This window comes from Macrotis lagotis, chromosome 6 (assembly GCF_037893015.1).
Source record: "Macrotis lagotis isolate mMagLag1 chromosome 6, bilby.v1.9.chrom.fasta, whole genome shotgun sequence".
Classification (NCBI taxonomy): domain Eukaryota; kingdom Metazoa; phylum Chordata; class Mammalia; order Peramelemorphia; family Peramelidae; genus Macrotis; species Macrotis lagotis.
Window position 1 is genome coordinate 77,914,053 of NC_133663.1, and position 72,089 is coordinate 77,986,141.

A 72,089-nucleotide genomic window follows, 5' to 3' on the forward strand; every position below is an offset into this window, starting at 1 on the left:
TTTTGTACCTCTTAATGTAATGAGATTTACCCTATTCAGTCTCCTTCACCTTCCCATTTCCTTCCTGTCCCCCCTTTTAAGGAGGAAGTGTTTTCAAATCATTCTGAGTATAGAAAATCCTGAGTGTCCAGCACTTTTGGCTAAGTATATTCTCTGTAATAGAGTTACAATTCTCAAGACTTGTTAGAGACTTCCTACCAGGTAGAGACAGCCTGTTTCATCCTATTGGATGCAAGTTTTTTTTTTTCCCTTTACCTTTTTTTAAACCTTTTAATGTGGCTCTTGAGTCTCCTGTTTTAAGTCCAAAATTTTTTTTGCAAGGCAAAAGGGGTTAAGAAGTCCAAATTTTCTATTAAGCTCTGGTCTTTTCATCAGGAAAAGTTGGAAGTCTTATATTTCATTAAATGTCCATCTTTTCCCCTCAAGAGAAGGCTTAATTTTGCCAGATAGTGAATTCTTGGCTATATTCCAAGTTCCCTTGCATTTTGGAATATCATATTCCAGGCTCTTTGATTCCTTAATGTTGATGCCATGAGGTCCTGTGTAATCCTTACTGTGGCTCCTTGGTATCTAAATTGTTTCTTTCTGACTGGTTGCTGGGTTTTCTCTTTTATCTGATAATTCTGGAATTTGGCCACAATATTGCTTGGTGTTTTCATTTTGGGATCCCTTTCCAGAAGGGACTGATGTATTTTTTCAATAACTAATTTGCCCTCTTTTCCATGATGCCAGGGCAATTTTTTCCATCACTAAATCCTGCAACAATAAGTAAAGGCTTTTTTATTCTTCAGTGTTTTCAGGAAGGCCTATAATTCTTCTCCCTCCTTGATCTATTCTCAAGGTCAGTGGTTTTGCTGATGGGGTATTTTACATTTTCTTCTATTTTCCCAATTTTTTTGTTTGTTTAATTTATTTTTATTAAAGATATTATTTGAGTTTTACATTATTCCCCCAATCTTGCTTCCCCCCCACACACACACAGAAAGCACTCTGTCAGTCTTTACTTTGTTTCCATGTTGTACCTCGTTCCAAATTGGGTGTGATGAGAGAGAAATCATATCCTTAAAGAGAAGTCTAAGAGGTAACAATATCACACAATAAGCTATCTGTTTTTTTTCTAAAGTAAAGGGAATAGTCCTTGCACTTTGTTCATACTCCACAGCTCCTTATCTGGATACAGATGGTACTCTCCTATGCAGAGAGCCCAAAATTGTTCCCAATTGTTGCACTGATGGAATGAGCAAGTCCTTCAACATTGAACATCACTCCCATGATGCTGTTAGGGTGTACAGTTTTTCTGGTTCTGCTCATCTCACTCAGCATCAGTTCATGCAAATCCCTCCAGGTTTCCTTGAAATTCCATCCCTCCTGGTTTCTAATAGAAAAATAGTGTTCCATGACATACATATACCACAGTTTGCTAAGCCATTCCCCAATTGAAGGACATTTACTGGATTTCCAATTCTTTGCCACCACAAACAGGGCTGCTATAAATATTTTTGTATAAGTAATGTTTGTACCCTTTTTCCTCATCTCTCCAGGGCATAGACCCAATAGTGGTATTGCTGGGTCAAAGGGTATGCACATTTTTGTTGCCCTTTGGGCATAGTTAGAAATAGCTCTCCAGAAAGGTTGGATGAGTTCACAGCTCCACCAACAGTGTAATAGTGTCCCAGATTTCCCACATCCCTTCCAACAATGATCATTATCCTTCCTGGTCATACTGGCCAATCTGAGAGGTGTGAGGTGGTACCTCAGAGAAGCTTTAATTGGCATTTCTCTAATAATGAATGATTTAGAGCATTTTTTCATATGGCTATGGATTACTTTGATCTCCTCATCTGTAAATTTCCTTTGCTTATCCTTTGACCATTTGTCAATTGGGGAGTGGCTTTTTGTTTTATGAATATGACTCAGTTCTTTGTATATTTTAGAAATGAGTCCTTTGTCAGAATCATTAGTTGTAAAGATTGTTGCCAATTTACAACATATCTTTTGATCTGGGTTACATTGGTTTTATCTTTGCAAAAGCTTTTTAATTTAATGTAATCAAAATCATCTAATTGTTTTTTGGTGATATTGTCCAACTCTTCCTTAGTCATAAACTGTTCCCCTTTCCATAGATCTGACAGGTAGACTAGTCCTTGATCTTCTAATTTGCTTATAGTATTGTTTTTTTATGTCTATGGCCTGTAACCATTTGGATCTTATCTTGGTAAAGGGTGTGAGGTGTTGGTCTAATCTAAGTTTCTTCCATACTAACTTCCAATTTTCCCAGCAATTTTTTAAAAAGAGGGAGTTTTTATCCCAATGGCAAGACTCTTTGGGTTTATCAAACAGGAGCTTACTATAATCATCTCTTTTTTTTACACCTAGTCTATTCCACTGGTCCACCACTCTATTTCTTAGCCAATACCAAACAGTTTAGATCAGGTAGTGCTAAGCCACCTTCGTCTGCATTTCTTTTTCATTAAGCTCTTGGCAATGCTTGACTTTTTATTTCTCCATATGAATTTACTTACAATTTTTTCTAACTCATTAAAGTAATTTTTTGGAATTTTGATTGGTAGGGCACTAAACAGATACCTTAGATTTGGTAGAATATTCATTTTTATTATATTAGCTCTACCTATCCATGAGCAGTTGATATTTGCCCAGTTAGATAAATCTAATTTAATTTGTGTGAGAAGTGTTTTATAATTGTTTTCAAAAATATTCTGGGTCTGTATTGGCAAATAGACTACCAAATATTTTATATTGTCTGAGGTTACTTTGAATGGGATTTCTCTTTCTAGCTCTTCCTGCTGTTTCTTGCTAGACATATATAGAAAAGTTGAGGATTTATGAGGGTTTATTTTATAACCTGCAACTTTGCTAAAATTGCTAATTGTTTCCAGTAGTTTTTTAGATGATTTCTTGGGATTCTCTAGGTAGACCATCATGTCATCTGCAAAGAGTGAGAGTTTTGTCTCTTCCTTCCCAATTCTAATTCCTTTTTCTTTTTCCTTCTCTAATTTCTGAAGCTAACATTTCTAATACAATATTGAATAGTAGTGCTGATAATAGGCACCCTTCTTTCACCCTTGATCTTATTGGGAATGCCTCTAGCCTCTCCCCATTGAGGATAATGCTAGTTGATGGTTTCAGATAGATACTGCTAGTTATTTAAAGTAACAGTCCATTTATTCCTACACTCGCTAGTGTTTTTAATAGGAATGGATGCTGTATTTTGTCCAAAGCTTTTTCAGCATCTATTGATATGATCATATGATTTCTGATAGGCTTGTTGTTGATATACTTGAGTATACTAACAGTTTTCCTAATATTAAACCAACCCTGCATTCCTGGAATAAATCCTACTTGATCATAGTGTATTATCCTAGTGATGACTTGTTGTAGTTATTTTGCTAAGATTTTATTTAGGATTTTTGCATCTATATTCATCAGGGAGATAGGTCTATAATTTTCTTTCTCTGTTTTAACTATTCCTGGTTTAGGTAACAATACCATATTGGTTTCATAGAAAGAGTTAGGCAGAGTTCCATCTTTCCCTATTTTTCCAAAGAGTTTATGTAATATTGGAACTGATTGTTCCTTAAATGTTTGGTAGAATTCACTTGTGAATCCATCAGGCCCTGGAGATTTATTTTTAGGGAGTTCAGTAATGGCTTGTTGAATTTCTTTTTCTGAGATAGGGTTGTTTAGGTATTTAATCTCTTCTTCATTTAACCTGGGCAACTTATATTTTTGTAAATATTCATCCATTTCACTTAGATTATCATATTTATTGGCATAGAGTTGGAAAAATAATTTTGAATTATAACTTTAATTTCCTCCTCATTGGTGGTGAGTAAACCTTTTTCATTTATGATACTAGCTATTTGCTTTTCTTATTTCTTTTTTTAATCAAATTGATCAGAGATTTATCAGTTTTATTGTTTTTTTCATAATACCAACTTTTGGTTTTATTGATTAATTCAATAGTTTTTTGCTTTCAATTTTATTAATTTCTCCTTCAATTTTTAGAATTTCTAATTTGGTACTTAATTGGGGATTTTTGATTTGTTCTTTCTCTAATTTTTTTAGTTTCATGTTTAATTCATTGATTTCCTCTTTCTCCAATTTATTCATATAAGCATTTAGAGTTATAATATATCCCCTGAGAGTTGCTTTGAATGAATCCCATAGGTTTTGGTATGTTGTTCCATTTTTATCATTATCTAGGATAAAATGGTTAATTCTTTCTATAATTTGTTTTTTGATCCACTCATTTTTTAAAATGACATTATTCAGTTTCCAATTTGTTCTGGGTCTGTATGTCCTTGGCTCAGTATTGCATATGACTTTTATTGCATTGTGATCTGAGAAAGATGTATTCACTATTTCTGCCTTTCTGCAGTTCAGCATTAGGTTTTTATATCCTAGTACATGGTCAATTTTGTATAAGTTCCATGTATTGCAGAGAAAAAGGTATATTGCTTTCTATCCCCATTCAGTTTCCTCCATAAATCTACGATATCTAATTTTTCTTAACAATCTATTTACCTCCCTAATTTCTTTCTTGTTTGTTTTATGATTTGATTTATCTAGATCTGATAGCAGGAGGTTGAGGTCTCCCACTAGTAGAGTTTTGCTATCTATGTCTTCCTGTATTTCTTTCAGCTTCTCCTCTAAGAATTTGGATGCTGTCCCACTGGGTGCATATATATTCAATATTGAAATGACTTTGTTGTCTATGGTACCTTTTAGGAGGATATAGTTTCCTTCCTTAACTCTTTGAACACTATCTATTTTTGCTGCTGCTTTGTCTGAGATAAGGATTGCTACCTCTGCGTTTTTTACTTCAGCTGAAGCAAAATATATTTTGCTCCAACCTTTTACCTTTACTTTATATGTATCTCTCTGCTTCAAATGAGTTTCTTATAAACAGCATATTGTAGGATTCTGGTGTTTAATCCACTCTGCTATTTGCTTACGTTTTAAGGGAGAGTTCATCCCATTCACATTTAAGGTTATGATTACTAATTCTTTATTGCCCTCTGTGCTATCTTCCCTCTGTTTCTATTCCCCCCCCCTTTTATCCATATTCCCCAGTCTTTTGTTTCTGAAAACCACCCCCTTCAGTGTGTTTGCCCTCCTATATCACACCCTCCCCTTTCTTTCCCCTTTCCCTTTTTCCCTTTTCCCTTCCCTTACTTTTATTATTTCCCCTTATTTCCCCCACTCCCCTTCCCTTTCTCCAACCCCTCCCCTTTTCCCCTTTTAATATTTGAAAGGTTAGATGTTTTATAAATTAATTGAGTATGTGTAGGTTGACTTTAAGCCAAGTCTGATGATAAGAAGATTCAGGTGTTTCTCCTCTGCTCCCTTCTTGCCCACTATTACCATAGTTTTTTTTGTACCTCTTAGTGTAATGAGATTTACCTCATTCAATCCCCTCCCTCCTCCCGTCTCTTTCCTGTCCCCCTTTTTAGGGCGGTAGTGTTTTTTGTTAGATCATTCTAAGTCATAGAAAATTCTGAGTGTCTGACCCTTCTAGTTCTGTATATTCTATCAAATAGAGTCAAAATTCCTGAGAGTTATTAGAATCTTTCTCCTAAATGGGGTTAAAGCCAGTTATATGCCATTAGATAGTAGTCTCATGGATAGGTCTTGAATATCCATCATTTCTGGCAAGGTGTATTCTCTCTGTTAGAGTTACATTTCTCAAGGTTTATGAGAATCTTTTTTTTCCCCCCATGCTGGAATATAGCCAGTTTCAACTAACTTACTGGATTGCATTTTTTTTCTTTTACCGCCCCCCCCCCCCTTTTTACCTTTTCCTGTGTCTTTTGAACCTCCTGTTTGATGTCCAAATTTTCTGTTTAGCTCTTGTCTTTTCATCAGAAATTTTTGGAATTCTTCCATTTCATTAAATGTCCATATTTTTCCCTGGAAGAGAAGGCTCAGCTTTGCAGGGAAGTAGATTCTTGGCTGCATTCCAAGCTCCCATGCTCTTCGAAATATCTTGTTCCAGTCCCTTCGATCCCTTAATGTTGGTGCAGCCAGGTCCTGCATGATCCTTGCTGTGGCTCCTTGATATTTAAATTGTTTCCTTCTGGCTGCTTACAGGACTTTCTCTTTCATCTGATAATTCTGCAGTTTGGCCACAACATTCCTTGGTGTTTTCATTTTAGGATCTTTTTCTGGTGGGGATCGATGTATTCTTTCAATAACGACTTTGCCCTCCAATTCCATGATATCAAGGCAGTTTTCTATCACTAGAATCTGTAATATTAAGTCCAGGCTTTTTTTCTCTTCAATGTTTACAGGAAGTCCTATTATTTTCAGGTTGCCCCTCCTTGATCTATTCTCAAGATCAGTGGTTTTGTTGATGAGGTATTTTACATTTGCTTCTATTTTTTTTCTATTTTTTGATTTTGTTTAACTGACTCTTGCTGTATCATGGAGTCATTAGTTTCTGTAGACTCCATTCATTTTTGGGGGGAGGAGTTTTCTTCATTAACCTTTTGCAACTCCTTTTCCAATTGGTCAATTCTACTTTTCAAAGAGCTTTCCATTTGACAAATTGTGGTTTTGAGAGAATTAATTTCTTTGTGCATTTGCTCATTTGAGGATCTGAGAGAATTATTCTCATTTTATAATTGTCCAATTGATGATCTGAGAGATTTAATCTCCTTTTGTGTTTGTCCAATTGTACTTTCTAAGGTTTTGTTTTCTTGTTGCAAGGTATTAATTGTCTCTCCCAAATTTTTAAGCTCCTTCCTTATTTCTTCGAGGAAGTCTTTCTGTGCTGGAGACCAGATTGTATTCTCCTCAGAGGTTCCAGGTCTCTCTGAGTTGGGGTCTTTCCCTTCCAGGAATTTTTCTATGGATCCACCTTTCCGCTGACCCTTCTTCATTATGGTAAGACCTTGAGTTGGGGGGGGCATTGGTTCACCTGGGCTTGGGATCGCTAAAGGCTTTACTGATTGCAGTTTCTCTGGATTGCCAGTAGGAGGTGCTGGTTGCCCTCTCTGGAGCGTCTGTTACCTGCGTTGTGAGGCCTCCTCCCTTTGCCTGAAAGGAGGAGTTGGAACTATTGAATTCTTTTGCTTTCAATCAATGGTGGGCTTTACCCTGGCCTGAGGTCATTCCTCAGCTGGGCTGGTTCTTTGGTGCACACACCTGCACCTGAGGCAGAAGTAGTTTGCAATTGTTTGTTTGGAAGGAGGCCTCAGTGCAATGGAGGCGTCGACTCAGAGTTTCTCAGACCAGAGTAGCCCAGGGATGGAGTCCTCAACTCTCCTGCACCAGACCTCTCCCTGCAGCCCCATCCCCAAGCTCCAAGGGTACAGCACCAACACCAGCACCTCTGCTTCCACGTGCACCCAAGCCCCTGTTGTCCAGCCCCACTGCTGATCCAGCAGGTCCGGCTCTCAGGCCCTCAGACTCCCGGTTCCAATTCAGATGTTAATCTGGCTGATCCGGGGTTGATCTTTCCTCCGAGCCCAGACTCTCCCGCCCGAATTCTACCAAAGCTGCAGTGGGAGACAAATCCTGAGGTAGATGCTCTTTCTCCTGGCTTTTCTCTCTGGGTTTCGTGAGTCGGACTTCCTCTAAGAGGTTTGTTTCATGTGATAGATGGGGAAGAGATCAGGAGACTCTAGAACTGTGCCTGTCTTCTCTCCGCCATCTTAGTTGGAAGTCCAACTTGTTGGTTTTAAAAGATTCTTGTTTTCTCATGAAATTTTTAGTTTCCACAGATTCCATTTTTTTTAAAGAATAATTTTCTTCACTTACCTTTTGCTCCTTTTCCACTTGGTCAATTCTATATTTGAAGGAATTTTCCATTTGACCAACTGAGGTTTTGAAAGAATTATTTTCTTTTTGCATTTGTCCAATTGTATTTTCCAAGGATTTGTTTTCTTGTTGCAACATGTTAATTTTCTCTCCCAAACTTTCCAATTGATTTTTAACTCCTTCTTCATTTCTTCAAGGAAATCTTTCTGAGCTGAAGACTAAATCATATTCTCCTCAGAGGTTCTAGATATCTCTGAGTTAAAATCTTTATTTTCTAGGTAGTTTTGTATGGACCCCCTTCCCGCTGGCCTTTCTTCATTTTTCTAAGACTTTGTATTAAGGGAGGGGCTGGTTCACAGAGGTCTGGAATTGAGATCCCTAGAGGTTTTACTCACCAGGTTTAATAAGACCAAGTGGGCTGGCCAGTAGTGGGTGCTAGAGGTTTTGTTCACTGTGTTTAATAACTACAAATGGGTTGGCCAGTAGGGGGTTCTAGAAGCTTTGCTCACTGGATTCAATTATTCCAAATGGGCCAGCCAGTATGGGGTGCTAGACACTTTGCTCACTGGGTTTAATAACTCCAAATAGGGCAGCAAGTAGGGGTTGCTAGAGGCTTTGTTCACTGACTTTAATAGCTCCACATGGGCTGGCTAATAAGAGGTACTAGTTGCTTTCTCTGGAGTGTCTGGGACCATAATATGAGGCACTCTCACTTGTTCTGGAGGTATTGGGTGGGAGCTGCTGAATACTTTTATCTTTGAACAATGTGAGCCATGCCCTGGGGTGAGTTCATTACTCTCCCAATTCGGGGTGGGGGGGGCTGTTACTGTGTTTGTTCTGGTAAGAGGGTTCAGCTGAAATGAAGGTACAGAGTTTGATTTCCTCCAGGCCAGAGGAGCCCAGGGGGTCGATTTCTGCAACTGTCAGCATTGGAACTTGTCCTCCAGCCCTGCCTGTGTCCCAGACTGTCAATCCCACAGCCAACACCTCTGCTCCCCATTTGGCTCTTAGACCATGACTCCCACAGTCAATGCCTCCAAGGCTGATCCCAGACTAGTGTAGCTCTCACCCCTCTCAGCAAGGTCTTTCTGCTCTCAGTCCATGGATCACCCATGATCCCTGAAGACAGACATTGAAGTAGATATTCTTCTCCTAGCTTCTTTTTCTGGGTTTTAGTCACTGGATTTCTCTTAAGAGGTTTGTTTCATATGAGGGAAGATCAGAAGACCTTAGCAAAGTGCCTAGCTTCTCTCTGCCATCTTGACCAGAAATTCAATAAAGTTTAATGGTCAAAAAATCCCATCTCTAGGGTCTGGGCTTTTGCTCTAATTGTTCTCCATGTCTACAGTGCTCTCTCTTCTCAAATCTGTCTTCTGACAACCTTGGTTTCCTTTAAATTACAAATAAAATTTCTATCTTTTACTGGAAACCTTTTTATACTTCTTAATTTTAGTGCCTTCTTTCACTTATTTCCCAAATATCTTGTATATAAATTATTTTGTAGATATTTATTTGCCAAGTTGTCTACCCATTAGATAGTAAGCTCCTTGAGGGCAGGGACTGTCTTTTACTTCTTTTACTTCTTTGTAAGCCCAATGCTTAGCACAAAGTCTCTTATATTGATTAGCAATTAACATAACAGTGCACATGAGGTGACAAGAGCATATACAATAATAGTGATAACATGTCCAAAGAATCTCATATTATATTGGAATTTTTGCTAAAAAAATGGAAGGAAAAGTTAAATATTGGTAGTTCATGCCCCATGTTCCCCAGGCTCATAGAAACTGGGGAATAGGGAATATAAATCCTTATATGTCAGATAATATGTAGTGACCTAGTATGTGTCAGATACTGTATTGTATGAGTCCTTACATAAAACTTGTGAGGTAGGTATTATTATTCCCATTTTAGTGTTGAAGAAACTGAGATAGTCATAGGTTAAGGGACTTTCCTAGGGTAAAAGAGTTGCTACATGTTTGAAGATTTAAACTTAGATTTTTCCTGACTTCAGGTCTAGTACTCAATTAATTTCTTTTTTTCATCTAGCTGCCTTTTATAGTAGCAGTTATCTACAATGTTCACAGCTTCATCACATTGTTTACACTATTTGTCTTTATACTTGTGTATTTTCTCCCAGAACTTCTTTCCTATATTCCTTCTTGTACATTATAATCATATTAATGCCCATGCAATATTCCCTTTCACTGTGTTTCTACACTTTTACTCAGGATTTTATGACTTACCATTGTCCATTTAATAAATTTAGTTTCTCAGCTATTTATCCAAGTGTCTCTTTATTTCTCTTAATCAATAGCACAGTTCATCCTTGCAGAAGACAGGGACATGACTCTATAAACTTTAGTATTTTGTTTGATTAGTATTAGACTCAGGAATATCAGTGTTCAGTGATAAACAGTTATTCACAGAGGGCAAAAGAATCTCACAAGTGCCTGATATTAAAAAGTATTCTCTGGGCCATCCACTTTTCCTATTAAGACTTGTGATTTCATCAGTATAGGAATCTTCTGGTAAGAATTTTCCTCTAATGTTAACATTACCTCTTCTGCAATATTAATAATTTGTCAAAGTACTTGAACTTTAAGTTATTTACACAAGATCAGTTAATATTTCTCAATGTGAAACCATCTATTTTTATCCAATACATAGCATGCTACTTCTCAATAATATAAGAATGAAAATGAGTACAATGAGGATGAGAATGAGTATGATAAACATGGTGTAATGCTTAAGAGCCCAACTCTGAATTAGAATAACTTGCATCCAAATTCTTCATCTGACAAATACTATGTTACTTTAGGGGAAAAAAACACTTCAAGTCTCAGTCCCCCTAAGGAATCATATTACAAAAATTACACAAATTAAGCAAAAGTTGACAATCTACAACTTTCCTCACTGATGAAATTGTGCAATAGATAGAATTCTCAGGAAGAAAGAGTTCAAATCCAAATGCCTAGTTCAGTTCTCAGAGTAATGAGAGAAGCGGCTAGGTGGCACAGTGGATAAAACACCATCCCTGGAGTCAGGAGTACCTGGGTTCAAATCTGGTGTCAGACACTTAATAATTACCTAGCTGTGTGGCCTTGGGCAAGCCACTTAACCCCGTTTGCCTTGCAAAAGCCTAAAAAAAAAAAATGAAGGACAGGCATGGAACACTATTGTTCTATTAGAAACCAGAAGGGGCAGGAATTCAGGGAAGCCTGGAGGGATCTGCATTAACTGATGCTGAGTGAGATGAGCAGAACCAGAAAAACACTGTACACCCTTAACAGCAATATGTGGGTCGTGATCATGCTTGATGTACTCGCTCATTCCATCAGTGCCACAATCTGGAACAATTTGGGGCTGTCTGCAATGGAGAATATCATCTGTATCCAGGTAAAGAGCTGTGGAGTTTGAACAAAGTTCAAGGACTATTCTCTTTAATTTAGAAAAAAAAATCAGATATCTTGTTGTCTGATCTTGTTATCTCTAAGACTTTTTGGTTCTTCCTTAAGGATATGATTTCTGTCTTATCACACACAATTTGGATCAATGTACAACATGGAAACAAAGTAAAGACTGACAGATTGCTTTCTGTGGGGGGAGGGAAGTAAGATTGGGGGGGAAATTATAAAACTGAAGTAAAATCTTTAATTAAAAAACAAAAGAAAATGAAGGACAGGGGCAGCTAAGGGGCACAATGGCTAGAGCACCAGTTCTGGAGTCAGGAATACTTGAGTTCAAATCTGGCCTCAGACAATTAATAACTACATAGCTGTGTGGCCTTGGGCAAGCCACTTGACCCCAATGCCTTGCAAAAAATCTTAAAAAGAAAAAAGAAAGAAAATGAAGGACAAACAAATAAAAGGAGTATTATAATAATAGCATCCAACTCCCAGTGTCATTATGAGGATCAAATGAAGTAATACCCATACAGTACCCATAATAGGCACTTAATAAATGCTTGTTAAAAAAAAGTCACAGGAGTGGCTAGGTTGCGAAGTGGATAGAGCACTGGTCCTGGAGTCAGGAGTACCTGAGTTCAAATGTGACCTCAGACACTTAATAATTGCCTAGCTTATAGCCTTGGGCAAGCCACTTAACCCCATTGCCTTGCAAAAAACAAACTAAAAAAAAAGTCACAACCAGTCAGCAATATTTTGTATATAATAGCAAAGGAAGGGAATGTCAGTCAGAGTATTTTAAAGTACTCTGAAATATATAAAATAGATTGGAAGGTCTACTATTAATGTCACTCATCATTTGGGTTCTGGTGATATCTCTGATTTGGGTTAGCACAATATTCACCACTGTGATGAAACTGCTCCTATAAGAGACTAATGGGTCTCTAATCAAAAACATGGTGATGATCAGCTGAACATTGAGGACAACAGAGTAAAAGTAGTGTTCCTTTGTGTTATGATACAATAAAAAAAGCTAAGATGCATAGAAGAAATAAAAAACACAGATATTCCACCTGTTGGAATTGCTTTTAAGTGGGTAGAGTTGACCACCAGAACGAACACCTCATGATTGTGAGTAACATGGACTGTGTCAATACTATTTCAAAATGAAACTAGAAACAAATCTCATAAGTTAGAGGCAAAGCCTTCATTTTGCTCTATGTCAAAGGTACCTTCAGCTCAGTCACAAAATAACATTTTATTGAGTACTGCAGGATAATTATAAGATATAACTTTATCCCTAAGCCTGGATTAGACAAAATAACATAAAATCAACGATACATTAAAATATACAGAGGAAAATGTGAAAGAGTCTAAGGTAATTTTTTAAAAAAAATACTTTCATTTAATTCAAATTACAGAAATTGTACCTAATAATAAAACAGGTGTCAAAAACAGAACAAATATTTCAAATGATCTTGTAAAAAAAAGGTGGGAATACTTAGAATGGAATTTCCAAATGTCCTTTTTTTTGTTTAATGACATAAAACCAATTTAAAGACCAATTACACAAAAAAATTAAGTATATAAGAGAAAAAACTGGGATCTCCATTATTGAGTGCACGACCCTACACTATTTGACAGAAAGAATATATTTCAGGGCCTAGACAAATATAATACATATCAGGCATTACAACAGTAAGAAACTCAGGAGGAAAAGTAAGTGGTCAAAGAAATCAGGAAGGACAAATGTAAAATAACCTACCATGACAGAAGTCAATTGAGATACCTGTTGAAAATAGAAGGAAAAGCACTGAACAATTAGATCAGTATATATGTGGTAAACTTAACATAATATCTGACTAAAGGTAAGTTTGACTAAGTTGCTGAGCTGTTTAACCTCTTTTAGTCTCAGTTTCTTTATGAATGGGAATAAAAAGAGAATCTACCTCATAGATTTGTTGTGAGTCAAAGGAAATGATGTATACACAAGGATTTGAAAACCTTAAAGTATTATATAAATGTTATTCATTAATATTAGGGCACAATTAATTTCTTCTTTATTATGAGGAATGGCTCACTGGGTAGCAAAAGGAGAGAAAGAGACATAATGTCCCTATTAAATATTAATAACATAAAACTGCACTAAGACTTGGGATACCTTGCATTTATTTTTATTACCATAATAAATATAATTAATAATACTGTTTTAATACCATCTACTATATAGTAAGTACTGCATTCTAAGCACTTCATAAATATGAATACATTGATAGGTGCTATTATTAACTTCAATTTGCAATTGAAGAAACTGTGGCAGATATAGCTTACATGATTTCTTCAACATCACTTAGTAAGTGTCTAAGTCTGGATTTGAACTCAGGTCTTCCTGATTCCAGGTCCAGTAATATACTACAAAGTTGTCTAAAATAATAGTGATTATTTTAAAAAATAAAATATTTTTAATATAGGAAAAAATTCCTTTAAATAAATGTTTGGTACTTAATGATTAAATTAAAAAAACCCTTCAAATTCAAAAAATGCATTTTTAGAGATTAGTAACAGTAAGAAAATGAGATAAACAGGCATGGCATTGAAGTGAAACAGAGCAAGAAGGAAAGACTTCAAAAAATTGCAAATCTTTTGACATTTTTACTTGGCTTTTTCCTTCAGAGCTCTGGGAATTCCCTTTTAGGAAGGGAAATTTAAGAGAATATAAATAAGTGGAAATTTATATGGAAATTTTTACTCAAATGCATGTAAAAAAAGAAAAGGGAAAGAAAATGGTGATTCATTATTATGGTTGAAACATCATTACATATTCATAAATTCCAAGGTAATATATTTTTCCTCCATTGAGCCAGTAATAAATCATCATTTGATTACAAATTGGGAAGTACCTGGATAAAACAGCAGACTTTTTGCAAAATATCCTCAGCAGAAAAATAATAGTAAAAAACTTATGAAAATATTCTCTCTGTCTGACTGTTTTCTTCCAAATTGGGACAATTGTTCATCCGCAGCTCTGCTGACACTACCTGAGACATTGTGAGTAGTGTTAACTGAGATGAGGGTTTGGAGGCCTTCACCAGCACAGTGTGTGAAGAAAAATGTGAATAATTTTCCATATGTCTCATTAAGACTTTCTTCTGTCATATTTAGAACTATACATTTCCACTCTCTTTTTTAAGAAAATGACTATTCAAGATATTTGATGCATCAGTTTTTATCTTAAAAACTGTTAAACTAGTCTCACATAAACTTATAAGGGAAATTTCCAAGGGATGACTTCATATTCATGGAAAAACAAGATATTTTAGTAGGAGAATAGTTTGAGTCAAAGTAAAGTAATTTTATCAACTCTGCCACAATTCTTAACTGTAAAAAGAAAGTAAGTTTGTGATAATTATTTAAATCATGACCCATTTTTAGCTCTATAATGTATCGAACTTGAGGCAGTTTAAAATATTTCATAGAATATTTTAAACCTATAATTTATGTTCAAAGCAATATAATATGTATCAATGTATGTGTGCAGAGATATATAGTAGTAGTAGTGAAAGTAGTTTTCAGCTGTTATTTTCATTGACAATATAGATACTATCAATATACAATACACATATACATATTTGCCACAAATATAAATACAGATGTATATTTTGCATATATGTACAATAGATATGATAGATTTGTGGAACAGATATGATAGATTCAGATTTTCATCCCAATCACTATTTATGTATTTATACAAACATATATACAAAATACTATGTATATTTTATATAACTGCTTGAAACAAATATATTAGCCTGAAATTTTGATGGAAAAAAAATACTCTCAGAGTATATAATACACTTGAGTACTCATATATATTTGTAGTGTATATTTGTATACATATATAATGTGCATTCATAAAATATATTTTAATGCTTTGAATATAAATTAAATATGGGACAGCAATTATTTCTATAAATAATATGTTCAAAAAAGCACTAGATTGGGAAGTCATAAATTCAAATACTGTCTCAAAAAAGCTATATGACTATGCACAAGCTACTTCTTGTATTATTAGTTTCCTCGTATATTAAATGGGGATATTAATATTCACAGGGTAGCTAGGTGGTACAATGGATAGAGTATTGGGGTGGGATCAGGAAGATCATGAATTCTAATCAGGCTTCAGACACTTGTTAGCTGTAAGTCACTTAGTTGGACAATTAGCTGGATGAGTCACTTAACCCTCTTTGCCTCAGTTATTCTCATCTGGAAAATGAGCTGGAGAAGAATGGCAAGTATCTTTACCAAGAAAACCCCAAAAGGGGTTGCAAAAAAGTTGAACATAAATGAAATGACTCAAAACTGTCTCAACATGTGCACTATTTTCCAGGCATGGTGGTTGTGAGGAAAGCATTTTGTAAACCTTACGACCCTTAAAGGTAAAGTATTTACCTTAAATGTAAGCATTTATTATTGTAAGGAAAGTTGAATTGACTAAGAAAACTGCAGTTTCCCCTCAATATATCTAAGACAATTTTTTAAAGTTCATCTATTTTATTTTTAACATTAATCCATATGCATATCTATATTTTTGAGTTACAAAATTTCCTTCCACCCTTCCTTCCCAACCCCTCACTTCAGTGGTGAACAGTTAGGTTAATATTGTACATGCAGATGTTTGATAAGCATGTTTTCAGATTAGTCACTCTTGGAATGAGGAATTAGGATTAAGGGAAAGAGATACATAAATAATTTTAATTTTTGTTTTTCTTCCTCTGGCTGGAGATAACATGGTCCAAAAAGTTGTCCTAGATCTCTGGACTGTTGAGAGAAGCTGATTCCATGAAGGTTGATCATCTCACAATATTGTTGTTAATGTGTACATTGTCCTCTTGGTTCTGCTCCCTTCATTCAACATCAGATCCCATAAATCATTCATGCTTCTCTAGAGTCCAACTATTTATGGGTTCTTATAGAACAATTATATTCCATAAAATTCATGTACCATAACATGTTTAGCCATTCCCCAGTTGATGGGTATCCCTTCAATTTCTAATTCTTGGCTACTACAAAAGAGTTGCAATGAATACTTTGAAACATGTGGGACTTTTCCCATTTGTTTATATTTCTTCTGGGTATAGACCTAGAATAGGAATTGCTCATCAAAGGGTATGAACAGTTTTATTGCTCTTTGGGCATAGTTCCATATTGCTCTCCAAAATGGTTGGATCCATTCACAACTCCACCAGCAATGCATCAATGTCCTAATTTTCCTACAACCTCTCCAACCTGATCATTTCCCCCTTTTGTCATCTTAGTCAACCTGATAGGTGTGAGGTGATACCTCATTGTTGTTTGAATTTGCATTTTTCTAATCAATAATGATTAGGAACATTTTTTCACATGGTTATATATAGCTTTAATTTCTTCATTTGAAAACTGTCTATTTATATGATTTGACCATTTATCAATTGGGGAATGATTTGTAACCTTATAAATTTGATGCACTTCTCTATGTATTTTAGAAATGAGATTATCAGAATTCCAACTTGTGAAGATTGTTCCCTAACTTTCTTCTTTCCTTCTAATTTTGGCAGAATTGATATTATTAATGCAAACCCTTTTTAATTTAATGTATTCAAAATCATTTGGCAGTTTATAATGTGCTCTATTTCTTGTTTGGTCATAAATTTGTCCCCTTTCCATAGATCTAAAAGAGTATTGGTCTGTTGATCTATCTGGGGTGTTACACTTTATGTGTAAATCCAGTACCCATTTTTACATTAGTTTGGGATAGGGTATGAAGATGTAGGTCTATGCCTAGTTTTGCCATACTATTTTCCAGTCTTCCCAACAATTTTTGTCAAATAGTGAGTTCTTACCCCAGAAGCTGATGTTTTTAGGTTTGTCATACAATAGAATACTGTAGTCATTTTTTAAAAAAAAATTATTTATTTTATGTTTCACAATTTTTCCCCAATCTTGCTTCCCTCCTTCCACCCCCCACAGAAGGAAATTTGCCAGTCTTTACATAGTTTCCATGGTATACATTGATCCAAATTGAATGTGATGAGAGAGAGAAATCATATCCTTAAGGAAGAAACATAAAGTATAAGAGACAGCAATATCAGACAATAAGATATCAGTTTTTATTTCCCCTAAATTAAAGTTAATAGTCCTTAGTCTTTGTTCAAATTTCACAGTTCTTTCTCTGGATATAGATGGCATTCTCCATTGTAGACAGTCCCAAATTGTCCCTGATTGTTGCACTGATGGAATGAGCGAGTCTATCAAGGATGATAATTACCCCTATGTTGCTGTTAGGGTATACAGTATCCTTCTGGTTCTGTTCATCTCGCTCAGCATCAGGTCATGCAAATCCCTCCAGGCTTCCCTGAATTCCCATCCTTCATGGTTTCTAATAGAATAATAGTGTTCCATGACATACATATACAACAATTTCCTAAGCCATTCCCCAGTTGAAGGACATTTACTTGATTTCCAAATCTATGCCAACACAAACGGGGCTGATATGAATATTTTTGTACAAGTAATGTTTTTACCCTTTTTCATCATCTCCTCAGGGTATAGACCCAGTAGTGGTATTGAAGGATAAAAAGGTATGCACATTTTTGTTGTCCTGTGGGAGTAGTTCCAAATTGCTCTGCAGAAAGGTTGGATGAGTTCAAAGCTCCACCAACAATGTATTAGTGACCCAGATTTCCCACAACCCTTCCAACAAGGATCATTGTCCTTTCTGGTCATATTGGCTAGTCTGAGAGGTCTGAGGTGGTACCACAGAGATACTTTAATTTGCATTTTTCTAATAAGTAATGATTTAGAGAATTCATTATGACAATTAATCGCATTGATCTCCTCATCTGTAAATTGTCTTTACATATCCTTTGACCATTTGTCTGTTGGTGAATGGCTTTTTTAAAAAAAATGGTCTCAGTTCTCTGTATATTTTAGAAATGATTCCTTTGTCAGAAACACTAGTTGTAAAGATTGTTTCCCAGTTTACTACATTTCTTTTGATCTTGGTTATAGTGATTTTGTCTGTGCAAAAGCTTTTTAATTTAATGAAAACAAAATCATCTAATTGTTTTTAGTGATGTTCTCCATCTCTTTCTTAGACATAAACTGCTTCCCTTTCCATAGATCTGACAGGAAAACTACTCCTTGATCTTCTAGTTTGCTTATAATATTGTTTTTTATGTATAAATGCTGTACCCATTATGATCTTATCTTGGTACAGGGTCTTAGGTGTTGGTCTAAGCTAAGTTTCTTCCATACTAACTTCCAATTCTCCCAGCAGTTTTCATTGAAGAGAGAATTTTTATCCCAATAGCTGGACTCTGGGTTTATCAAGCAGCAGATTACTATAATCATTTCCTGCTGTTGTACCTAGTCTATTCCACTAGTCCACCACTCTACTTCTTAGCCAATACCAGACAGTTTTGATGACTGATTGTCTATAATATAATTTTAGATCTGGTAGGGCTAAGCCACCTTCTTTTGCAATTTTTTCATGGAATCCCTGGAAATTCTTGACTTTTTATTTCTCCATATGAATTTACTTACAACTTTTTCTAATTCATTAAAGTAATTTTTTGGAATTTTGATTGGCAGGGCACTAAACAGGTAGTTTAGTTTTAGTTGAATTGTCATTTTTATTATATTAGCTCAACCTATCCATGATCAGATGATATTTGCCCACTTATTTAAGTCTGATTTTATTTGTGTGAGAAGTGTTTTGTAATTGGTTTTAAAAAGTTTCTGAATCTGCAATGGCAAATAGACTCCCAGGTAATTTATATTATCTGTGATTACTTTGAATGGGAATTCTCTTTCAACCTCTTCCTGCTGTATTTTTCTAGTCAGATATAGAAAAGTTGAGGATTTATGAGGGTTTATTTTGTATTGTGCAACTTTGCTAAAGTTTCTAATTCTTTCCAGTAGGTTTTTTTGGATGATTTCTTGGGATTCTCTAGGTTTACCATCATGTCATCTGCAAAGAGTGAGAGTTTTGTCTCTTCCTTCCCAATTCTAATTCCTTCAATTTCTTTTTCTTCTCTTGCTGCTGAAGCTAACATTTCTAATACAACATTGAATAGTAGTGGTGATAATGGGCATCCTTGTTACAACCCGATCTTATTTGGAATGACTCTAGACTGTCCCCATTGAATACAAAGCTTGTTGATGGTTTCAGATAAACACTGCTTATTATTCGAAGGAACAGTTCCTTTATTCCTACATTCTCTAGTTTTTTTTAGTAGGAATGGGTGCTGTATTTTGTCAAAAAAAATTTTCAGCATCTATTGATATAAGCATATAATTTCTGATAGGTTTATTATTGATATAATTAATTATACTAATAGTTTTCCTAATATTGAACCAACCCTGCATTCCTGGGATAATTCCTACTTTGTCAAAATGTATTATCCTAGTAATAATTTTTTGTAATTGTTTTGCTAAGATTTTATTTAATATTTTTGCATCTATATACATCAATGAGATAGGTCTATAATTTTCTTTCTCTGCTTTTACTCTTCCTGCTTCAGATACAGCACCATATTGATGTCATAGAAAGAGTTATATAGACTTCCATCTTGACCTATTTTTCCAAAGAGTTTAAATAGAATTGAAACCAATTGTTCCTGAATTGTTTGGTAGAATTCACTTGTGAATCCATCAGGCCATTAAATTTCTCCCATAAGTCTATTATATCTAGGTTTTCTAACAATCAATTTATCTCCTTAACACCTTTCTTGTTCATTTTATGATTTGATTTATCTAAATCTGAGAGTGGGAAGGCAAGGTCTCCCACTAGTAGAGTTTTGCTGTCTATGTCTTCCTTGGGTTCTTTCAGATTTTCCTCTAAGTATTTGGATCCTATCCCTTTGGGTGCATACATATTCAGTATTGAAATCACCTTATTGTCTATGGTACCTTTTAGGAGAATATCGTTTCCTTCCTTATCCCTTTTAATGCTATCTATTTTTGCAACTGTTTTGCTTCAGATAAGGATTGTTACTCCTGCTTTTTTTCCACTTCAGCTGAAGCAAAATATATTTTGTACCAACCTTTCACCTTTACTCTCTCTATATATCTCTCTCTGTTTCAAATGAGTTTTTTTATCAGCAGCATATTGTAGGATTCTGGTTTTTAATCCAATCTGTTATTCATTTACATTTTGAGGGAGAGTTCATCCCATTCATATTCAATGTTAAAATTACTAACTCTTTATTGCCTTCCCTCTGTTTGTATTTTTCTCCCTTTTACCCTTTTATCGGTATTCCCCAGTATTTTGATTCTGAATACCGCCCCTTCGGTTTGTTTGCCTTCCTATATCCAGCCCTTCCCAATTCTTTCTCCTTTCCTTTTTTCCCTTCCTTTCCTTCTGTAAGTTCCCCTTTTTCTCTCCCTCCCTGTCTCTGTCCCCCCTTCCCCTTTTAATACTTGAAAGGTAATATCTTTTTTAAGTTAACTGAGTGTGTGTGTTTAAGTTAACTTTAAGCCAAGTCTGATGAGTGAAAGATTCAGGTGTTTCTCATTTCCTCCCTTCTTATCCTCTATTACAATAGGTATTTTGTACCTCTTAATGTAATGAGATTTACCCCATTCAATCCCCTCCCTCCTCCCATTTCCTTCCTGTCCCCCCTTTTAAGGAGGAAGTGTTTTTAAATCATTCTATATGAGTCATAGAAAATCCTGAGTATCCATCATTTCTGGCTAAGTACATTCTCTCTAATAGAGTTATAATTCTTGAGAGTTTTTAGAGTCTTTCTCCCAAGTAGGGATATAGCCAGTTTCATCCCATTGGGTAGCAATCTCATGGATAAGTCATGAGTGTCCATCATTTCTGGCTAAGTATATTCTCTCAGATAGTTATAATTCTTAAGAGTTATGAGAATCTTTTTGCCATGATGGGATATAGCTGGTTTCATCTTATTAGATAGCAGTTTTTTCCTTTATCTCCCCCCTCTTTTTTTAACTTTTTCATATGTCTCTTGAACCTCCTGTTTGATGTCTAAATTTTCTATTTAACTTTGGTCTTTTCACTAGGAATTGTTGGGAGTTTCCTGTTTCTTTAAATGATCATCTATTCCCCTGGAAGAGAAGGCTTAGTTTTGCTGGATAGTGGATTCTTGGCTGCATTCCAAGTTCCCTTGCTCTGAAGAATATCTCTTTCCAGGCCCTTCAATCCCTTCATTTTGATGCAGCTGGGTCCTGCATAATCCTTACTACTGTAGTTCTTTGGTATATAAATTATTTCTTTCTGGTTGCTTGCAGGATTTTCTCTTTATCTGATAGGTCTGAAATTTGGCCACAACATTCCTTGGTGTTTCCATTTTAGGATCTGTTTCTGGAGGAGATTAATGTATCCTTTCAATAACTATTTTGCCCTCTAGTTCCATGATATCAGGGCAATTTTCCATCACTAAGTACTCTAATATTAAGTCTAGGCTTTTTCCCCCCACCCTTCAATGTTTTCAGGAAGACCTATAATTCTCAGGTTTTCCCTTCATGATCTATTCCAGAGGGCAGGGGTTTTGCTGATGAGGTACTTTACATTGTCTTCTATTTTTTTCTATTTTTTTGGTTTTGTTTAACAGGTCCTTGCTGTCTCATGAAGTCATTAGTTTCCACAGACTCCATTCTTTTTTTTAGAGAAGAATTTTCTTCATTTGCCTTTTGCAACTCCTTTTCCAGTTGATCAATTATGTTTGAAAGAGTTTTCCATTTGACCATTTAAGGTTCTGAGAAAATTATTTTCTTTTTGTATTTGTCCAATTGTATTTTCCAATGATTTGTTTTCTTGTTGCAAGTTGTTACTCTTCTCTTGGGTTTCTTTTCCCATATTTTCCAATAGATTTTTAAACTCCTTCCTTATTTCTTCAAGGAGGTCTTTCTGTGCTGGAGACCAGATCATATTTTCCTCAGAGGTTCTAGGTCTCTCTGAGTTAGGGTCTTTTCCTATGAATTTTTCTATGCACCCTCCTTTTCTCTGGCCTTTCTTCATTTTACTAAGACATTGTGTTGGAGAGGGGCTGGATCACAGAGGTTTGGTGTTGGGATCCCTAGAGGCTTTACTCACTGAGTGTAATATCTCGAGCTGGCCAGTAGAAGGTGCTGGACGATTTGCTCAATGAGTGTAATATCTTTGTTTGGCCAGTGGGTTGTGCTGATTGCTTTCTCTGGAGGGTCTATGGCCTTCATTGAGGCCCTCTCCCTTGGCCTGAAGGGAGTAATTGAAGATGGTAAATACCTTTTTGTTTGATTGATGGTGGGCTATACCCTGGGGTGAGATGATCACTCTCCCTATTGTCAGCTGTGGTGCTTCTGCTGCTCACACACCTGCATGAGGGGGCAGAAGGTCTGTAATCATGTTTGTTCTGGGAAGAGGCTTCAGCAGAAATGGAAGTGTGAACCCTGAGGTTCTCAGGACCAGAGGAGCCCAGGGATGATGTCTGCAGGTCTGCTGCCAGGAATTCTCCCTCCAGCCCTGCCCACAAGCTCCAGATGATCAGAGCCAGCCAGTCTAGCCACTGCTGATCAAGCTGGTCTGGTTCTGGGGCCCTCAGGTTCCCAGACTCCAGCTCCTCTGCTAATCAGGCTAATCTGTCATTAATCCAGGCTCCCAAACTCTCGCTGGTCCCTGTGCTCCCAGCAGAGTCTGCCCTCTGGGCCACATCACCGAGGATTGCAGAAGACAAATTCCTGAGGTGGATGTTCTTCTGGCTTTTCTTTCTGGGTTTTGTCAATCTGATTTCTGTTAAGAGATTTGTTTCATTTTATTAATGAGGGAAGATCAGGAGACTTTAGAACTGTGGCCTGTCTTCTCTCTGTCATCTTGGCAGGAAGTATGTTATAGTGATTGAATGTGGTTTCTTTTGAACCTATCCTAATCCACTGATACATTAATCTATTTATTAACCAGTGCCAGGAAGTTCTGATGACTGCCACTTTATAGTATGGTAGAGCTAGGCCACCTTCCTTTACAATTTTTCTCTCAGTTCCCTCTCTATTCTTGACCTTTTGTTGCTCCAGATGAATTTTGTTTCTATTTTTTTCTAGCTTGGTAAACTAGTTATTTAGTAGTTTGATTGGTATGGCACTGATTATGTGATTGAATTTGGATATTTGGATAGAATTGTCATTTTAAATTATATTAGCTCAACCTAACCATGAATAATTGACATTTTTCCGATTATTTAGATATGAGTTTATTTGAATGAGAAGTGCTTTATAATTGTGTTCATATAGTTCTAGGACAATATTAAAGTCAGCTGTTGAAGACACACCCTAATTTACTACAGGAACTTCTTAAATACCCAGAAAATGTAATTTGTGGGTCCTTGTTAGTCCCTTCAGATTAAGTTTCTTAATCAATCTGAAGTGATCAGATTAGATCACAGGGTGTTGACTATTGGAAAGAAGCAACTGATGGGAAATATAAGACTGGTTAAGTAAGGATAGACACTACATGATCTATGAAAATCAAATTGATTGTAATTTATTCACATTCTCAGGACCTAAAGGTCTCAGAAACTTGCTCTTTATTCCTTTTGCTATTCCTTCATATACATATATATATATATATATAATTAAATTTTATATGATAAAAGTATATATTTTATATATGTGAGATAAATAAATATAAAGTTAATATAAATAATAAAAGGTTTTATGTAAGCACACAGAGAGAGAGAAACAAACAGATAGGCATTCCTCCTTAGATGTATAAATATAGCAATGATACAAATTCAATTTTTATGATATCATCAGAATGATCAAGAAACTTCTTCATTTTGAGGACAGTTAATAACAATAAAAACTAGCATTCATTTTTAGGGGGTTTTTTTGCAAGGCAAATGGGATTAAGTGGCTTGCCCAAGGCCACACAGCTAGGTAATTATTAAGTGTCTGAGACCGGATTTGAACCCAGGTACTCCTGACTCCAAGCCTGGTGCTTTATCCACTATGCCACCTAGCCACCCCTAGCATTCATTTTTTACAAGATTTACAAGTTTTACAAAGAATTTTACAACTGTTATCTCATTTTATCCTTAAAATAACCCCGAAAAATAAAGGTTATTATTATTTCTATTTAACAAATGAGGAAATGGAATGCAAAGATATTTAAACAGTTTGTGCAGAGTCACACAAGTAGTTTCTGAGTCAGGATTTGAACTCAGATTTCAAATCTGGTGTGCCATCTACCAGACCATTTTGCTGTCTTGGTAAGCAACAACAGCCCATACCTTATTGTGTTATGGAGTGTTTAAGAAAACACCCTCATTGATCAAAGATGCCTTTTATCCACATCCTTCATATTTTTTGCCTATCTTAATTATGAACAAACTGAGGAACAATAACAGAGAATTTTTAGGGGTTTATAAGTTTCTTACAATTGAGTAATACCTCTTTGTGATGTTCACCCAAGCATGAGGAGAGAAGTTGACTATCATATGTAATAATAATGTTCATATATAGCACAAAGACCTAGTTACCAGATTTCTATGGCTTGTTCAGCTATCTGCCATCCTGGATTCTATGGCTACTGTAGCAAGTCATCTCTTCATCTCCCCATAATATATGGAAGTATTCATAACCCACAGCAAAAACTGATAGAAATGAGGAAGGTAGTAAGGGATAGGGTGTAGAAATATTAAATGTGACATTTCATACAACATAACACATTCTGACTAGTGTATTAACATGATGACATCATATCAGACACAGTACCAATAAGGAGATATAGAACATTAGAAACAGAACCATAGAAAACATCTAAATCAACTTCCATATCTTACAACTAAAGAAATTTAAGTCTACTGTATTGGCTTGCTCAGGGTCTGATTCATTGTTGCTTAGTAGTAGAGCTGGGATTCTAATCCACCTCTGGTTTAGCTACTCACATACAGAGTCTTACCTTTTTCATGTGTGTAACAAGAAAACTTCAAAAGTTCTCACAGATTAAGCTTGGAGACATAAGATTTATGCTTTATAAGATCACATATTCATAGATGGAAGGGAACTCTTCTTAGAAGTCTTCTAGGCCGTCCCCATCATGTTCCAAACTAGGAAATTGAGAGGAGAGTTCTGTAACTTGTCCAAAGTCACTGAGATAGTACATGATAGAGTTAGGATCTAAAAGCAGATCCTTTTATTCAATGCATTGTTTTCTCAATCTGTATGTTATTTTTCATTCTAATAGAAGTATGTGTTGTGTGAATGGAATTTGAATGTGGAAATAATATTAACCTGACATTTTCACTGACAAAAGACATTGTTTCATTCTCATTTTTTTCAAGGAAAACATCTTCAAAGCACTAATAAATGATAGTGGATTTCAAAAGGTCTATTTATCTTATTTTATTTTATTTGTATCCTTAGATCCTAGAACAATGCCTACATAGTAGATGCTAATAAATAACTATTAATAAATACTTATTGATTTAAATGGATCAAAACATTAGGGAAGAGAATTAATCTCATATAGGGTGTTCTAAAATTCAAATATTGTTTTCTGTTATTAAAAAATGTAAAAATGCACTAAGACTTTTTGAACCTTCTAGATGCAGAACTATTTTTTGAGGTAGCAATCTATCACCTGTTGTCTTGCCACTAGACAATTATGACAATGAAAGAGAGACTGAGGGCAAAGACTACCTACCACTCTGCTGCACTTAAATCCAAATTACACATGAATCAAAAGACATCACCCATACCACTTTCCTCTCTCAATGCCCTGTGACAACAGGCAAGTTATGAAACAGCAGGTGCAGAAACACTGGGAGCTGCAGTCACAACTCTTCATATAGGCACCCAGATGATATGGTTGTTTCCTCACTGGAAGCAGCAGTGGAATTCAGGAGACCCCTGGGCATCTGAGCATATCTTTTAAGGATCTCACTGGTGCCCTAAAAATTGTCTGCTTTCAAAAAAAATTGTCTGTTTACCCAACCCTGGCCTGATTACTGCAGCAGTTGGAAATCCCACCCTGCATTTGAAATACAAAAAAAAAATGTACAAAAATTTCTTAAAAGAATATTTCACTCACCATTGGAGCATGGATCAAGCATGTACTCATAGACAATACAAGATTCAATAGACCTGAAAGATAAGTAGCTCTTGTTGCAAGAGAACTCAGCTGATATCAGATCCTAATAGCAGCCTTGAGTGAAACAAGACTGATAAATAAAGGGCAATTTACTGAAGTCAGAGCTGGATATATATTTTTTTTCCTGGAGTGACTGCAGAAAAGGGCAGGAACTTGAAGCCGGAGAGGGCTTTTTGTATTTTTAATTATATAAATATTTTATTTGTTTTCCAATTATATACAATAGTAATTTATGCCTATCGTTTTTGGTAAGGTTTTGAATTTTACACTTTTCCCCCACCTCCCTTCCCTCCCCCCCAAAGAAGGAAATCTGATAATCTTTACATTGATTCCATGGTATGCATTGATTGAAATTGAATATGTTGAGAGAAAAATCATATCCTTGAGGAAAAAAATAAAATATTAGAGGTAACAAAATTATGCAGTACCTAAGCCAACTTTTAAAAAAAATTAAGGAAATAATCTTTGGTCTTTGTTTAAATTCCACAGTTCTTTCTCTGGATACTGATGATATTCTCAGAAACCCTAAAATTGTCCCTGACTATTGCACTGATGGAATGAAGCAGTCTGTTAAGGTTGATCATCACACCCATGTGATGTGACATTAAGATGTACAATATTCTTCTGATTCTGCTCATCTCACTCAGCATCAATGCATGAAAGTCTTTCCAGGATTCTCTGAAATCCCATCCCTGGGGGAGGGTTTTGCAATCAGAAATAACCAAGTCAAAAATTTTGAATGCCTACCAAAAGGAGTAAATAACAGGCTCACAACAATGAGATTGCCACTTGCCAGCAATGGTCTCATCACAAACACTGTCTTCATTTTCCTTAAAAACAATAAAACTTCCTGGATGCCCACTTTCAGCAAACATTGATATCTAATAGACTATGTGATTGTAAGAAGAAGAGACAGACAAGATGTGAGAGTGACAAAGGCAATGTGTAGTGCAGAGTGCTGGATTGATCACAGACTCATCCTCTCCAAGCTAAATATTCATATTCAACCAAAGTTCAACCCCAAGGCAAAATGACTACTACAACCTTCTCTGAGTCAGAATAATTTATTGCTAAATTGGAGGGAAAACTGAGTTAACACACAGTTGGCAACAGTGGAGCAGAAAAAGAGTGGGCAGTTTTCAGAGATCTAGTGTACAGCACTGAATTTGCTCATCTGAGTCAGAATACTCACAAAAATCAAGACTGGTTTGATGCAAATGTTGGGGAAATACAGAAACAGATTATAAATGTAAAACAAGAACTCCACAGGATTTGCCATCAGGATAGTTCATCTATTTCTAAGAAGGCAGTGTTTAATTCCAATAAAAGTAAAGTATAAGGGAAGCTTATAGAGAGGAAGAATTCTTAGCTCAGTAAGAAGTCAGAGGAAATTCAGTTTTATGCAGATAGTTACAATTCGAAGGGTTTATATTATGCCCTGAAGGCTATTTATGGGCCAGAGAACTATGGTGCATCACAAATACTTGATTCTAATGGAACTACATTGATTAGTGACAGGGACAAGACTAGAGAGATGGGCTGAACATTTCTAGAGTGTTCTTAACTGACTGTCATCAATCAATGCAGAAGCCAATGACAGTTTAACTCAAGTTGAAGTCAATCAGTCCCTAGTTTCAAGTGAGGAAGAGATTTTCAATTCCATTAGGCCCCTTTCAAGTGGCAAAGCACCTGGGGCTGATTTTATTTCAACTTTGATTTACAAGATGGAAGATCCAATACTCATACAAAAGCTGACTGAAGTTTCTAGGTTATATGGCATGAGTAGGTTATCCCCCAGGAATTAAAGGATGCCTCCATCATCCATCTCTATAAAAATAAAGGGGACATATTGCCCTATAACTATCACAGGAGTATTTCTTAGTCATTGCTGGTAAGATTCTTGCCAGAGTTCTTCTCAATAGACTGATCCTGGAAGATGGTGACCTCTCTGAGAGCCAGCATGGCTTCAGAAAGGGTCAAGGAATAGTCGATATGGTGTTTGCTGCCTGATAACTGCAGAAAAATGTCAAGGGTAGATAAGAGGTCTGTATACATTTGTAAAGCTGACCAAGGTCTTTGATACCATCAGTCATGAGGACTTATGGAAAATTATGCCAAAATTTGGTTGCTTGGAGAAGTTCATCAGACCATGATGGCATGTTTTCCCTGGGTTTGGGATAGTGGACAATGCTCTCATGATTTCCCAGCCACCATGAGTGAAATGAGGCTATGTCATTGTCCCCCTGATTTTCAGTATGATATTTTCAATCATGTTAACTTCACTGAGGATGAACACAACAACAAGATCAGCTACTACATTGATGATAAATTATTCAGCTTGAAAAGGCTACAAGCCAAGACCACAGTAGGGGGACTATTGATACATGATCTTTCTGCAGATGATTGTGCACTCAATGTATTCTCTGAAACTTAGATAAAACACATTATGAATCTTTCTCTGCTGTTTGTGCTAACTTTGACTATAATTAACACCAAGAAAACCCAGGTGCTCCATTAGTATATGTGAAACCATATATATGTGTGTGTGTGTGTGTGTGTATGTGTGTGTGTATATATATATATATATATATACATATGTGTGTGTGTGTGTGTGTGTGTGTGTGTGTGTGTAATCATCAGTTATAGCAAATGGAGAAGTCTTGAATGCTGTGAATAAGTTCACTCATCTTGGCAATACACTTCCCAGGTAGGTACCATTGATAATGAGGTTGACACATGTATTGCCAGAACTAGCTCAGTATTTGGAAGTATCTGAAAGGAAAAGAAGAGGTATTTGGCTCACTGCCAAACTTAAGAGCCATTATGCTGACCTCATTGATATATGCCAGTGAAACCTGGACAGTTTATCAGCACTATGCCAGGAAACTGAATTGTTTCCATTCAAATTGTCATGGGTAAATGCTAAAGATCATCTGGCAGGAGAAGATACCAGACATTGAGGTCCTTTCTCAAGCTAAATTGTCTAGCACTCAAATATTACTACACAGAGTATAACTATGATGGGTTGACCACTTGGTTAGAATGCCAGATGAGATTATTATTGCCAAAGAGATTATTTTATGGAGAGCTCACACAAGGCAAGCGCTTAAAAGGGGGTCAGAAGAAGTGATATTGAGACACTTTGAAAGTCTCTCTTAAGAACTTTGAAATTCATTGTGCAACATGGGAGCTAATGACCCGCATGGTGGGTGCTCATCAGAGGGAGTGCTGCACTCTATGAAGAAGGCAGAATTGAAGCAGCTCAAAGGAAAATTGATAGATGTGTGTTTAGAGTATCCACCCCAGGTGTTCACAGGGACCATTTGTGCCCAACTTGTGGTAGAGCATTCTAAGCTCATATTGGTCTGAACAGCCACAGTTAGACACACAGTAACTCAATTCTAACATAGTGATGTAATTGTGGTCTTCTTCAAGAACAAAGGACAATTTTATCAAAGGTCAGGAATTGTTGAGTACAGCAGTTTGGCATCTTGCTTGCTCTATATCCTGGTTTCTTGGTTAGCACTGTCAAGCAATTTAGAAAGAATTTTGCAAGCCAAAACAGGTCAGTAGAAGAATAACAGATGGAAAGGAATCTGACTCTAGGGATGAGTTAAGGGATCTAATAATGCTTAATCTTAGGCATTTTTTTCTCCCTTTTGGAGGGGCATCTTTTGTAGAGGGGAATGAGCGGGAAAAGGAAAGATCTGGACATAGAAATTATCTTCAAATACCAAAATTATCTTCAAATATCTTCAAACTTTAGGATCTAATTTGGTGGGTCAAAATTACCTTGAGGTAGAATTTTCATGAAAAAAATTCTACTAAACAGAGATGTGCAAAAAAATAACACATTGCCTACTGGGATAGTGACCTCCTTTGCTGGAGGCTTGAAGGTCTTCAAGAAAAAGATAGCTGGCCACTTGTCAAAATGTTAAAAGAATTAATTCTTTTCATAAGGATCCAATTAAATGATCCTTGAGTTTCCTTCCAGCTCTCTATGACTCTTTGAACAGAAGTGAAAATATATGGACGTTCCAAAGCATATGTTAGCCCCATTTTAGAGAATGCTAAATGTGGTTTAGGATATATACATATGCACATAATGTGCATATATGCACACATATACACACTCTTATGAGAGAGAGAGAGAGAGAGAGTGTGTGTTCTTCATCCTTTATTTTGAAGAGGACCAATGACATTATGAGTTGATATCTTGACCTGCAAATTAATTGGATTTAGGTGAGGCATTTGCACAAGGTTTTCAACCTAATTTTTCTCTTCCTGAATCAACAAAGTCCAGTGTTTGACAAGATAACATCCAGCATGACCAACAACATGCTGGGATGTAGTGGACAATCTTGGAATCTTATGAATCTGAGCAAACACTAACTGCTACATAGCACATGCTTCAGTCATCTTCACAGTCACTGGAACAAGTCGTTGTCATCTGCCCATTCCACCAAGAGAAATCTTCATTTGCTTAAGGTAGACATTTCTCTACTTCATTAATAGGTTTGAGAGCCATCCGCTCCCTTAACATGGTTTAGTCAAACTATCAAAATGGTTTTCCTGTGATGTGGCCCCTATGCATGCTACAGTTTCTTGGAGTCATAGAGATATGGGGAGAGGGGGAAAGGGGGGAGAAGGAGAGAAATGAGGAGAGAGACAAACAGAGACAGATAGAGAGTGAGCATAGGGAAAGGTGTGGAGAGGGAGGTAGACAATGCAATAAATAAACAGGAGAAGAAAAGGATTATAATGATTATTCAATGTGTATGTATATATTGTGTATATGTGTGACTATATGTTATATATGTGTGTTCATATAAATATATATGTATATATATTTTCAAGATAATTGACATTGTGACTTGCCCAGCTAGTCACACAGTTACTGTAAAGTGTCTGAGGTCAAATTTGAAACCAGGTCCTCGTGACTCCAGGGTAAATGCTCAATTTGTAGACTAAGCTTACAGGTATGAGATTTATACATTATAGGATTATATATTCATAGTTGGAAGAGATAGTAGAAAGTTCTGCAATTTCCATGTGGATAGCTGAAGGATCTAGGTCAAATACTTTTTGAATATATTTGATTAAAAATTTTATTTTTTATGCATACCCTTTGATCCAGCAATACTACTACTGGGTCTATCCCTGAAGAGATCATGAAAAAGATTAAAAGCATTTAAAAACATTATGTGTATAAAAATATTCATAGCAACTCTGTTTGTGGTAGCAAAGTAGTGGAAATCAAGTGAATGTCCATCAATTGGGGAATGGTTAAACAAATTATGGTATATGTGTGTTATGAAATACCATTGTTCTATTAAAAACCAAGAGGAATGGGATTTCAGAGAAGCCTGGAAAAACATGATGTTAGGTGAGAAGAGCAGAGCCAGAAGAACATTGTACACCCTAACAGCAACATGGGGGGTGATGATACACCCTAATGGACTTGCTCATTTCATCAATGCAATAATCAAGGACAATTTTAGAGTACCTACAAAGAAAAATACCATCTATATCCAGAGAAAGAACTGTGGAGTTTAAACAAATACCAGTCTATTACCTTCAATTTTTTTAATGTTTTATAGTGGCCACTAGGTGGCGAAGTGGATAAAGCACTGGCCCTGGAGCCAGGAGTACCTGAGTTCAAATTCAACCTCAAACACTTAATAATTACCTAGTTGTGTGGCCTTGGACAAGCCACTTAACCCATTGCCTGGCAAAAATTAAAAAGTGTCTTATGTTCTACATAATTTTGCTATCTCTAATATTTTATTTTCACCTCAAGGATATGATTTCTCTTTCAACTTATTCAATTTCGATCAATGTATAGCATGGAAACAATGTAAAGAGTATCAGACTGCTTTCTGTGGGGAGGGAGGTAGAGGAGGGAAGGGATGTTGGTGGGGGGGGAGTATAAAATTCAAAACTTTACCAAAAATGATAGATAGAAACTACTATTGTGTATAATTGCAAAACAAATAAAATATTCTTTAAAAAATTTATTTTTTTAAACTGTACGTATTCATTCATGTCTGATTTTCTATGATGGCATTTTGAGATTTTCTTGACAAAGAAAATGAAATGGTTTTCTCTTTCTTTCCCCAGTTCATACTACAGATGAGGAAACCAAGGCAAATAGGGTTAAGTAATTTGCCAAGGTCAGAAAATTAGTAGGTATCTGAAGCTTAATATTAACTCAGGTCTTGCTGATATCAGAGCCACTACTTTATCTACTGCATTACTCATATTCCCTTGACTAACAATTTAAAAAAAAATAAGGTAATATATAGCATCCTACATAACAGGGCCCCAACACAAAATCCAAAAGTCAATACCTTTTTTTCTTTCCTTTTTTTGTTTTGGTTTTTGCAAGGCAATGGGGTTAAGTGACTTGCCCAAGGTCACATAGTCAGGTGTCTGAGTGTCTGAGACCAGATTTAAACTCAAGTCCTTCTGACTCCAGGGCCAGTGCTCTACTCCCTGTGCTACTAAGTGGTCCCAATACTTTTATTAATAAAGAAATTAAATTTAAGCTGCAAAAATGTATGAATTTTGCCAAGATCATGATTTACTTTGTGTACATTGCCTGAAGAGGCAACTTGGATATGGAAGGCAAATTACTGGTTGATTTAATTCTTCCTTTCGAAGCATACTATTTGACGAAGCAACAAGTCATTTATTTTGCAAAGCCCCCAGCAACTAAATTCCACTCAACTCTTTCCAATCAGTTTGATCAACTCAGCAGCCTGGGCTACCTGGGCTCCATCTGAAGATGATCTGATAGTGAATCTCTGGCCAGAGTCTCCATTTCTCAGAGTCCCAACTTCAAGAAATTAACTCCATAAAGTACTGTGTAAGGTAGACAACGAATGGAAGACAGAAAACATGGCTACATACTGGGATTTTAAAACCAATGCTTTTACTGAAGAATTTTATCTTGAGAAAATTATGTTGAAAATCTCTAGCCTAAATTTCTGACTTAGAATCTTGATTCCCTGGTTCAAACTTAACTTGAATATTAGTTCATCTCCTCAGTAGCCTAGCTGCTCTTGCTACCAAGAGGGAACACTGCCCCACCAGTCTTCGCTTATTATAATATAAACTTTTTGTGAGTAGGAACATTTTTATTCTATGAAATTTTTGTCTCCATGACTTCCCATAGTGCCTGACCTACAGTAAATGCATAAAAAAATTCTCTGTATTTTTCATAGCAATTGCTGATCTGAATTGGCAATTGAGTATCTTTGCTTTGAATTCCTTATGTCATTTTAATTATCTCTGGATTAAAAAAATTATAAAGTTTAATAAGTAATTAAAGTTTCAACTTCATTAAAGTTCTTTTGCTGCACTGATAATAGAGGCTTGATCATTCTATTAGATGATCTCCTTATAAGTGACAAGATACAAAACTAAATGATAAAATGATAGGTGAAACACCTAAAGTTCTTGCCTGACACAGGGTCCCTCTGAATAAAGGTCTTGCAATCATCTTTGACCACAGAGGCAATCTGAATTCCATTTATGGAATGTCCAAATGAGACAATTATGAAGAGGTTATGTAAGTGCTTAAAAGAAGAGTGATTTAAGTCAGCATGCAGCATACCATCCTGTGATGATTATAACTACTCTTTCTATTAAAACCAAGTTGAAAGACTGCAGGAAGGAGAGAAAAATAATCAAATTTTCAGATAATCTTCAGTCCCCAAAGCCCTTGTCACAAACAGGCCCTGGAAACTCTGGAAAACATCAGAAGATCAAGATATTCATTAGTCTTCTCCCTCCACCTCCTTAGCAAAGAGGGGAGGGAAGTGTTTAAAATAATGAATCCAGTTTGAAACATAACACTATTTTGATATGTACTTTTCCTCATCATTAAGGATGATACTATTTTCAGGAAAAAAGACTGACTGTTGCCTTCAAATAAGCATTCATTCAAATTCTAATTAAATTACTTAACTGAAACCTATTTGAAACCAATTACTTATTGGAGCCAGTAGTAATCAGAGACTACATACCCTGAATTTTCATGCAGTCCTGAATTTTGAGTAGGTAATACAATAGAGTAAGGATGATTAGTTAGATGGTATTAAATAGGATGATATTTTTTTCTCTAAAGAAGTGGATGGATGCTATTTCTATAAATATAAATTCATGCTACTTGCTATATACTTTGCATGTGTGTTGGGGGTTGCAGGGGATGTGTTTATGTGTTCTGGGACATAGGTGGTCAGGAGATGGAAGGGTTACTATTTGGGTTTATGCAAAGCAAGGAAGTGTACTGGAAATGGTGATGGCCTTTGCCAAACTAATTTCTCTGGAAATGGTAGCATGTATGGGTATTGCACTATTTAGGTCATGATTCTCTCCTTCCCTAAACTCATCTTTTGCTTTGCTGCAATTTCTTCTGGTTTTGGAGATACCATAGTGAATCAACTTTTTTCATTGTCACTATTATTTCTAGAAAACTTCTTGGGACCATTTTATCTTCTGTGTTCCCCAAATTTTCAAGAATTGTTTGAGTAGCAATTTTTATAACAATGAACATAATTTTCTATATAGGAAAGTTTTGGCTTCAGTTGTGTCGCTTTTGTGTTTTTAAACAAATATTGATACCAAAAAAATGGTACATTAACTTCTCCATTCAAATGACTGCCTTCTGTTGACTTCTAGATCTTTCCAATACCAAAAATCATGGTTTCAAAATTTGAAATTTCATTAAATCTATAGAGAATTGTATTGGGTTTGATGATGACAGACAAAAACTGAAAATGAGAATGTAAGGGGTCAGTTAGGTGCTACAGTGGATAGAGCACTGGCCCTGGAGTCAGGATGATCTGGGTTCAAATCCAGCCTCAGACACTTAATACTCACTTAGCTGTGTGACCTTGGGCAAGTCACTTAACCCTATAGTCTTACAAAAACCAGAAAAAAATTAGAATGTAGAAAGACAATTAAGAAGATGGATGAAAGTGGTGATGATGACCATGACTAGCAATAAGAAATGGCGTGGTGCTATAAGAACCCTTCACTTGAACCCAGTGCAGTATGACTGTGGGAATGTCATTTACTATTTCTGAATAAATCACTCAGGCTCAGTGTCTTCATCCATAAAATAGAGTTAATAGTATTTAAACTACCTACTTCACAAAATTGTTGGGAATAAGCACTTTGGAACCAGTCAGCATTGTCTGATTTATAACGATGAAATAAATAAATGATTAAAATAATGAAGAACCAGAAATTATTTGGATTCAGTAACATTGTATTTGAAAGCTGAATTTTCCCATAATATGATGATGCTGCTGGAGATCTCCAGTATGAATTTAGCCCAGTAAAACCCTTTTGCTCTCTGGGTGAGATTTCCAATATATTATTAATACTTCATGACCGAATTTCTAAGTACGTAAGATTTTATGAATAAAAAGAAGGTCGAGACAGAGATTCTGAACCAAATAATTAGCTTTTTTCCAATCATCAGAAATGAATTAAATATAAATCTTAAGAAGTCCTTCTAATAAGAATGTCCAGTTTCACAAATCCTATGAAGTTTTTTAGTTTTCCCCAATAGTCACATAGGCTATCAACACAGATAAAATCCTTCTCTCAGATACCTGATGTCATCTTGATATTCCTTCAAAATTCTGATATCCTTCAAAAGCTACCTGGAATCACACATCTTCCTTAGTCTTGTCCATCCTTCATCCTTTTATAAGGAAAATGAGTATGTAAATATTCAAGGAATTTGAAATTTAAAAAGATCAAAATCAGGCACAATTGGTAAAAAAGCTTCCTTGTTAAGAATAAACTTGATTCAGCATTTTAGGCAGAGATGAAAAGTTCTCACAACAGTGCAAGAATGTGTATAAAATTAAAGGCATCAGGTGAATGCAAGAGATAGGTCTTTACCAATATAAGGCTTTTTGATTATTTTTTTTCTTTCAACCTCAGTTTCAAAATGGTTCCTCAGTCAATCAGCTAGCATTTATTGTCTGCTCTGTTTTAATCTCTGCAAATAAAAAATATGACAAAAATAAATCTGTTCTCAGAGTCTATAGTTGACTACTTTTCCCAGAAACCTTGTTTTTTCTTGGTTTTCATGAAACTTGTCTCATCTGAATTTCCTTACCTGTCTGATTCTTCTTTCTCTATCCACAAGACTGATTCATTATCCATGTCAAGCCCACTAATCTTGGACTTAAATTTTCCTAGACTCTCTTCTCTTTTCCCTTTACAAAGACTCTTCCAGAGGTTCCTTAAGCCAAAAGCAGACCTAAAGGCAGAACAGGGTCAAAAGAAGACAAGGAAAATTCACTCCTTGGAGGAAAGGGGGCTCCAGTGTGCTTGGGGGTAGAAAAATGACCTGGATTGAGAAAAAATTAGAGATTCCTTAGGCTGAAAGAAGCATTAAAGGAACAGCAGTGAGGTTCTAGGAAAGATTACAGAAGAAAAAAGGAAGTAATGTGACCTCTTTCCCAAAGCTGATTCAAGATCTTCAGGTAGAGCTCATTTGTTCTATCTGCAGGGGGTACTTCATAAACCCAAAGTCCATTGACTGTGGTCACAGTTTTTGCCCTTGTTGCCTTCTCAGGAGCTGGAAGGAAGCCTCTACCCATTTTTCCTGCCCAGAGTGCAGAGTATCTTCTAGAAAAGGAATTTCCAAGTCAATGTGTGTCTTGGGAAACTGGCAAATGTCCAAAAAACTAAGAGCTCATTGTTTTCAGAAACCTGGAGGCCATAAAGAATGTAAAGCATACAAGTAAGAGTAGAAATTGTTTTGTGAGGATGACCAGTCACCAATCTGTGTGTCCTGTTCTGAATCCAGAAGCACGAGACTTATACAATCTATTGCATAGATGAAGTTGCAGAGAAATTCAGGAAAATTCCAGGCAAGTGCAACCAGTTTATGGAGGAAAAGTGAGGATGTGTGAAGGAGATGACCAATGAGAAAATAAAATGAGCACTTTTGGAGGAGGAGGAGGAGGAGGAGGAGGAGGAGGTGAAGACTCAAATGGAAACTTTTTCTTCTAAACTCCAAAAAGAACAATAGTTTCTGGAAGCAGAGAAAAAAAAAAGCATCTATCACTTGTGCAGTAATAGAGAAGGGCTAAATGGAAAGGGGACTATCCCTTCAATGACAAAATTAAGGAAGAGGATCATAGAATCAGTGATGGTCTATGGAAAAACAGATATGGATTTGTTGCAGGATAGGAAAGGAGTGTTAAAGAGGAATGAATCAATATTCCAGAAGGAAATAAATATATTTTCCATAAATATGATTCTTTATCCAATTCCTTGAATTATAGATATGCTTTTGAAATTTAAAATGGATCTCTGGATCATGACACAGTCAGTCCAGGTCTCATCATCTCTGAAAATCTGTAGACTATGAGCTATGAAGATACACAGGAGGAAGTGACAAATAACAGTGGGAGAATGAATGATTTTGCCTAACATCTTGGCTATTAATCTTTCAATTCAAACAGATACACTTGACAGGGAGATGAAGGTACCAACCTACCCTAGATGGTTTCTTGGTATCTCTAACGAACCAATTCTACCTGAAGACTTCTTTGTGCATATGATTCTACAGAATCACAGTGGCTGCCATCTTTATGCCATAGGCACCTACCACCTTTCTTCTGAATTTCAGATGAAATACTGACAGAACTATGTGTCCAGCTTAATGATGGGCATTTTCTTTGACTATAAATGTGGAGAGATATCATTTTAGAATTCTAAAGAAAGATCTCTCATATTCACTCTCCCAACCACTTCCTTCTCAGGATGCTTCCAGTCTTCCTTTGGTCTTCTAAAGAAAATGCTAACAAATGATTGTTCTCTCAAGATCTGTCCCTATTTGAGATCAAGGAATATGCATTATCCTTCAAATAAACTTCAGGCTCTGTATTCCACAATTCCTGTGTGTCATCAGTTTTTTAGAGGGTCCATATCATTGCTATCTAATTTCACACATAACAACAGAACTCTAGAGAGGTAAAATGACTTGCCTACCTTAAATAAGATTATTGGACCTACCTCCAAGCCCAAACCAATTAGTTTCATTTTTTGTAGTTTGCATCTACTTACTTTTGTATATATTTAATCCTCTGACTTAATCTATATGACACAGAAGCTATTTCCTTTTTCAAAAAAATTTTTTTACATTCCTAAGTTCCTAGCACATTGCTTAATAAAAGGTACTTCACCCATTCTTACTAAAAATACTAGGGGGGATTAGAATAAATGCAGTTTTCCTTAAAATGAAAAGTAGTATATACTTAAAACCATCAGGAAGCATCATATATAATGAGAATAAACTAGAACTCCCAATAAGATCAGGGATTAAAGAAGGATGAACATTATCAACACTATCTAAAAAAAAATCTTTCCCAGAATCATTATCAGTCCCATTTACAAATTACACCCACTGTGTGATGAGATCTCTTATAACAAACTAAAACAATCTCTTAAAACAAACTAAAACAATTATAATATTGTGACTAAGAGATCATCTGAAATTACATACAAGATTCCATGTTAATAATATGCTTCCATCTCCTATACTACAATCTTCTCTATTTTATTCATAGCTTCCAAAGCTGTTCATCATTACATTATTGCTATTATTGTGTAAAATTTTCTTCCTGTGGTTCATTTCATTTTCATCAATTTAAAAAATCAGCTTCCATAAGTTTGATTATCATCTCTGTACAAATGGCTCCTAAATCTGTATATCCAATCCTAACATTCCTCTTTTATCTCATTTGCATTATCCATGTCTTATTGAACTTAATGTCCAAGAAGCCTTTTAAATATCTCTCCAAAACAGAACTCATCTTTATTTCCAAATTACCTCTATTCCAAACTTTACTGTAAATATCAAACATATCACCATCCTTCAGTCACCCATTTTACATCTTCAATGTCCTCAAATCTTCATTCAATAAGCATATCTTGAAAGTTGTCTACTCTTTTCATCTGTCTCCACAACATCTCTCAAATAGCTTTTCTCTTCTCTATTCACACAGATAACACAATAGTTCAGGTTCTAATCACCTTTCACCTGGACTAATATAATACCATCTTATATGATATCTCTGCTTCAAGCCTTTCTTTATCCTGATCTCCCATAGGGCTACCCCCAAATGATTTCCCTAAAGTGTTGATAATAATCATATCTTTCCCTACTTAAATTCCAGTGATTCCCCATTGACTTAAGGATCAAATACAAATTCTGACCTATGATATTTAAAACTTTTCCCAATATGGTTCTTTCCTACCTTTCTAGTCTTCTTACTTATTTTTATACTCCAAATTCCAAACACATCATCCTCATCACTGTTCTTCATATACAATATTTGATCTCCCATTTCCCTAATCTTTGTGCTACTTAACCTCCCTTACTGGAAGTAACTTTCTCTTCATTACCACTTTTGGAGAATGACTGTTTGTGTCAAGAGTTCAAGAACTGGTTTGATTCAGGTACTACTTTCTTCATGAAGTCTTGCTGGGATGCCTAAGATGCTAGAATATCACTTCCTTAATACATACATACATATATATATGTATATATATATGAATATATCAATTTCAGATTTCTACAATGTTAATATTTAAAAAGAAAAAAGCCAAATACCAATGGGAATATGCAGACAAACTTCAGACAGCAGTGAGAATGAAATTGTCTTTGAAAGTAAAATATGATTCAGTGTTCTTTGTTAACATTGCTTATTGCTGGTTGGAAAATTTTGAAATTAAGAACTGAAGAACTGCAAACTACAAAAGATTTTTGGGATTTTCAGGCAAATGTTGATTACTTGGCTTTGTCTTAAATCTCAGCCAAGAAGATTTTTTTTTTACCCTTAGTAAGCTCCAATGAAATTTCATGATTTGAGAATCTATTAATGAAGTACTAAAGAAAGAAAAGAACAAAGAGTATCTATGGAGAAAAGAGAATGTATACCTTTCTGCCCTATCACTTTTTGCAGGAGAAGTTGAAAGGCTATGATTTTCTTTAAGACTTCCACTTGTTACATAGGAGGTCAAGAAGAACCCCAGAGCTCCATCAAAAGAGAACTGAAGAAAATTCTGACCTTTCCAAAAAAATTATAATACTACTTTAGCATAGGATATACACTAAGCTTATAGCTAAAAGTGTCAGAGTCTATGGTGTCACTGAGGAGCAAGGCCAGTCGAGCAGAGAAATAATCTTAGTAGTAAAAAAAAAAACCAGTAGAGCAGTCTATCGGATTAACTAATCCTTCTGAGATAGAGTACTCTATAAAGGACCAGTCTAACAGCTATGGAGAAGGACAGCTTAGTCATAATATCACATAGACAACAATGCCATATTGGTTAGTTTTGTTAGGATAGTCTTCATGGAAAAGATATTAAAGTTCATAATTCAAGAATTGTGGGTTGACATGGCCACACAAGTATCTTATTACCCAAATACTCTACATTTGTGCCCACTATCTCCCTGTAGGCAGTGTATCTATTGATGGAACAATGTACCTCTAGTTTATGGTTGGAATGGAACACTTTGCCTTCATAGCCAATGTGTTTGTTAAAAGGGTAATTTAGTCTTCTGGATGAACTATTAATGACAAATGAACAGTTGGGAGCTCAAGATTCTTGTGTTAATAGCAATAGGCAGCCACTCTGTTTGGAAAAACCCAAATCTCCCAAATTGGGTGCAAGTTGAGGGAAAACAAGTCCAAAGAAAGAATGAAAGCCCAGATAAAAGGGGAGTGAACAGTTGTCATATTCTGTGTATTTTCATTTTGTACATTCTTTGTCCTCCATCAAAACATAACTCCTTAAGTTCACACATTTCATTTTTTATCAATGTTCCCAGAGTTTAGCACTATGTTTTACATGCAATAGTTAATAAATGTCTGATAATTGATTTATACTATTTAAATAAGACTTCATGATAATTAAAGACAAGTTGTGATTCTTTTGATTTCCTTCTTAACTTCACTGCATATTTTTGCAATAACTCCATCTTGTTGCTAAATATAACAGATTTGTGTGTGTTAATTCCAGAGATAATTTAAATTCACTAATGATCTTATAGTTTATCTGAGAAATTCAATTCAACAAGCATTTGTGACATGTGGAATCTTTTCAAGTACCTGGGGATGCAAAAAGAAAACGAAAAACCTCCCCTATCCTTGAAGTCTTTACATCTGATAAATAATATAAAACATTGCAAGAAACAAAGAGTGGTAAAGCTTCAGTAACAAAATGTGGGGCCACTGAAGGTTTCTGAAAACCAAAGTGATAGGTCAGATCTATGACTGACAAAGATGATTTTGATAGCAGTGAGAGAATTGATTAGCAGGAAAAGACTATAAACAGGTAGCCCAATTAGGAGGCTATTACAAAAGGGGCTAAATTATAGCAATGACTGTATTAGTGGAGCTAAAGGAAGATAGGAAGTATCCAAAATGACTTGGTTTGGGGTACAGAAAGGAGGCAAATATTGAAATAAGTTTAGGATATGTAAGACAGAAGGTAGTACTAAACAGAAATATTTTTTTATTGATCAAAGGCAGAGTCTGAAACTGAAGCCTCACCATTGAACTAGTGTAAATGAGGTTTAGGTCATTTGAGGGGAGGGTTACTGAAGGTTAACTCATATGCTAATACTACGGTGAATTCACTGTCTCATTAATATGAATGTTCCCTCCAACATTTCAGATCACCACTGAGCCATATATGAGTATCCCAGGCAACTCTTGTCTATTTTTTTCCCTATAAATAGGCCACAGGGGATCCACCTAACTTGTTTATAACTTTCTTCTCTTTTTCTAACTGTGTGACTCCATCCATTGTACCACCTACTTAGAGCATGGAAAATAAAATCTATGAATGTATTCAGTAATGAAACTTCAGCTAGATCAAAAAATATAAACAGAATTGATGTTAAAATATAACTTTTCTGCTGATTAAGAATTTGAAGTTTTAATATTTAAACTTGTGTCTTAATTTACTGAATTTAACTGAGAAGTGACCTACTGAATCCCAGTGAATTGGGGTTTATCTGACTTATCCATACAAAATGTTCAATTATTCCCTCAACTGTATATGTGTTATTTCCAAACAAAAGAATGTAAGATCCTTGGTGGGGTGGTTATTTCTGTTTTATGACTTCAGTGCCTAGTAGGGAGTTCCAGGCTTATAATGCAGATATCACAGATGCTGACTGAATTGTCACTGATATACAGGTTTCTTATTCACATTATGAACTTGTGATTTCACCAAGACAGAGAATTATGTGGAAGCTCCCACAACCAAGGCTTCTCCCTTAACTCCTCTTTGACTTACAGTCTTAGACTGATGCCTGTGGGACACTGAGAGGTGAAACAATTTGTCCACAAAGCTGGTGTATGTAACAGAGGAAAGATTCAGATCCATATCTTCCAGACATCATAGCAAATATTTTATCCATTATGCTGGCTCTATTTACTCTAGCTCTATTTATAAGCAGACAGGTGAGAAACAAATAATAAGAAAAACAAAAAGCTTTGACCAAAATATTTAAATTAACAGCTCCTATATGCTACCAAAGAGCAGTAGGCAGTCATCTGAAAGGGAGCTACTCCTATATTGTCTAAGTTCTTTTTAAACAGACTGCAACTTCTGTCCCCCACAGGCTACTTTCCATGACCTTCTATTGTTCTGCTGTTAATATGTTTCCTGGAACATACAAATCTCTTTTCTTGAAAACTATTTTTGTACATGAATAATTGCAAATCATTCCCCAAGTTGCTATTTTATTATTTTTTTAAAGAAATTCATAAAAAGTTTCTTCTGTGGAAATCTCAGAAAGCACAGCATATAGAATGGATGCTTACTTCTTAGCAGATGATGATTTATTATTTCAGAGTCAGAAAACTGCAATAGCAAACCCGTGGAAACAGCTAAAAGTGCAGCACTTTGCCTGGCAATTATACATGTGACAGTTTCATTTATCTACCCAAACAGCAGCTTAATTTACACCCCCCACTTAATAGTTAATTGTGGAAGTGGGCTTTTCTTCAGTAATAGTGAGGTTTTTTTAGAGTATCCTGAAGCAGAAAACACTTTCAAATAAATACCTTTACCGTTAATTATGTAATGGGACCAACACTGCAAATGCTGGGGAAAAAAAGATATAAGCAAAAAGGAATGAAGAATACTTTATAGAGCCTTCATGGAGAAATTAAAACATTATGTACTGAAATGATAGCTGATAACATCAATATATTTTGGACCAGAAATGAAGAATATCTAAGCAATAAAAAGAATACATGTGAATTTTTTTTTTTGCAAGGCAATGGAGTTAAGTGGCTTGCCAAAGGCCACACAGCTAGGTAATTATTAAGTGTCTGAGGCTGGATTTGAACTCAAGTACTTCTGTCCAGGACAGTGCTCTAGCCACTGCACAACCTAGCCACCCCGAATACATGTAAATGAAAGAGAAACTTACTCCTATACACTGGATTTTTTAAACACTTATCCTTTCCATATCTTGACTTTCCCCAATGGGATTTTGATATATCATAGATCAGTGTTAGAAACTAAATGGGAATTTTTAGGGAGTTTTGTAGAAGTGATAGATGACACGGGAAAGCCAGCAGACAACATAGAGCCTATGAGCAAATACTTAACCCAGATTTTAAAATAAGGTACTGTAAATATCCTATAAAAGAAAGAGAAAAAAAAATTCAGACTTCTTCACTGGTACAAAGGGAAGGTCAGGGCCGCCATGCCCTTCGTGGAGCTGGACACCAGCCTCCCGGCCGCCCGGCTGCCCAGCGGCCTGAGCCAGCGCCTGTGCGCCGCGGCCGCCGCCGTGCTGGGCAAGCCCCAGGACAGAGTGAACGTGACGGTGAGGCCCGACCTCACCATGATCCTGAGCAGCTCCGGGGACCCCTGTGCCCAGCTCATCGTCTCCTCCGTTGGCGTGGTTGGCACCGCCGAGGAGAACCGGGACCACAGCGCCAAGTTCTTTGAGTTCCTCACCAAGGAGCTGAGTCCGGACAGACTTAACATTCGATTCTACCCTCTGGAGCCATGGCAAATTGGCAAGAAGGGCACAGTGATGACATTTCTGTAAGCAGCCCAGAGATGGTGCTGATGAACCAGCATACTCTGCCTCTCCCACCTCCACGGAAACCAAGGATCCTCCCTAAGCTAGCAGAATAAAATGGAGCCCCACCTTTGGTTCAAAACAAAAAGAAAGAAAGAAATTTGATGGGACTTCTACAGATCCTGGGGGGAAGGAGGGGAATGGAGTAGGGAAGGGGAGAAGGGAGAACAGGAACATGTCCCAACTCCAATATTGAAGGAATAACTATAATTTTTTTCTCCTAAATATCCCTTATCAAAAGACTGAGTTGACTTATAATGGGGAGAAAATAATTGATATCAATACTGAAATTCTCACTTTGAATAAAAATATGTTAAAAGTTGCCAATAAATGGAGGGGTGAGTCTCAAGTGTTTTTTAGAGAGGCAAATAAATGAATTGGGAGAATTAGTTCTCTTTTTCCAATTGAATATAAACTCTTTGAAGTCAGGGAAAGTTTTACCTTTGTTTTGTGTCCCTACCTCCAGCACAATTCCTGATACATAATAGGTTGATAAATTCTTATTGAATTCAGAAGTGAATGAATGGGTGGGATTCTTGGTTGCTTTACCCTAATTAGAAATTCTTATTACTCCTAACTGAGGTTTGCTTATAAAGTAGATGTGCATATGGGGAGGAACCTGATTACAATAATTTCAGGGCAAGCCTAGAATTCCTATTCAAATATCCAAGAAGCAGGGAGTCCCTGCCCTTGGAATACAGAAGTCACACTCCCAGGTCTTGCTCTCTATCTTCCCAAGAAAAATACTGAGATATAGGTGAGGTAGTTGGGTGGTTAAATCCATGTCCAAGAAAAAAGTTTTGGAAATAATCTCAGGGCATCCTGATGAGTCCCAGACATCAAGCATGACAAGGGTAATTTCCATGCGATGCTTAGAAAGCAGACTTGGAGTTGATGAGGAAAACCTTCAGAGGTGTGATTTGAGAAAAGTTATAGTTTATTCAGTATATACTCATGACCAGGAAGAGTTCAGGAAGAGGAAGGTATGCTGGATGGTTGGGTGAATTGTTCTCAAATGGAAAGTGACACCAGAGACTTAAAGGAAATTAGCAGTGCAGGGAATGGGGCACTTAGTTCCTGATATGCTAATTAATTAGACAAAACTAATGTAGCAGGGAAGGATTCCAATGGAGAAGGTCTGGCTTGTCATGATCAACTCACAGTGAGCTCTTAGATAGGTAGACTAAAGTTCATTGCAATAATTATTCCATCTTGCAATTTCATAACAAACATGAGTTAAGAGACAACAATAAATATAATCACACCTTATATGCCAATATCTTTTTTAGAAGATAACAAATTCAAGAGAAATTAAATCATAGTAGATAAAAACCATCCCCCACCATGGTCCCAATAAATCAACATAAATAAGTGAAAATGACCAAAAGAAATGAAAAAATATAGTTCAGGATTAAGAAACTAAAAAAAAAAAAACTTAGGCCAGCAAAACACTAGAGAATTGGAATATATTACATATAATGAACATCAAACACCATCTCTAAGCTTGAAATTCCCTAACAGAAAGAAAATAAATCATCTAAGGTGGTAGTCCTTTCTGAATTGAATATCTGTTTGCGGCTAGACCATCTTAGTCTGAAGAAAGATGTTTGTTTAAAAAAATCATCAAATTACAAGAAAGGACCAGAATGAGAAATAAAAAATGGGTACATAATAACAATTACAACTGGTACAATTCAAAAAAAGATTCTAATGGGTAAAAAATAGGACTGAAAAAAAAGGAAAAGGCAAATCCATCACTATCTCCTATGGAAGTATAACTAATGAAAATTAATGCTGCAATGAGAAGACAAAAAAGAACTTAAAAATTTATTAGTTTATAAATACTTGGTAACTTGTATATTTCCAAGTAGAAAGGAATGAAAGTAAAGGACTAAACAGCTTTAGAAAATAAAATATTTTTATTTTATGAATGGGATTTTATGGATGGTACAGAGGATTATATAACAATTACTTGATATAACAAAAAAATAAGTAGATTGCAAAACAAGCCTGAGAAAAACTTGGCATGAGTCCAGCCATGTCAGAACATGCCAAGTATACATATAGATAAAATTGGAAGGGGAATAACAAATACACACACACACGCACGCGCGCACAAAAAGAACAGATCTATAACATTTTAAATTTTCTAAGTTAGTGAATCGCTATTTTTGAACACTAACCAATCAAGTTCCAATGCATCATTTAAGGATGGGAAAAAGACATTAAAGAAGATGAAGTTGGTATGTGTAGTCTTCTAAGATCAAGTAAATAGAAGAAATTCATAGTGACTGAAAAATGTAGCAAAAGAAGAAAATGACAGATCTTGCAGGGACTATAAGGAAAGCTACATTAGTGCCATATTGGTAGATCTGTACAGTGTTCAAGTCATTCTGAGAAGCAATTTGGAACTATGTCCAGGAAGTTACCTAACTATACATGTCCTTTGACTTATCTATAATGATAGTAGATTTATATCCCAAAGAAAACAAAGAAAGAAGGATCTATATGTACAAAGATAATGACAGCATCTCTTTTCATGGTAGCCAAAAAAGGAAAACTAATGAATTGTCCTTCTGTTGAAGAATGGCAAATTAATGTATATGAATGGATGGGATATTATCATATCTTCTGAAATGATGAAATGGATAGTTTCAAAGGAAACTGGGAAGACATCTATGAAATAATGGAGAGAGAAGTGAACAGAACTAGGGAAAAATTATAGAATTAAAACATTCTGGGTAGCTAGTTCGCACAGTAGATAGAAGACAGGGTCTGGCATCAGAAAGATTCAGCTTTCTAATTTCAAATCTGGCTTCAGACATATATAAACTGTGGGATCCTGGGCAAGTCACTTAACTCTGCTTGCCTAAGTTTCCTCATCTGTAAAATGAGTTGGAGAAGAAAATGGCAACCACTTCAGTTTGTGCCAAGACAACCCCAAATGGGCTCATGAAAAGTGAGAAAACTGGACAATAAAAACAATACAAAGAAAGACAGTTTTAACAAATTTTAGATCTCTGATCAGTTGGATGATCAGTTCAAAAAAAATTAAGATGGAATATGTCATTTACCTCCTGATAAAGAGGTGAACTTAAAATGCAGAAAGGAATATACATTTTCAAACTGGAAGTATGCTTTGCTGAACTAAATAGCCATATGATATATACATATATATATATATATATATATATATGTATATATGTATATGTATGTATAAATGTATATGCATGATTATATATAGCTATATATCATATATGTAAATACATATAGCTATATATTATTGATATATCTGTAGCCCAGGAGAATAAATTCCCATATTAACCAAATCTGAAATGTATCTCTTATATTTGCATATTTCAAACATTTTTGTATACATATATGTTGAGGACTTCATTTTTCATTATTTAAAAAATATCACTCAGTGTGAGAGCATAGTGAGAGGGACAAATAATTGTAAAATGATTAATTGAAAGAAATGTTTTGAAAAAAAACTTAAAAAGAAGAGAAATCCATACTGGAAGAATGTAATTTTGAGCACTTAAAAGATAATTTTCTAAATGTCTGCAAGAAGGAAGGGAATTAAATGCCTGGGAGTAGCAAGTAGGAATAGCATAATATAGAGGAAAAAAATGATGGTCTTGGAATTGGGACAGTCTGGATTTAACACCTGCTTCTGATACATAGTGGTTTTATAACTATATCAAGGTTCCTCTTAATGTGGTACACAACTCTCTAATACTGTAAGGTACACAACAGTTTCTAATCTGCAGAGGAAATATCTTCAAAAGGAGCTTCTTACATGTATAGATAACTTATAATGGAAAGTCACAGGTCCAAAATAAAAAAAGAAAAGAAAAAGAAGAAATTGCTACCAAGATCAAGAAGACATCAGCAATTATGAATTCAAATGCACATTTACTTTATTCTGAGTTTGTCTTATAATATTTACATTTTTCCTTGAAAGTATTTTCTATAACAAAATGAGAAGAAATCTAAAAATTCACAAACAGCTTTTGATAGAAGACATCTTCATAGTCAAAGCTATGATTAAACGTATAGAAAGATTCCATTGCCAAGTCATTACTAAAAAAAAAAGCATTATTTGCTTAACTAAAGTAAAAGTGTCTCTCACACAAACATGAGGATCACGTAAGATTCCCTGGCATTTACAGTCAGAATAATAATCTTGTTCAATAATATTCTAATGAAGGACTTGATTATTTCAAGTGGATTTCATCAAAGTGGATCCTCCCTCTACTAATGCAGCTCACAACTCCTTCATATTATTTCATCATGTGCAATTCTTGCCCATGTTCATAGAGGATCATTCAATGCACCACAGGTTCTCTAGGACTCACTACATTCCATAAATGCCCATATCAATAAAACTGAAAATTCAAGTGACTCAAAGGGCAATTAAGGGAAAGGTATAATGAGTCCTAAGGACTCCTGGCATCTTCCGGTCTTGATCTTAGCAATCCCACAATCTCATAATACAACTGCATAGTTTAACATGCAAAAGAACTTTTTTTTTAAATAGAAAATCATCAAAAGATAGAATATAAAGTAATTCTTAGCTTCCTAGGAAGAATACCTGTCCAGTATAAGTGAAATTATGAAACACATAGTCCATGGATATTGAGAGAATTCTTAGCTAACTAGTATATATACCTATGAATAATTAAATCTATAATGAAACATGATAATAGTATAGATAGAGGGTGTCCCAAAAGCCTTTTGAGACACCATGTATAAGGCAAACAACGTTTTCTACAAAGAGAAAGGCAATAGATTATCTCTCCTTGGAACAACTAAGCATCTTTTGATATAAATCTAAATGGTCATGAGGGAAAGAAAAAAAAGGAGAGAGAAGTGAAGAAAGAATGGGAAAGAAGAAGGGAAGTTGAGAGAGAGAGAGTGACAGAAACAGTACAGATGTCAAAAACAAACATTAAATCTACAAAGTCAGATATTTTTCAATAGGCTGATCAGAGTAAATTAAAAAATACTTTATTGAACCCTCCCAACCCCTCAAGCTCTCATGCTATATCTTATCTTCCTTCTTTAACTTAGCCAAATTTATTGAATAAAACATCTAAATTTTTTGCCTCTACTTCTCATGTATTCCTCAACCTTTTGCAATTTGGCTTCCAATGAAATCATTCAATTGAAATTGCTCTCTTAAAGTTCTCAAAAATTTGTTAAGTCTCAAATCTGATAGTCTTATCTTTCTTGACCTATCTACTGCATTTGATACTGCTGACCATCCTCTATATCATCCCTCTTAGTTCTACTGATATCTATGTGATTTTTTGCTTCAAAGTATCCTTTACTGTTTGATCATTCATAGCATACACCCAAGTGAGTGTTCTCTGACTTTCTCCAAGTACTTCTTCTTGTATTTCTCTATATACTCTTGACGACCTCTTCTGCTTCTAAGGACTTAATTATGAATTCTTAATTATTATACACTATTACCTCTATGCAAATAGCTCAAATATCCACTTTCTATCCTATCTCTCCCCTAAACTTCAATGCCTTATCCAGTGGTTAATGGACATTTCAAATTAGTTGTCTCAAAATATCTCAAACTCAACATGTCCAAAGCAGAACTCATTATCCTTTCCTTAAAACTTTATCACTTTCCAAACTTCCATATTTTTATTAAGAGTCTCATTATTACAGTATTCCCCTTTGCTTCACCACACATATCCAATTGGTAGACAAATCTTGCTATTTTTTTCTTCGCAACATAGTTTGCATTTGGCCACATTCTTCTACTCACACAACTTGAATTGTCTTCCTTCATCTTTTCAAAGTTATGACCTAATAGTCTCCCCATACCCTCTATTCCATTTTATCCTACATAATGATAGTCAAAGTGATTTTTCTTAAGTACATAGCTGATTGTATCACTTCCTTACTCAATAAACGCCAATAATTGTATTCTACCTTTAGGATAAGATTATAAATCCTTTGTTGAGTTTTTGAAGTCATTTACAACCTGGTAACAATTTGTATTTCCAGTTTCATTGTGCATGACTCCTTCTCTCACATTCTGCAAGCCAGTCAAACTGCCTTCCTTTTCTTCAGGACTTATGCTGATTGGTCCCCATCCATCCCCTGTGCTTTATAAAATCCCTCTCTTACTTCAAGAAAAAGCAAAGAAGCTTTTCCTGATTTCTCCAACGCTTAGTTCTGTCCCTTGCAAGCTATTTTGCAATTTACCTGCTTAATACTTATTTCATTTATATTACTTATATTCATTCTGTATATACTTATATATGACCTTATTGATTCCCCCATTTCAATGTAAACTTTTTATAAGTAAGAATTATTTTATTTATTGTATTTATATCTTTAGTCCCTAGTTGAGAACCTGGTATATGATAGGTATTTTTATAAATATTTGTTGATTGATTAATTAAGTAGACACACCAGCAAGCAAATTCAGAAAGGAGTCCCTAGATTCATCTAAGACAATAGTCTCCTATTCCCTTGGTAGCCCAATGATCACAGTTTAAAGATAGATGAAGAGCTCTTGGTCAAAGACCAGAGAAAGAAATCAGAGTACTACTACCATAGAAACCATGAGCAAAACAGTAGATACAAAGCATTTACATTTCTTTGCCATCATAACAGCATTTCAAATCAATGTAAGCAATTGCCAGACATGAAAAACAGGTTCTAGAAGCTTGACCTATTACTTTTGATCAAACTAAGTCACATGCTCAATTATATGCAACCTCATGATTCCATCTTCTTAGAGGTAACATTGTTTATCCATCTAGAAGGGAGGCTTATCATAGTTAAGTGAATAGATAGCTTCCCTTTAGAAATATTGCATTGAATTATAGTTATAGAGTGTTATAATATGATAGCCATGACTTATTGGGAAATGCTCGTTCTCTGAAAGAGGCAAGTAAGTTCATCTGTTGCCCTTATCCCCCTTCTGATACAATAGTTTAGCTACTGACCATGGCATTGTGAGAAATGGTGTAGCTTCAGATATCTCATAACAGCTGATATTCAAAAATTCCTAGAGGAATCCTTTAGAGCAGGGACTGGGGGGAAGTCTGTATACTCAGAAATCATTTAGATTAGTGAGAAAACTTGGATGGGTCAGAATCTGTTGGAAAGAGTATCCACATAAGTGACCCACCTAACAGACTTACTGACTCAATAAAGGAAGACACAGATATCATATTTATCCATTTTTTTGGTTTGTTTTCAGAAGGTTAAAGAGTTAAGAGTTAAAGGGTTAGGGGCAGCTAGGTGACACAGTGACTAGAGCACCAGACCTGGAGTCAGGAGTACCTGAGTTCAAATCTGGCCTCAGACACTTAATAATTACCTAGCTATGTGACCTTGGGCAAGTCACTTAACTCCATTGTCTTGCCAAAAAAAAAAAGAGTTAAAGGGTTAAAACCAAGATCCCACATTAAGTTTTTAAGTATCAAGTGTGCTGAGAATAGATTTGACTTCAGGTCCTCCTGATTCCAGGGCCCGTGCTCTATCTACTGTGCCACGGAGTTGCCTCTATCAATTTTTTTTGTCTACCAGATGATATGAATTAAATTGCAAACTTGAAGTCTATTAAGACTTTGGCAGATTAAAATGATCACATCAGGTGCTTTTTAAACATGTCTGACTTTTTGTGACCCATTTGAAGTTTTTCAAAGGTACTGGAGTGGTTTGCCATTTCCTTTCTCAAGCTCATTTAACAGATGAGGAAACTGAGGCAAACAGGAATAAGTGACTTTCCCAGGTCACATAACTTGCAAATATGTATGAGTCCATATTTGTACTCAGGAAGATGAGTTTTTCTGTCTCCAAACCCAGCACTCCTATCTAGTATACCACCTAGCTGCCCCAGTAGGTTAAACAAAACAAAATTTAATAGGAACAAATATAAATTCTTGTACTTGAGTTAAAAAAATTAACTGCATAATCACTAAATATAAAGTGTATAAAGTGACAGAAGTTTTCACAAAACACACACACACATACACACATAGAAACTAGTCTTATTGAATTGCAAGTTCAACAAGGGGCAAGAGACTTACCTTTCCCTCCCCTCAGCTAAAAGCTAAAGTAATCCTAAATTTCATTAAATATAGAGAAATATACACAAACTAACCACTTTCTCTGCAATTTCAGAAACATTTTATCTGCACTCTGATCGTTCTTTATTTTTTTTTTTTTTTAGATTTTTGCAAGGCAATGGGGTTAAGTGGCTTGCCCAAGCCCACACAGCTAGGTAATTATTAAGTGTCTGACACCAGATTTGAGCTAGGTACTCCTGACTCCAGGGTTGGTGCTCTATTCACTTCCCCACTCTGATCATTCTTATCCCCTTCTCCACTGAAAACTTGGATTCTGCCCTTAAGCTGGACTGTGAAAGGCTACCTTTCACCTTAACTTATCAAGAAGCAGGAACACACATCACCTCTTGACCATTTCCATACTATGCCAATAATTGCAAACCCCAAACTCTTCCTGTCTCCTCTTTATGGATTTTCTTCCCCCTGTTAGATTGTAAGATCTTTGAAGGCAGGGACTGTGTTATTTATATACTCTTGTACCTCAAATATCTAACACAATTCCTGAAATATATAAAACTCAAAATAAATAATGATTATCACAGAAGATAAAAAATAAATGAGGGTGATAGCCAACCTATATCTAGATGATTGTGATCAGTTCGAGAAATCACATTTTTAAAAAGGAAATTTACAAGCTAAAGGAAGATGATTAGGATTTAGAAACTGGGAAAGTAGTACTAGGAGAAAAGATAACTGAAGTGGAACAGGATATATGTATTTGTGTATATGTATATATGAATATTTAGAGACAGATAGATAGATAGATATGATATAGATATAGACATAGACATAGACATAGATATACATATACATATACATATACATGTACATGTACAGATACGGATACGGATACGGATACGGATATGGATATGGATATGGATATAGATATAGATGTAGATGATGATATAGATGATATAGATTAGATGTAGATATACATATACATATGTATATACATATACATTAGATAGAGATACAGATATAGATATAGATATAGATATAGATATGGATATAGATATAGATAGATATAGATATTTTCTAGCATTTGTATTAGTTCTATGAGAAAGGAGATATTTGGGTCACAGATTTCAAGGTAGAAGGGCTGTAGAGGTCATTTAGTCTGACTCTCTAATGTAAGAAATTAATCCTGGACAGCTCAGTGGTTTGTTTAAGATCATAAACCCAAAGAATAACAAAGCCATGATTATAAATCCAGGGTGTTTGATAAATTCTTATAGTCTTTTCTCCAATTTACTACTCTTCTCTGCTTCTCCAGAATTATATCCAGACTTGTTCTATTTGTACCCAGAAGACAGAACCCAAACCACCTGATAGAAATTAGAAAAGTATATTTCACATAGATAGATCATTACATATATGCACACACATATATGTGTGTATTAAAAAATTCTCTAATTCCCAAAAAGATGACAAAAGATGAATGAGCTCCCCATTATTGGAAGTCCACAAGAAGTGAATGGATGACTACTTTTTGGCATACTTCAGAGCAGGTGTGTCAGCCTGTGCAGATCAAAGTCCATTCACGTGGTATTATTACAGTCTTTATTATACTCATTTGTATTACGGATTAAACTGAAGTCATAAACAAATATTAAATTCTATATGTGACCCTTGAGAAGTTTTTGTTAGGCCATGCAGCCCAAAAGAGATAAAAGATTGGGTGCCCATGTTGTAGAGGAAACTCCTAATTTGGTTTTAGTGGTAACTAGAATATTTCAGAGGTCTTTTTCAACTCAGAGATTCAGTTATTCTAATTTACATTAAAGTCTTTTATATATATTTTAGTTCTCCCAATAGATCAAAAATTCCTTCAGGAAAGGGCCTCCATCCTCTTTGATCTTTATATCCTGAGCACCTAGCAGGTGTTTAATATCTATCTGTTAAATGAATAGCTGAACATGAAGAAGCTTTATTTAAATTGTTGGGAAATTATACTCTATTTCAGAAAATTGATATTGATAAGAATGTTTAATAAGCAAGTGCTTACCCAATATATTTGCAGCATTCAGGAAGAATGTTTAGGTAGATGCATGAAGATGGAGCACTTATAATTCAGTATGAACTCCAATATTTATACTTATACTAAATCAATTGAAATCAAGATTTCATAAGGTAGAATAATATAGATTGTGGGTTTTTTAAACTGTGAAACATTCTTTTTAAGAAGCATGATTTTTTTAGGAGAAGTAAAAGGAAAAAGAAGAAAAGACATTTCAGTAATTCAACAGTAATCTTCAAAATTCCAAAAAGATGATGTATTTTATCATTGACAATCTAAATCAGTTGTGGAAAATAGGATTTGGATTTGTGAGTATATTTATACCTGTGGCATGGAAAATTGGAATCTTGTCCTTGGAGACATAAAATAGAAAGGAAACTGACTCTAGATGCCAATTCAAATTCCACCTCAGATGTTTACTACCTGTTTGACCTTGGACAAGCAGGAACCTTCCTGGTCCTCAGTTTAGTTATATGTTGAAAAAAAGAAAGGTGTCAACTAAAAGGCCTCAGAGGTCTTTCTAGCTTTTTTAGTCATGATCTTTGATTCCAAGGTAAGACCTCAACTGGACTGACTCTACCAGTGGGGGTAGAGTCAAGGTAGGTGCAATTCTAAAGGAATGGGAAGAAATCTAAATTCTAGTCAGAATGATTGTCATAAGTGACTTGAACTTTCTCTCTCACTTGACAAGAGTGAACTGAACAGGGATATGGAGGAAAGCAGATGAGGCAACTGGGTTAAGGTCAGAGTCATTTAGCAGAAATTAAGGTCCAGATGGAGGAAAGAAATGGTTCTCCTAGTTTGTGAATTAATGTATATGTATATATACACATATACATATATATTATATATATACCTAAAGATATGTATGTTAATAAATATACATATATTTTGAATAAGTAGACAGATAGAAAGAAAGCTAGATGGATGGATGAATGGATGATGGATGGAAAGAAGAAAGAGAGAGAGAGAGACTGAACTTGGTGCCATATCAACAATCAAGCTTCAGCAAAAAGATAGAGACCTTTTCTTTCATATTCAATTCTTTTTTTCCTTTAAGACTTTCCTGTTCTTACTATTCATTTTTATTGATTTCAATTATGTGTAAGAATTATGGTGTGAGGGGGGCAGGGCTAGTGTATGGTTTATTGTAGTCCAGGATGACTCCAAAGGTGGTTCTGGTGAAGCACTTATGTGCCTCAGTGAAGAGAGTATTGAAATTAGAGTTAGAAAGACTGACTTCAAATCCTGTCTCAGAACTCTCTTAGTTATGTTTTCCTCATTTGAAATATGAGAATGATAATAGCATCAACCTTCTATGGTTGTTGTGAGGATCAAATGGGATTGTGCAGGCAAATCACTTTTTAAACTTTATAGCGCTACACAAATGCTACTTATTGTTATTATAAGGCAGGCATGTGATGCAGTGGATGGGGTGACTAGCCTGGAATCAGGAAGATCCATCTTCCCCAGGTTAAATCTGATCTCAGACACTCATTAGCCATAAGACATTGTGTAAGCATTTATCTCAGTTTCTTCACCTATGAAATAAATTGGAAAAGGAACTGCCAAACACTCCAATATCGCTATACTGTTTCATGAATCTAGACAATGGAAAGTTCCTATTCCATTATCAGAAAAGCACAATAACCACAATAGCACTTACTGAACCACAAAATGAAATCACAAAATCAGAGAGTTGGAAGGGGTCTTAGCAGCCCAACCCATAGCAAAAGAGACAGAGACAGACAGAGACAGATAAGAATAGAGAGGGAGAGAGGGTAACATATTCAAAAAGTAATAATCAGTATTATGTTTAAACACCTCCAAGGTAAAAAAAAAAATAAACCCTCCAAGTTATCACTAATTCTTAGGATTTTTTTTTCCTGTCTAGGCTAAATTTGTTTCTATAAACTTCTACTTGCTATTCCTGATCCTGTACTGTGGGTCAAAAACAAACAAACAAACAAAAAACCCAACAAGTCTAATCTATTCTTTTCCTGATTATTCTTCAAATACTAGAACACATCCATAATACACCCCCTGGATAATCTCTTTTCAGATACTATGTGCTCAGTTCCTTCAAATGAGCTTCATATGGCATGAACTCAAGGTCTCTATCATACTAGCTACCCTCCTCTAGCTATTTCCCATCTGATCAGTTGCTTCTTAATTTGTAATATGCAGGACTGAATATAATTCCCCAGATGAGTTCTTAACAGGACAAATTAGAGTGGAACAATTCTTAGCATTTCTATTCCTGAAAGTTGTGTCATTCAAGGAAGCCCAAGATTGCATTAACTATTTTTGACAGTCACATTATAATTCAAACTTCAAAAATTTGGCAAACAGGCTCCTTTCCAATAAGGCAATTTCAAGTCAGTGGAGGTAGAGTCAAGGAATCTGCAATTCTTAAGGAATTGGCAAGACATCTAAATTCTAGCCAGTATGACTTCCATAAATGACTTGAACCTTCTCTCTCATTTGACAAGGGTTAGGTCCTTTTGAGATGAACAGAATCATTTCTGGTTCTCCTATGGTAACAAAAAAAGGGTGAGACTATACTCTGGGGACAGCTGACATGGTGGGTGTATTTGTATATATGTGAATATATGTATAATTATGTATTACATTTTATTGACCTTTATTTAACCCTAATTAAACTACCTAGTATATTAGACTCAACAACTTGATTGATATAGTATGTAGGGGGAGGAAAATGTAGAGGGAAAGAAAAGGCATAGTCAAGCAGGTTGAGAAATTAGTTAAAAAGAGATTGTTTTATGATCAGGTTAATTAATCTTTTTGTGATTTGGATTCCTTGGAAATATGGTAAACTAAAAATAATTCTTTTAAGTGAACAAAATATGTATTTTATATATTGCATATAAATAAATGCATAAAATACTCAGAATTTTTAAAGAAAACAATTTTATTGAAATACTGTCATCAAATAATAAAAAAGAAAAATTCAGAACATGAGGTTAAGTATTACTATCCTAAACAGACAAAAAGGACCATAACAGAGGCATAATTTGGTAACTATGGACAGGCTACTAAATTGAATAACTCTCCCTGTCCATGGTCCTGATTGCTAGGACAGATTCAAACTTGATACAGAATATGCTTTTTTATATGAACAATGATAATGACTAGTGAAGCTGAGATGCTTCTCTGGCCAAAAATCAGAGCTCTCTTGCATTAAAGAGAAATCAACAGCTAAACTTTTCCTCTTTTTTTGATATCATTTCTCTTACTATTAATAAGATATTAAAAGTATCTGGATTTGCCTATAAACTTTCATGCCACAATATTTGCCACAATGACCTCCAGCTTAGATTTTCAAAAATGTAGTTTATGAGTTTTTTCCTCATAGAATTTATCTTTGTGAATTTAGACTTCCCCACAAGAAAAGAACTGTAATCCCAGACACCTTGGAACTTTGAAGATTCCTTATTCCCTTTTCCTTGTACCTCAGAAATAGAGCCTGAAGATCTGACCAAGATAGAACAATTATATCCAGATGCACTCAGGAAACAAAAAAAAAAATGCCAAACCTCTTGGCTATACTGTTACCAATGAATTTCATGACTAGATGACTAGATATTTATGCGATTCTCACAACAGTAATGCAATGGGGAATCCATCATACACCAACCTAATGCAGCTGGGCTCTTCAAGCTTTTCTTTCCTTCTTTTCTGAATCACAAAACAAAGCAATACTGTTTGTCTCATGTTCTCATAGAAATATAGAACTTTAACACAGGAAGAGAGCTACATGATTAAATTATAGTCCCCCTCACCATAGATAATTTGCTAACTTTTCCAAGGTCACCAGACTTGATCTTGGAAGTAGCAGAGTCACAAGCCTGAGTCATAAGCATGATGCCAGGTTCAGAATCTCTCCTTAATCCATTCTGACCCTTGTACCAGTATATATTGCATGAATTTCCATGTTCCAGTACATATTGCATGAATTTAACCTGGAAAATTATTAAGCAATAACCTATTGATCTATCATGAACAAACATTACTCTAAAATTTAATAATTCTATTGTAAATTTGCCAAGTCAGTTTTCTATTATGTTTTATTGTTTTTTTGATTTCTCATAAAATCATTAATTTCCATTTGCTCAAATCTAATTTTTAACCAATTGTTTTCTTCAGTGAGTTTTGTGCCTTTTTCTATTTGATCATTCTATATTTTAAGGCATTCTTCTCCTCATTGGCTTTTTTGACATCTTTTAGCATTTGGTCTAGTTTGGTTTTTAAGATTTTATTTCTCTATTATTTTTGCATCTCCTTTATCAAACTGTTGACTCATTTTTAATGAATTTCTGGCATGACTCTCCATTCTCTTCCCAAATTTTCCTTTAATTCTCTGACATGATTTCCAAAATCCTTTCTGAGCTTTTCCATGCCCTGAGAGCAATTCATATTTTTTCTTGGAGTCTATGAATGTAGGAACTTTGACTTTACCTTCTTCTGAGAGTGTGTTTTCATCTCCCTTCTCATCACTGTAACTTTCTAGGTCCAGAACACTTTTCTGTTGTATGCACACTTCCCTAACCTATTACTTGACTTTTAACTCTGTTAAAGTAAGACTCCACTTCCATAGAAGAGGGTACACTGTCCAAAATTCATTCAGGGGTTTTGTGCAGCTGCTTCCAGAGATACTATTTAATTATTCTTCCTTCCCAATAAGATTTTTGGTGTCAAGGACTATTTCTTTTCTGTGATTTCAAGGTCCTAAATAAAATACCTATTAAATTAAATCAATATGCCTTCATATTGCGACACCTACTTTCCTTATCATCTGTAGGCTAAGAGTTCCCAAAGCAGCTACTGCCACTGCTGTTTCAGTGACTCCCATGGCCAACTCCTGATTTGTTATGGTTATGTCTGCAATGCCTTGACCTGTGCTATATTGTACTCTACTCTTGCCCAGGTGCAACTTTCCTGTCTTTCCTGCCTACCTTCTAAGTTGTCTTGGGGTGGAAAATTGTTTTACTCTGACTTTTTGTGGGTTTTGTCACCTAGAATTTCCTTAGAGTCATTATTAAAAGGTATTTGGATGAATTTTGGTGGAGAAAGTCAGGCAAGTCTGTGTCTTTACTCCTCAATCTTGGCTCTACCCCTTGTCAATTGTCTATCTTAAGAGAGACTGTCCTTGCTAAGCAACAAACTACCCCATAGAACTGTCACATTCAGTTTTCCAGAAAAATTAAGGAAAATAGGTGAAGTGTCTCAGTATCAGGGCACATTAATTCAATTCAATAGGCATTTATTTAGCACCTTAAAAATACAGAAAAAAATAGTCCTTGACTCCAAGGAGCTTATTGGGAAGGAAGGATAACCAAGTAAATCTGTAAATAAAGAAATGCATAAAAATGCATACAAATAAATGTGTTGGGGACAGGGGGGAAATGGGTAGTGCTGTGTAATTTCTATTGATTTTTTAAAAAAATAACTTATTTATTTATTTATTTTTAATTTTATGATTTTTCCCCTAATCTCACTTCCCTCCTCCCACCCCCCAACAAAAGGCAGTCTGTTAGTCTTTATGTTGTTTCCATGGTATACACTGACCTCAGTTGAATCTGATGAGAGAGACATCATAACCTTAAAGTAGAAAAATAAAATGTAAGAGACAGCAAAATGACATAACAAGATAACAGTTTTTTTTTTAATTAAAGATAATACTCTTTAGTCTTTGTTCAAACTCTACTATTCTTTCTCTGAATACAGATGGTATTCTTCATTGCAGATATCCCAAATTTGTGCCTGATTGTTGCACTGATGGAATAAGCAAGTCTATTAAGGTTGATCATCATCCCCATGTTGCTGTTAGGGTGTAAAATGTTCTTTTGGTTCCCCTCTTCATGCTCAGCATTAGTTCATGCAAATCTTTCCAGGTTCCTTGAATTCCCATCCTTCCTGGTTTCTAATAGAACAATAGTATTCCATTATATACATATACCACAGTTTATTAAGTCATTCCCCAAATGATGGGCATTCACTTGTTTTCCAACTCTTTGTCACCACAAACAGGACTGCTATGAATATTTTTGTGATGTTTTATCCTTTTTCATAATCTCTTCAGGGTATAGACCCAATAGTGGTATTGCTAGATCAAAGGTATTACATTTTGGGCATAATTCCAAATTTCTCTCCAGAAAGGTTGGATGAGTTCACAGCTCCACCAACAATGTATTAGTTTCCCATATTTCCCACAACCCTTCCAACATTGATCATTTTCCTTTCTGGTCATATTGGCCAGTCTGAGAGGTGTGAGGTGGTACTTTAGAGATGCTTGGCAAGTAGACTGCCAAGTATTTTATATTGTCTGAAGTTACTTTGAATAGGATTTCTCTTTCTAGTTCTTTGAGCTGCATCTTGCTATTTTATATAGAAATGTTGGGGGTTTATTTTATATCTTGCAACTTTGCTAAAGTTGCTAATTATTACGATAGGTTTTTTTGCAAAGGACTTTATGGTTTATTTATGTTATATTATTACAACAATTTTGTTATAAAAGTAAACAAAAACTCTTCTCTATCCTAAGAAGATGAGAAATCTAAAGAATAATGAGAAAGAGGAAAAAATGTACTTCAGTCTATGTTCAGATTCCAATGGCTCAGTCTCCGGGGTAGGTTTCCTTCTTTATCATAAGTTCACCAGATAAGTTGCTTCAATATTTTTTCCACAGTTGTTATTACTATCTGTATTTCCCTCCACTCTATTCCTACCCAATGTCATTTATTCTAGTCTCTCCTTTCATCCTGTAGCAGTCCAAAAGTGTGTTGTATCTGAGTCCCCCTCTTCCATAATCTTCCCTCTCTTCTATCACCTATTCCCCAGTTCTTTCCCCCCATTCACCCTTATCCCATCCCTTTCTTCTCATTTCTCTCTAGGGTAAGGTAGGTTTCTATGCGCTATTATGTGTGTATGGTATTTCCTCTCTGAGTCATTTCTGATGAGAATGAAGGCCCACTCATTCCTCCTCATCTTCCCCTGTTCCACTCCATTGAAAAAGCTTTTTCTTGAGTCTTATGTGAAATATCTTAGCTCCTTTTTTCTCTCCTTTCGCTTCCTCACAGTACCTCCCTGTATCACCCACTGACTCCATTTTTTACTACATTATACCATTATATTCTGCTCCTTTTTGTGCCCTGTCTATATATGCTCCTTCTAACAGTTCTTATAAATGAGAAAGTTCATGTGTTATCAGCATCTTCTTCCCATGTAGGAATACAAACAATTCAATATCATCAAGTTACTTATAGTTAGTCCTTCTCATCCACCCCCTCTAAGGTTCACCAGACTCCTGTACTTGAAGATCAAATTTTCTGTTCAGCTCTGGTTTAGTTTTGCTGGGTCAGTGATTGTTGGTTGTAATCCAAGATCTTTTGCCTTCTGGAATATGATATTCTGAGCCCTACAAGCTCTTAATGTGGATGCTACCAGATCCTGTATAATCCTGACTATGGAGCCACAGTAGATGAATTGTTTGTTTCTGGCAGCTTTTAATATTTTCTCTTTGACTTGGGAGTTTTAGAATTTGGCTATAACATTCCTGGAAGTTTTTCTTTTGGGATCTCTTTCAGGGGGGTAATTGGTAAATTCCTTCAATTTCTATTTTACCCTCTGCTTCTAGGATCTCAGGGAAATTCTGCTGTATTAATTCTTGAAAATGAAGTCTAGATTCTTTTCCTGGTCATGACTTTCAAGTAGCCCAATAATTTTAAAATTATTTCTTCTGGATCTGTTTTCAAGGTTGGTTGTTTACCAATGAGATATTTTACATATTCTTCTAATTTTTGGCTTTTTGTGAAAAATTTTTTTCCTTCCTGATTTCTCAGAAAGTCATCAACTTCCTTTAGTTCCACTCTACATTTGAAGGAGTCATTTTCTTCAGAGAGCTTTTCCATCTTCTTTTCCAGCTGGCCAATTCAGTTTTTTAAGTCATTCTTCTCTTCATTTGCCTTTTGTTTTGCTTTTTTTCCATTTGACCTAAACTGGTTTTTACAACTTATTTTCTTCAGTATTTTTTGTATTTCCATCACCAAGCTGCTGATTTGATTTTCCTGATTTTTCTGCATTGCTCTCATTTATCCTTCCTTTTTTCCTCCTCCTCCTCCCTTAAATGCTTTTCAAAGTCTTTTTTGAGCTTATCTATAGTCTGAACCTACTTTCTATTTCTCTTTGAGGTTTTAGATATAAAAACTTTGATTTTTATTGTCATCTGTGTATATGTTTTGATCTTCCATAGGTCCAAAGTAATTGTCTATAGTCAGATTCTTCTTTTGGGGTTGTTTATTCATTTCCTGAGCCCATGACTAATTTACAGTACTTCCAAGGCTTTGGGTGGTTTTTTGGGACACCCCACTGGGACCTTTATTCCTCCAAGGTCTTATGCTATCTTGCCTCTGCTTTGATATGTAGGAGCTCCCTTCTGTCCTGGAACTGTGAGGAGGTTCCCTGATATTTTAGCATGTAAGGCCAAACTGCAAACTGGATCTGAGTGTGGGTAAACATCAGAGTCCTGCCCCAGGGAGAGCAGAGAGATTTCTGCAGTCTCCCTGACCACTTACCATCTGTGGGCTCTGTTCTGGAGGTACAGGATGGTTCCCCCTATTCTCACTGCAGGTTCTGTGGTCAGTGCTACTCACTCCACACTTATCCTGGTGTAGCAGAATTCTCTCAGCACCCCTTCAAGCTGGTCCCTGTTCCTGGTAATCCCTGGGCTGGGCTGGGCTGTGGCCTAGTCTTTTTTCCAACTCCTGGTCCTGATGAAACACACCTTTCCCACAGAACTTCTAAATTGTTTTAGACTTTGGAATTGTATCACACAGTCTTTCTGTGGGTTCTGCCCCTCTAAATTTTGGCTAGAGTCATAATTTGTTGGCTTTTTGGAGTTTTGGGGGTAAGGAATTTCTGAGAAATGCTGCCTTCATGCCATCTAATACTTTCTTAGATGATTTTTTTGGTCTTTTCTAGGTATACCATCATGTCATCTACAAAGAGTCAGAGTTTTGTCTCTTCCTTCCCAATTCTACTTCCTTCAATTTATTTTCTTCTCTTATTGTTGAACCTAACATTTCTAATACAATATTGAAATAGCAGTGGTGATAATGGGCATACTTGCTTCACCCCTGATTTTATTGGGAATGCCTCAAGCCTATCCCCATTGTATATAATGCTTGTTGATGGTTTCAGATAAGTACTGCTTATTATTCTAAGCAACAATACATTTATTCCTACACTCTCTAGTGTTTTTAGTAGGAATGGGTGCTGTATTTTGTCCAAAGCTTTTTCAGCATCTATTGATATGATCATATGATTTCTAATAGGATAGTTATTTGAAATAATTAATTATACTAACAGCTTTCCTAATATTGAACCAACCCTGCATCCCTGGAATAAATCCTACTTGGTCATGAAATATCATCCTAGTGATAACATTTTGTAATCATTTTGCTAAGATTTTATTTAAGATTTTTATATCTATATTCATCAGGAAGATAGGTCTATAATTTTCTTTCTCTGTTTTAACTCTTCATGGTTTAGGTATCAGGACCATTTTAGTATCATAGAAAGAGTTAGGGAGAGTTCCGTCTTCACCCATTTTTCCCACAGAGTTTATATAGAATTGGAAGCAATTGCTACCTAAATTTTTGGTAGAATTCACTTGTAAATCCATCAAGCCCTGGAGATATTTTCTTAGGAAGTTCAATAATGGCTTGCTGAATTTCTTTATCTGAGATAGGGTTATTTAGGTATTTAATTTCCTCTTCATTTAACCTGGACAACATATATTTTTGTAAATATTCATTCATTTCACTTAGATTATCAAATTTTATTGTCAGAGAATTGAGCAAAATAATTCTGTTATTATTCTAATTTCCTCCTCATTGGTGTTGAGTTTACCTTCTTTATTTATGCTACTAGCAATCTGGTTTTCTTTTTTTTTCCCCCTTTTTTAATCAAATTAATGAGAGATTTATCAATTTTGTTGGTTTTTTCATAAAACAAATTCTTGGTGGTTTTATTTATTAGCTTAATAGTTTTCTTGCTTTCAACTTCATTAATTTCTCCTTTAATTTTTAGATATTCTAATTTGATATTTAATTGGGGGTTTTAATTTGTTCTTTCTTGAATCTTTTTAGTTGCATGTTTAGTTCATTGATTTCCTCTTTCTCTAATTTATTCATGTAAGCATTTAAAGATACAATATTTCACCGATAGCTACCTTGGCTGTGTCCCATAAATTTTGGTATATTGTTTCATTATTGTCATTATATAGGATGAAATAATTAGTTCTTTCTATAATTTCTTGTTTGATCCACTAATTATTTAAAATTACATTATTTAGTTTCTAATGAGTTTTGGGCCTATATCTCCCTGGCTCAATAATGCACGTGATTTTTATTGCATTATGATCTGAGAAGGATGTATTCATTATTTCTGCCTTTCTGCATTTGATTATTGGGTTTTTATGCCCTACTACATGGTCAATTTTTGTGTAAGTGTCATGTCCTGAAGAAAAAACAAAAGTATATACTCATTTCTATTCCCATTCAACTTTCTCCAAATGTCACTTATGTCTAGGGTTTTCTAACCTTTTGTTTACCTCTTTAAATTCCTTGTTATTTATTTTATGGTTATCTAAATCTGAGAGTGGGAGGTTGAGGTTTCCCACCAGTAGAGCTTTGCTGTCTATGTTTTCTTGTAACTCATTCAACTTCTCTAAAAATTTGGATGCACTGGGTGCATACATATTTAGTACTGAAATTGCTTCATTGTCTATAACCTTCCTTATCTCTTTTAATGAGGTTTATTTTTACAGCTTCTTTTTCTGAGATAAGGATTGCTCCCCTTACTTTTTTCACTTCAGCTGAAGCAAAATATATTTTGCTCAAACATTTTATCTTTACTCAATATTTATCTCTTTGCTTCAAAGGAGTGTCTTGTAAGTAGCATATTGTAGGATTCTGATTTTTAATACACTCTGCTATTCACTTATATTTTATGGGATCATTCATCTCATTTACATTCAAAGTTATAATTATTAACTCTTTATTGCCCTCCATGCTATCTTCCCTCTGTTTATATTTTCCCCTTTTTTCACTTTATTAATGTTCCCCAGTATTTTGCTTCTGAATACCACCACCTTCAGTGTGTTTCCCACCTTGTATCAAACCCCTGACTTTTCTTTCCCCCTTCCCTTTGCCCCTTCTTCTTTGAGTTATTTCCTGTTTTCCTCCCCCTCCCCTTCCACTTTTAATACTTGAAAGATAAGGTAAATTTCTCAACTTAACTGTGTGTATGTATATTAATTTTAGTCCTTATCTGATGAGAGTAAGATTCATGCAGTTCTCACCACCTCCTTTCATCCACTCTATTGTAATAGGTACTTTGTACCTCTTTATGTAATGTGATTCACCCAATTCAATTTCCTCCATCCTCCTGTCTCTTTACTATCCCTCCTTTTTAGAGAGATGTTGTTTTTAAATCATTGTATCAGAGTCAAGGATAAGTCACAGGTGTCCATCACTTCTGGCAAAGTATATTCTCTCTAATAGAATTACATTTCTCTAGAGTTATGAGACTCTTTCTCTCAGGTAGGGATATAGCCAGTCTCATCTAATTGAATAGAAGTTTTTTCTTTACATTTTTTTAACCTTTTCATGTATCTCTTGAATCTCCCCTTTGATGTCCAAATTTTCTATTTAGCTCTGGTCTTTTCATCAGGAAAAGTCATAAGTTTCCCATTTCATTTAATATCCATTTTTCCCTGGCAGAGAAAGCTCATTTTTGCCAGATAGTGGAATCTTGGCTGCATTCCATGCTCCCTTGCTCTTTGGAATATCTCATTCCAGGCCCTTTGATCTCTTGATCTCTGATGCAGCCAGATCCTGCATAATCCTTATTATGGCTCCTTGGTATTTAAATTGTTTAAATTGCTTCTTTTTGACTGCTTGTGGGATTTTCTCTTTTATCTGATAGTGCTAGAATTTTGCCACAATATTTCTTGCTGTTTTCATTTTGGGATACTTTTCCAGGGGGAGTCAATGTATTCTTTCAATAAGTATTTTGCCCTCTGGTTCCATGATATCAGGGCAGTTTTCCATCACTAAATCTTGTAATATCAAGTCCAGTATTTTTTTCCCTCTTCAATGTTTTCAGGAACACCAATAATTCTTAGGTTGTGTCTCTGTGATCTGTTCTCAAGGTCAGTGGCTTTGCTGATGAGGTATTTTACATTTTCTTTTATTTTTCCTATTATTTTGGCTTTGTTTAACAGAATCTTGTTGTCCCATGAAGTCATTAGTTTCCACAGATTCTATTCTTTTTTTACAGAGAATATTTTTCATTTACCTTTTCCAATTTCTTTTCCAATTGGTCAATTTTATTTCTGAAGTTTTCCATTTGCCCAAGTGTAGTTGTTATTTTTTTAATTTAATATTTATTTATTCTCATTTTGTACAAATAATGTTATTACACATTAATAAAATATTCTTATATAAGAGTAAACAAAATACCCCTCTCCCAAAAAAAAACATAGACTTGCTTGAGCAATAAAGTAAAGGGGAGAGAGAAAAAAATTAAAATTAAAATAAAAAAAATAATAGTAATAATTGTAGGTATGGCCAGGTGGCACAGTGGACAGAGCACCAGCCCTGGAGGCAGGAGCACCTGAGTCCATATTCAACCCCATACACCCAAAAATCACCCAGTTGTGTGACATGCAAGCCACTCCAACCCCACTGCCCTGCAAAAACCAAAAAAGAGAAAAAAAGAGGACCCAAAATAAAAATAAAATAGTAGTAATAGTAGGGGTGATTGGGTGGTGGACAGAGCAATGCCCTTGAGCCCGGAGCACCTGGGTCCAAATCCAGCCTCAGAAACCCAATGGTCACCCTGCTATGTGGCCCCACGCAGGTCACCTGGCACCATTTGCCCTGCACCCCACCAAAATAATAATAATAAAAAATGTGCTTCAGTCTGTATTCCAACACCACCAACTCTGTTGCAGGTGGATCAAATTCTTTATGATAAGTCCATCACAAAAGTTACTTCCATATTTTTCCACCATTGCCATTGCTGATTGCAACTCTGTCCTTTGGTATTTCTCCACTACCATGTGCTATATTTTCTCTCTCCTTTCACTCTGACTCTGCTGTAGTGTAGCTGAGTGGCACAACAGAAAGATCCCTGGCTCTGGGGCCAAGAGAACCCGAGCCCCCACACCACCCCTTAGGCCCAGCATCTACCTGGCTCTATGGTCCTGGACAGGCCATCTAATCCCAGCCCCTTGCAAGAAGTAAAAAAGAAAATGTGTTATATCTGACCACTCTTCCCCCATGGTCCATCCTCTCCTCCATCATTCACATCCCCACCCCTTCCCCTTGTCCCCCTTCTCTCCTTCTTATTCCACATGTCTATACCCCATTGAGTATATATGCTGTTTCCTCTCCTAGCCACCTCTGATGAGAATGAAGATTCCCTCATTCCCCCTTGCCTTCCCCCATTCCATATCATTGCAATAGCTCATTGCAATAAAGAAAAATCTTATTATATCAAATATCTTAGCCTATTCCTCCTCTCCTTTTTCTTTCTCCCATTACATTTCCCTTTTATTTATTGACTCCATTTTTATACCACAATATATCTTCAAATTCAATTTTCTCCTGTGCTTCATCTATAAAAGCTCCTTCTACCTGCTCTGTTAATTGAGAAGGTTCATATGAGTATTATCAGTGTCATTTTTCTATACAGGAATATATGCAGTTCATCATCATTAAGTCCCTCATATTTTCCTCTTCTCCTCCACTCTCTATGCTTCACCTGAGTCTTGTATTTGAAGATCAAACCTTCTGTTTAGCTCCAGCCATTCCAACAGGAACATTTGAAATTCCCCTGGTTCATTGAAAGTCCATCTTTTTCCCCTGGAAGATGACATTCAGTTTTGCTGGGTACTTGATTCTCTGTTGCATTTTAAGCTCTTTTGCCTTCCAGTATATTATATTCCAAGACCTATGAGCTTCCAATGTAGTTGCTACTAAGTCCTGTGTGATCCTGACTGCAGCTCCACAATATTTGAATTATGTCCTTCTGGATGCTTGTAATATTTTCTCTTTGACTTGGGAGTTCTGGAACTTGGCTATACTATTCCTGAGGGTTGGTTTTTTGGGATCTCTTTCTCGGAGAGATCGGTAGATTCTCTCCATTTCTATTTTGCCCTCTGCTTCTAGGATATCAGGGCAATTTTCCCATAGTAATTCTTTGAAAATGATGTCAAGGCTCTTTTCCTGGTCATGACTTTCAGGTATTCCAATAATTTGTAGATTATCTTTCCTAAATCTGTTTTCCATATCAGTTGTTTTTTCAATGAGATGTTTCACATTTTCTTCTAATTTTTTGTTCTTTTTGTTTTGAAGTATTGAGTCCTGATTTCTCATAAATTCATCAATCTTCCTGAGTTCTATTCTTTGTCTGAAGGATTTGTTTTCCTCAGAGAGCTTTCTTATCTCTTTTTCCATCTGGCCAATTCTGTTTTTTAAAGCATTCTTCTCCTCAATAACTTTTAGAACTGTTTTATCCATTTGACCTAAGCTGGTTTTTAGCATGCTATTTTCTTCAGCATTTTTTTGGATTTCCTTGACTAAATTGCTGACTTCATTTTTGTGTTTTTCCTGCATCTCGCTCATTTCTTTTCCCAATTTTTCTTCTATCTCTCTCATTTGATTTTTAAAGTCTTTTTTGAGCTCTGTCATAGCCTGAGCCAAATTTCTCTTTTTCTTGGAGTCTTTAGATGCAGGAGCTTGTGCTTCCTCATCTTCAGACTGAGTGTTTTGATCCTTCTTGGGCTCACAAGCAAAATATTTCTCAATGGTGTTCCTCTTGTTTCTCTGCTTGCTCATTTTCCCAGCCTAAGCCTGTTTTGGGGGTGCTTCCTGAGCTTTTGGGACACTTCCACAAGAATCTCAGTGTGTGAGGCTCTGTCCTCCCTCCTGCTCTGTGAATGATCATAAGCACCACCCTCTGCCATGGGGCTGAGGTGGGGGGAGCACTGCTGTTCTATTGGGGGGGGCAGGGCTAGACTGCAATCAGGATCTGAATGTGGTCAGAACCCCAGAGTCCTGTTCCAGGGACAGAGGACAGAGTTCAGCAGTCTCTCTCTTCACTCCCCTTCCCTTGATTCAATGGGCTCATGCCCTGGGAGCTCCTGCTTACCGATTCTGCCTGCTTCTGTTTCCTGGTTCTGGGCTGCTGCAAGATCACCTTGCTCTCTGTGTGCCCTGAGGGCTGGGCTTCACATGCTCTCTCTGGCAGATGTCCCCCTGCTGTTGCCCCAGGTTGTGCTTGCTGCTCCCCAGGGTGTAGCTCAGGAAACTCCCCCCACTGCTGTGAGCCACAGCTCCCAGAGCCCTGGGGCTGCCTCCGGGAGGCTGAAGTTCTTTCGCTCTGGTGGGCCACCCCTCTGGCTAGCCACCCCTCTGACCCCAGGGAGCAGAGCCTTTCTGTTCTTTTCCAGGTTACTTTGAGTAGGAGAACTACCTCACTGGGCCCCTCTGTGGGTTCTGTCTCTTGAAAATTTAGTTAGTGTTCTTAGTTTATAAGTTTTATGAGAGAGCACCTAAGAGACTTTCCTCTCTTGTCACCAGCTTGTCTCCACCTCCCAAGTGTAGTTTTGAGAGAATTATTTTCATTTTGCATTTGCCCAATTGAAGATTTGAGGAAATTATTTTCATTTTGTATTTGTCCAATTGTATTTTTCAAGGATTTGTTTTCTTGTTGTGAGATGTTCATATTCTCTTACAAGGTGTTAATTTTCTCTTGAGTTTCTTTTCCCAATTTTTCCAGTTGATTTTTAAACTCCTTCCTGATTTCTTTCAGGAAGTCTTTCTGGTTTGGATACCAATTCATATTGTCTTCAGAAGTTCTAGATCTCTCTTGGTTAGGATCTGTGGCTTCAAAGTAATTCTCAATGGGTTCCCCCTTCCACTGACCTTTCTTCATTTGTCTAGGATCTAGTGTTGTAGGGAAGGGGGGCTGGCTCTCAGAGGTTTGCTTTTGAAAACCATAGAGACTTTGTTCACTTGGCTTAGTAACTCCAAATGGCCTGGCCAGTAGAAGGCACTGGTTGCTTTCTCTGGAGTAGCCTTCTCCCTAGGCTTGGAGGGAGAGAGGGGCAGCATCAGGGTCTGAATTATCCTTGAACAATGAGGGTTGTGCCCTGGGGGAGATAGTTAATCTCCCTTTCAGCCTACACCTTAGCCTGACAGGGTGGAGGGACTGTTACTGTTTGTTCTGGGATGAGGGATCTGCTAAAAATATGGAGCTCAGAGCCCCTGAAGCCAGGGAATAGATGTCCAGCCCTTCTCTGCAACTCTGTGCTGGAACTCACCAGACCTTCATTCCCCCAGCCAAAGATTCCATGCCTAAAGTTGGTCTTCGGACCAACCACTCACCGAAGCCTCCACAGCTAAGGCCAGTCCTCTGGCTCTCTGCTCTCCTCTCCCAGTTCAACCACAGTCTCCTGAGAAAGACCTTTTGGTAGGTCTTCTTCTCCTAGCTTCTCTTTCTGGGTTTTGTTGATCAAATTTCTGTTAAGGGGTTTCTTTCATGTTATTTTTGAGGGGAAACCAGGAGACCTTAGCACAGTGCCTATCTTCTCCCTCTAAATTGGCTAGAAATGTAATTTCTATTGTTATAGGAAACTTCCCCACATATAGTTGGAAAGACCTCTCATTTTTTCAAATTAACTTATATTTACATTTTTGATTTCTAGGTTGTATTCTCTGTAGAATATGAGTCTCTGGAATACAAGATCTATTTTTCTCTTCTTTCCTCAATGTCTACTGTATATAGTTTTTTCTTAATACTCTAAATATATCCTGGAATGGCTTGTTTTGAACCCCTTTGGCATTTCTTTATTCTGTGTGTATAAACATACTCCTAAATATATACCTATGAATATATGTATGTGGAAATATATATTACACTCATATATATATATATATATATATATATATATATATATATATATATATAACATGTGTTATGTATTTGCAGTACTCAATTTTATTTGAGTTTTTTAAACTAGAATGAAATAGGGGAACTTAAACACATTTAGCATTATTCTTTGTTAGCTTAATTAAGTCTTAAACAAATTACATTATAAGTTATTCTAATATTTTGAAATTGGTATTTTCATTAATAAGACCACTTTGAGGGTAGAAGCATATGGAAATTGTATAGACAAAATGACTATTTTAAATGAGATGCATGCTTCATTGAAAAAAATAGTAGGTGAGGTGGGGAGGGAAGCAAGAATAGGGGAAAATTGTAAAACTCAAAATAAATGAAAATTTTTCTTTAAAAAAATAAAAAATAGGGTATTGGCATGAAAAGTACCATTTTCTATTTTATCATTAAAATAACATTTGATAAAAATTATCTTTTTAAAATATTTCTGCTACAATGC

General features: G+C 35.7%; 1 protein-coding gene across 1 annotated transcript; it reads left to right on the forward strand.

Moving 5' to 3' along the window:
* Positions 1 to 44,086: 44,086 nt before the first annotated feature.
* On the forward strand, positions 44,087 to 44,450 carry LOC141491709 (D-dopachrome decarboxylase-like). The gene has a single exon (XM_074192568.1). It carries the CDS (start codon positions 44,087 to 44,089, stop codon positions 44,435 to 44,437), a length of 351 nt encoding a protein of 116 aa, XP_074048669.1. The 3' UTR covers positions 44,438 to 44,450.
* The last annotated feature ends 27,639 nt before the right edge of the window (positions 44,451 to 72,089 follow it).

What these genes read in the sequence shown, in the direction of transcription:
- LOC141491709 (XM_074192568.1), top strand. Translation starts at nt 44,087, where the DNA reads ATGCCCTTCGTGGAGCTGGACACCAGCCTCCCGGCCGCCCGGCTGCCC.